Here is a 72089-nt window from a genome sequence, read left to right on the forward strand (position 1 = left end):
TCTTTTTATTTCATTTCAATTATTTCAAATATAATCCTTAATATTTATTTTAAAAATAAAAATAAACAATATATATTTGCCTAATAGTGGTAGTAATAAAGTTACCAATGTCTCTCCTTGCTTTTATTAATCTATATTAAACTTATTAATTTAGCTGGTTCTTTAGTCTGTCATATTCCCTTTCCATTACACATTTTTTTTATGAATTCTAAATTAATACAGATCTTAACACACCCACACAAAAAGAAAAAAGAACAAGTATAAGTTTCCCCTCTTTTACTATTTTGAGTGTGACACCTTAATGATTAGAATATACCTTTATTCCCTCATCTTAATTCCCAATAAACCATTAGTCATTACATCTTTTCAATTGGATTCCACAGCATATCCCCCCCCTTTTAATAAGAGTTATCAGTTTCTATATTACCCTATTTTCTAAATATTTTTAATTGCAGAGATATTCTTATTATCCCTTGTCACCCTGCAGAATCCCCTTTTTAATTCATCAACCATTATCTCTGAAAAAGCCATTTCTTTTCAGCATTTTACTAGTTCTGTGTTTCTTTCTTTCACATGCCTCAATTCCAACTACTGCTGGCCTTAAATGCAAACTACTCAATGCAAGAAGCCTCGTGAATAAAATACCTGAATTTTTCCTCCTACTAAATATGGCTAAATTCGACATTATATTTGTCTGTGAAACATGGCTCAATGCATCTCTCCCTGACTCCATTACCACAGTAAGAGACTATCATGTTTACCGATCAGATCATGAAATTCGTAGAGGAGGTGGTGTTGCTATCTTCTATAAAAAGTCCTTACATCTAAAAAATATCCAAGTTACCCAGGAGCTTGCTCTTCCTGAGACCATCATCTGTGAACTATCCTTAAATATCACAATTCGATTCTTACTATGTTACAGAGCACCTGATTATGACATCGAACATGTAAACAAGCTAAATACATTACTAACATGGGCTGCATCCTGCCCATACCCTTTTATATTTCTTGGCGATTTCAATCTACCTCATATTGACTGGACCCTAAATGATTGTACAACTGAAATCATACACACAACCTTCTACAATGCTATTACAAATCTGGGACTGGAACAACTAGTAACCAACAACACTAGACTAAACAACTGCCTCGATCTCATCTTCTGCAATAGTTTGAATTTAATTTACGGAATACAAACTAAAGAACCCTTTTCCAGCAGTGACCACAATATGATTGACTTTTGTCTCAACATACGCCCACACAAAAATCACCACAATGATGTAATCCCCAATTGTAACTTCAAAAAGGCAACTATGATCTTATAGACAACGATCTCTCATCCCTTGATTGGCAATCTCTATTCACTGGATGCAATACTGTTGAAGACCATTACAACATATTTTTACTTGAAGTCAAAAGAGTCATCAAACTATATGTACCAACAACAACTCCCAAAACAAAACAAAAAGCAGATTACCCATAACAATAAGGAAACTTCAATCCAAAAAGAGATCACTCTGGCGGAAAAACAAATCTGGTCACGTTGCCAATTTCAAAAGCCGATACAAAAATTTATGCCACCAGAGAAAGACCGAATGCATCAATTATCACATTAAACAAGAGGAAAACCTTCTAAGCACCAATTCCACCCGTGCTTTTTACAATTTTGTAAACAACAAACTAAAAGACGCAAGGTCTATCCCACCCTTGATAGGACCTGATGGTAAAGACTGCAATGACGACACCATTAAAGCCAACATCTTTAACACATTCTTCGGCTCAGTATTTGTAAACAGCAATGGATCATGCCCAGTATTTCCTAGCCGTACCACAGATAACAACAATGATCTAATACATATCGATTTTACAGAAGACAATGTTGAAAAAGCACTATGCAATCTAAAACCATCTCTATCTATTGGACCGGATGGAATATGTGCCTACTTCTTAAAAAAGCTATCCACTGCCATAGCCAAACCTCTAAGCATAATCTTTGAAAAATCTTTCAGGACCAGCTCCTTGCCTAACCTATGGTCACAAGCCACAGTCATCCCCATCTTCAAAAAGGGAGACCCAAGCCTAGTTGAAAATTACAGACCAATCTCCTTATGCTGCGTCACCTGTAAAGTCATGGAATCAATTATTAACCAATCCATCATCCTCCACTTAGAAACAAAAACCTACTCTCCAATAAACAATTTGGTTTCAGAAAAAAACTATCCTGTAATCTGCAACTCTTACACTGCAAAAACATATGGACGACACAACTCGACCAGGGCAAAGCAATAGACGCAATCTACATAGACTTCTGTAAAGCCTTTGATTCAGTGGTACCCGACAAACTACTCCTAAAAATAAAATCCTATGGTATCTCTGGACAACTGAATAACTGGATAGAAGCATTCCTGTCAAACAGACAACAAATGGTCAAAATTGGGAGCATCCTATCAAATTCTGTACCTGTCAATAGTGGTGTCCCCCAAGGCAGTGTTCTAGGACCAACTCTCTTCATACTCTACATAAATGACCTCTGTGATCATATTAAGAGCAATTGCGTTCTTTTCGCTGATGATGTAAAGCTGTTCAATACCACAGAAAATACTGCTACCCTACAAAAGATCTTGACTATGTATCAGAATGGTCAAACAAATGGCAACTTCAAATCTCAACAAATAAATGCTCTGTCTTACATATTGGCAAAAAAAAATCAGAAAATAAAATACAAGCTGAATAGTCAAGATCTTGTTGATGACCCAAGCTCTGTAAAGGACCTTGGAATACTCACCTCTAATGATCTAAGTGCTAGAGCCCACTGCAACTACATAGCCAAAAAGGCATTAAGAGTTGTTAACCTAATCCTACGTAGCTTTTTCTCTGGTAATATCACACTACTAACCAGAGCATACAAAACATTGCTAGACCAATACTCGAATACAGTTCATCAGTCTGGAACCCACATTACGTATCTGATATTAGCACAATTGAGAAAGTTCAGAAATATTTCACAAGAAGAGTTCTCCACTCCTCTACTCGTTGTAGAATACCTTATGCCACCAGACTTGAAATTCTAGAACTAGAAAACCTTGAATTACGCCGTCTTCGGTCTGATTTAAGCATGGTATATAAAATCATACATTGCAATGTCCTACCTGTCAATGAATACTTCAGCTTCAACCATAACAACACAAGAGCACACAATAGATACAAACTCAAAGTTAACCGCACCAAACTTGATTGCAGGAAATACGACTTCAGCAATAGAGTGGTCAATGTCTGGAATACTCTACCCGACTCTGTAGTTTCTTCCCAAACCCCAAAAACTTTAACCTTAGACTGTCTACTATTGACCTCACCCCTTTTCTAAGAGGTCTGTAGGGGCGTGCATAAGCGCACCAACGTGCCTACCGTCCCTGTCCTATTGTTTCTCTTATTCTTCTTTTATTTTTCTTATATGTACCCATTTCATGTATTCACAACTATGTATACACTTATACTTATTATCTTGTAAACAATTGGCAAATCAAATAAATAAATAAAATAAATAAATGCCTGTTTCTTACTGCTTCTCCTCCCCCTCTTTTCCCCATGTCTTTTGTCATTCCAATTTATCTCTTTTTACCTTCCTTTCCCCTTTTCTGCTGAGTCTTTCTGCATTTCCTGACTTCACAAGTATTCCTTCTTTTAATCGTAAAGAAACAATTTCCTTTCAACATTTTACTAGTTCTGTGTTTCTTTCTTTCACATGCCTGTTTCTTACTGCTTCTCCTCCCCTCTTTTCCCCATAACTTTTCTCATTCCAATTTATCTCTTTCTTAATATCTTCCTTTCCCCTTTTCTGCTGAATCTTCCTGCCTTTTCTGACTTCACAGGTATTCCCTCTTTTAATTGCTTTCTTGAAACTCAACTTTTTAACCTTCCTTCTTTCCCCACTTCTTTGTAGCGTTCTTTGTGTTAATTGTCTATTTAAAATGTCTTCTCCTTGAGTCGATTCCTCCTCCTCTGAGAATCTTTCCTCTTGTTCTTCAATCGCCATTTCCATTTTTTCTAGCACAGAGCAAAGTGATTCGCCTCTTTCCTGTAGTAATACTCTCATATTTTTAAGTTCCATTTTTAATTCCCGAAGAGATATCATCATTCTTATATTTTATGATTGTTAAAGTCCACAAAAAGAAACCACTTTTACTTTCCTTCTTTCTTCTTTCAGTTTTTTAAAGTTCTCAGCTATTCCAGTCCAGGGTTTATACCAAAAACATCAATCAGTCCCACAAACAACCTTTCCTTCCTTGCTTTTTCTTTTATTCTGATTCTGCTTTCATTTTCTAAAATTCTTACTTTGTTTCAGTATTTCTGTAATGTTATATCCACACCAGTTCATTCAAAAACAAGATGCTTCCCTTTTATTTGAACTACATTTTTATCAAAGGTGACACTCTCCATTATACAAAGTCTTCACTTTTTCTCCTATATTTTTATTTAAGGTTTTTCGAACCTCAATATTCCAACACAATCCAGTCTCCAATTTGTAAACTTTGTTATTATTATTCTTTGACAATCTTAAGTCCAGCTTTAGTTTTATACTTGTTTATTCCCAAATTATTTTAGTCCAATTTCATTAAATCTTCAATTCCGGGTTCTTCCTTTCCCGGTTCGAAGCCCCATTTAGCTGTCAAAAATATTTTTGTTTTTTTCTCTGTCCCTTTGTAATTTCGCGCTCACTTTTCTTTTCTTAAAAATTCTATGTTACCTTAATCCCGGGTACTTTTATTTGGTTATATTGCCCAGTTGTCCCGGTTCAGATGTTATCCACCTCTTTCTTCCCTCCTGCACAAATCTTAGTCGAGCTGAGTCATCCTCTTCGGGATGGCCATTTTAGACCATCGCTGCAGTCGTCTTCAGGAAGAAAACAAACCAAGCCGGGGGGAGATGCGGCTCCCACAATCAGGCTTGCTGCTTCCTCTTACTCCGCTGCCCCGCCAAGGTAGTTTCAGCCCCTAATCAAGATGATTGGGGCTCTCCGATGAAAGAGCACGAATGATAGCCGCAGAGAGTTGCGATCTACCGTCCATCGGTGAGGAGGCTCCGCCTTCTTCCTGCTGCATGGTCTTTCTGGGGCCTCAGCCACTTCCTGGAATAGGAAAACTACTGAGGCCTTGGATGGGATGCAATCCTCTTGAGCTCTGCTGAAGGAACATGCGGGATGAATCTGACTCAACATGAGCTAAAGCAGGGCTGTCAAACTCCATTTCATTGAGGGCCAGATGAGGATTGTTGTTAACCACAGGGGAGACAGGGGAGCATGGACAGGGAGGATGTGGTCCCTCATGGGGGTGGGACTTGCTGATCCACTGGAGGAGCCTCATTGACCTTCTCAGGCCACAAAGGGTGTCAACAGACTCCACAGCCCAACCTCACTTCCCTGAGGGGATGCCTGTACCCACTTGCCTCTTCCTCCTCCTCCTGGCTGCTGTTGCTGGGTCACTCTCCTTGCCCAGTCTGGGCATCCTGGGTTGGGGGGGAGGGTTGGGGGACAGCAGGGCTCCTGCTAGAGGGGCTGCTACTGTTGGTGCCCCTGCTTGAAGATGAGGCAGGAGGTGAGGTGGGGGTGGCCTGGATGTGGGGTTCCGAGGTACACTGGTGTAGGGCATGTAGGTCAGCTCTGGGGCTGGGCTCAGGCGAGGCAGAGTAGGGATGGGAGTCCGGGCTGCTTCCTGGGGATGGGTCACCCTGCCTTTCCCATACAGTGGGGCCATGGCGGTTGGGGCAGTGGTTGGGAGGCTCATCCCACGGATCTGATGGAGCTGGAGGAAGAGGTTTGGACAGCACTGGCTGAGCCCTGTGGTGGCAGCAACAGTAACAAGTGGAAGCAGATGCATGGAGGGTGGCATGAAATTTGGCCTGCAAGGGGGCCACAAAGCCACTTGCCCTGTCCCAGCTGAGATGGTGGGACAGAGTGGGCAGGTGAGTGGGCGGCCACCCGGTGCATTCAGCAGGCCTGATCACCTGCCTCACTCCCATGCCTCTATCTCTGCCTGCTGCTTGGAGGGCCGACCTGGCAGTCCCAGTGCTTGGACCCACCTGTACAGCATGAGCTTTAGAGCCCCAGTAGGGTCCATTGGGTTGCAGCTCCTGCAAGACACCATTGGCTTCCATGCTCTCTCCACCTCCTATGTGTGCACCTCCTATGCGTTCCCATTCATTCCTCTGAGGAAAACTCAGAGCCTCACATTGATGAGGCAGCATTGCAGATCTCGATGGGTGGGAGGATTTAAACATGGCTATTTCAAAAAAAAAAGAAATTTTATAAAGCCTCAAGTTTCTATACATACACAAATACATTGTATATGTATAGAAACACTGATATCGAACCCAATCCTTTAAAACAATACCTTAAAAATAAACTAAATAAAATAAGGAACAAAATAAGAAAATTCCCTCCTTGAAATAATAAACACATCTTTTTTCAGTTTAACATTTTTTATTAGGTTATAAGATAAAACACAAAAGTAAATAGGAAGACACAGTAGAAGGGGGGAGGGGGAGAGGAAAGTGTGGAGAAATTGGGGAAAAGAAAAGAAGAAACAATGTCTTCCAACTCCCTCTGTTGCAATAAAAAAAAGCAATAACATTAAACTACAACTATTTGTTTTCTTATAATAATATAAACTAGCCATTTCTAGAAAAACATCAGCCTAATCGGTAACACCCAAAATCAACTTTTCATTTTTTTCCACTTTAAGCACAAAGTTCATAAGCGGTCTCCATGTGCAAACCAAGTACTTATATTCTCTGCTTTAACAGAAATGGTCAATTTAGCCATTTCGGCCAACTTCATCAGCTTCTATAGCCATTCATATAACAGGAATCAAAGTGTCCTTCCATTTTTGTGTGTCAACATATATAAGATAAAAGTTCCAAATTTTTTCTCCAAGTTTCCAAACCCAAAAGAAAAGTTTCTGGTTTCATTTTTATTTTTGTTTTAAGAATTTTCTGTATTATAATATCTTACTCCAAAATTTCTTTGCTTTATCACATGTCCACCATAAATGGTAAAAAGTTCCTTCTTTCTTTGACACTTCCAAAATTCATTGGAAATACCCTTATACACTCTAGATAATTTATCCGGTGTTAAATACCAGCGATACATTATTTTATAAAAATTTTCTTTTAAATTATAGTTTAGTGTAAATATAAAACCTTTCAACCACATATTTTTTCCATTGTTCAAGCATCACATTATATCGAAAATTCCTTGTTCACTGAATCACACAATGTTTTACATGTTCACTTTCCAAATTCAATTTCAATTACATTTTATAAATCTTAGCAATGTTGACCCTGTTCTCCCCAATTTGGGTCTGAGCCTGGTGCTGAAGCCAATGATGGACGCGAGACAGGAGGTGCAGGTTTTCTGATTGATTTTTATTGGATTGCTTTTTATTCAAGGAAAAGGGCTCCTGGTCAAAATGCCAAGAGCAAGAACAAAGGATAGAGTAACTTTTATACATCTTCACTAAAGGAGAAGGTGGCATAAAGCGAGATAATAAGAAATATCATCTAATAAACATTTTAGTAATAATTCTACAATTTGTTCTATTGGTCTCTAGCTGTCCCTATTCCCAAGTCTTAGCTAATGACTGGCCTAGGAGTTATCTAATACACATTTGATTTCCTGCAGGCCATCTCTATTCCTCACTATTAGCTGAGGTCTGCCAGTTGTCTAACTCATGTTACTTTTATCAGCTTTCTAATTAGCCAGGATTGTTACAAATTTTACACATGCATATTTCCTGTGGATAAGAATTCTTTGTTCTTGCCAGACAGACTCCACAGTTACAGGGTTCCTGATTTACTTTCACATGTGTGTATGATCTTGCTTTATTTTAGCAGAAAACCCATAATCACTACCATGCAGTAAGATTTCCAATTCTTTTTAGCAAAATCAAACCCACAACTCTTTTTCATCCAATTTAAATCATTCTTTCAGTTGTTGATCTGTAAAGCAATGCCAAGTATAACTGCCTAATTCAAATTAATTCTTCCCTCAACTGGACCTCGTTAAGGACCCTTTGAAAACATGAAAAACAAAAGACTGATCACAGGAATATTGTAAGCAGTTGCAGAACTTGATAAGGAATTCTTTTATGGACAAATTCCTCCTTCACGACATCATTTATTAGAAATATTATCACATTTTAAATATGCCACAAAGATAAATATAAATGAGGCTAATCCTAGCATTAATTAGAAATTCTTGTTTCTTACTATATTTTCTTTACAATTAAGATGGGGCCTCAGTATTATAACATAGCATTTGGGAAGAAAGATACAAACCAAGAGACCAGCCCCAGAGGCCAAGATGGAGAAGATCTCCACTATCACCATGGACTTCCCTTTGGTGCTCAGGTAGGTAGGGAGGAAGGTGATCCAAACACTGCAAAAGACCAGCATGCTAAAAGTAATGAACTTGGCCTCATTAAAACTATCAGGCAATTTCCTAGCTAGAAATGCCACTGTGAAACTGACAAGAGCCAAAAGTCCTAGGTAAGAGAGGACACCATAAAACATGACAGTTGAGCCTTGCTTACATTCCAAGATGATCTCTCCAAACAAGGAGTGGAAGTCCAAGTTAAGAAATGGGGGAGAGGTTCCCAGCCAAATGGCACAGAGAAGGGCTTGGACCAGGGGACAGGCTATGATAATGGAGTTGGACAGTGGTTTTCCTAAGAGTTTCCTTGTCTTGTTCCCTGGCTTGGTGGCCATGAAGGCCAGAACCACCATGACAGTCTTTGCCAACACAGAGGAAACTGCAAGAGAAAAGAGAATGGCAAAGGCAGATTGTTGGAAGAGACAGGTGAGCTTCCCTGGTTGACCAATGAAGAGGAAAGAGCAGAGGAAGCAGAGCAGAAGGGAGACTAGGAGGATGTAGGTAAGACCTCGGTTGTTGGCTTTGACAATCGGTGTGTCATGATGTTTATAGAAAATCAGCAGGACTGCAGAAGTGATCCCAGATAGAAAAAGAGCAAGAAAACCTAATATGTATCCCAGGGTGTCTTGGTAAGCAAGGAAGTGGATCTTCTTGGCAATGCATTGGTCCTTGTCCTTGTTGGGAAATTGGTCTTCTGGGCAGGATTCACAATGAACTGCATCTGAAATCAAAAGTCTTTGTCTATTGATATGCATATTTCCTTTCTGCTGTTGACTTACCTACAAAGGGATTAAATAAAGAACCCACTGTGTAATTTATGGGGCATCTAAAAGAGCATATCCTTCATTTATGATGATACTGATTAACCAGTGATGAGGATTTGTTCAATTCCAGCTATCCATTCAATATTCACTTCCATGGGTAATGAGGCTTTCAGGTTGAGATTACTGCCTCTTTTATCTCTCACTTTATATTGGAACCAACAGAAGAATGACAGGTCTGTTATCCAGGAATGATGCTATTTTAATTCTGTGTATAACATCCCTGCCTTAACCTCTCTGCTTTGTACTTCAAATTTGTTCATTTAGACTTTTTTTGATCCTCCTCTATCAAAGCGGTATAGATAGATGGATCTCCTTTTTTTCTGGCAGGTCTATTTCCTCAGAGGTTGATAGAGCTGATGGAAGAAGCATGCACTAAATAATAAAAATTAAACTTCTGGATCACACACCACACTACCTCAGGAAAACATTGGAAGTTGGTTTTCCCAATTGGATGTTAGAGTGGAAATGCATGTTGGGGATTCACAAATTCTGCCCTCAATCTATCCTAATAGCAATTGCTGAGGTTTAGGAAAAGTGTCCTCTGTGGTAGGGCAGTATGAATGGACATCAATCTCATCACAAATAACAACAAGAACAAAAATATATTGATTTAATGAATGTCTTCCTTTGATTCTGGAGGATTAAGGTTTAAAGTCTGGTCTACCTGTCTGATTAGAAAAGGTCCCTTCTGGACAAGCATCACACTGGTAGCAGCAAACCTGCTTGCCCTCTGGAGCTCTTCTCCTCTCTCCTGCCTGGCACCTCTTCCTTCCACACCTGGCCAAGGGGATGTTCTGAAAGAGAAATACCAATGAATTATTTAATTGGTTCCCACATTCCTACTTCTATGATCAGAATCACTTCTAAACAAATTGTTCACCATTGTCTATAAAAAACCAGGAACAGCTGCTAGGGGATGCAGGCCAGTGAAACTCCCAATCGACCAACAGATGCTGGAGATTGGAACTGGGGTGTCAGCCTCAAGATATCTTCTACATCTTTTCTGCATCTTCTCTGCTGCTATGCTCACTGCTTTCTTTCGGCTGTCATTAGCAACGGGGGGAGGGTGGACTTGGAGGGGAAGAGAGCTGGAGGTGTTACATTCTTGTGCTGTGGGTAAGAAAGAGGAGGGTGCGTGTAAATTCTTGTCTTTAACTTTTTATTTCTTTGCTAGTTTTCTTTCCCTTTGCGAAGCTGCGAAGTTTTATCAAAATATGTCAAGGTCAATGGAGAGAGGCCTCATCACCACCTGAAGATGCCCACATGATCATATTCAGAACTTTTAATTGGAAGTGTCATTTGGACTTTGGGGGGTGGGAACAATTCCATTCCTTTGTATGTGTGATCTGCACGCCAAATTCTTTAGATTCAGAATTCAATCTGTAGCTTCCACTTTGATTTCCAGTAAAAGGAAAAACTTTGCTCTAATTCAATGGAGTCTGAGTATTTCTTTCTTGGATCTTGAAGGGAGCACACACTGACATTATTCTGAATCTCCCCATCAGTCCACCCGGAGAAAATATCCTGCAAAGGAAGGCTTGTGACTGAACCACAGCATTTCTAAAAGAAAGAACTATGAGGATGCAACTGAGCAGAAATGGTCCATGGAAATCACTGTTTTTTGCTGTAATTGCATTCTGCGTTTAAAACAGAAATTGTTCCCTTTGTGGAATGACACAAATCAGACCTCAAATGTGTTACATGAAAAGCAGATTTGTCACGAAATGACTGCCATGATTTCTGACTCAATTGAGTTAGAAGGATGTTCTGCATTTCAGGAAGAGAATGAATCTTTCCCAGAATTTACAACATTTCCTTGCAGCTCACCTTTGTGGCCCAGACAATTCCATCAGACTTAATGGTGAAATCCTGGCCTGGGGGAGCCTCAGGATTCACTTGCCCAATTTTCATGGGAACAAAAGATTGATTGGGTAGGAAAAGCCAATTGAGAAGGTCATAACGAGCAGAACCCAGTCCATCTTCTGAGAAGGAGACTTCATCTCCAGCACTGTTGTTGAACTGCACATTGCCCAAATAGGGAAGAATCTGAAATAAACGTGATCTTTAGAAATAGGAGTATTCGGTTAGATCTACGGTTATGGCTTCTATCAGAACATGGTGACAATTTTGAGAAGATGAATTTATGTCTGAAAAGCTAGAGGATTCTCTTGGTGGAGAATTGAGGAATCTGGAGTAACACCAAGTATTTACTCTGAAACTACAAAAAAAAAATCTTTATCATTGGTCCTTTGTATCATGGTTTCTTTAAATAAAGCTTTATCAGAATAAGCACATATGAAAAATTTCAGTGCCACATTCCAAAATTAATCATGTGCTTTTCCTCCTGAGATATTTGATTACATGTAGTTTGAAATATTTACTTTATCCCAAGGTCTTGTAAATGATCAATTCACTGTAGCAACGATTAAATGATTTGTATGGCAACAGAGTACAATTCCTTTGATTTTTTTCTATCTGAGAATCGAACAGAGCACAATGCAGGAACCATGTTTGATGAAATGGAGTCAAGGAAAAGGAAGTGCTTGCCCTGATTTGTCTCTTCACTGTTCAGAGAACTTAAATGTTTATCCAGTAATGCAGAAAAGTCTGATGGGTTTGAGACAAACAACCCATTAAGACTATTTTGAGTCCTTCTTTATGTGCTCAGGTGGCTGCATTCACACAAGCTGAGCAGTGCAACAAGCATAAAGCTGAACAAATGGGGGGAAGGGTCACGTAGGATGTTGAACTATAGAAACATAAACCAGGATTAAAATGAATTGAGTGTCTTTCTACAAGTTGGATTCAGGTTACAATGCTGAGGGAAACGGAGGTTGTTCTGCAAATATGCAAAACTAGGACTTCTTGTGACTTCTTGAAGCTTCTTTCTCAAACATAGACAGATTGTTGTTGTGGTCTCAGTTGACTTCTACTCCCTGTCATGGTTACCTCCTGAAAACTAGGTAAACACTGAAGAATTTCAGGACTTAATGAAGGTTTTTCTTCTTTTTTCTTATTTTTGTAATAACTTTTATTAATGTTCTATTAATTACATTTCATAGTGCTTAATAAACGTGTTTTCTGGGTAATTAATTTGCTTAACAATACAGATTCCATTCTTTTTTTAAAAAACAAGTTTTATTAATTTTTAAAACACACAAATTATCATTATTCATTACATGTTTAAACCTTTTTTCATTGTAAATTTAACAAGTCAGATAAATTATGATTCTGTTTTAAACCATTTCCATATAACATACCAAAACCTCTTATTCAATTTCTCTTTACTTCTCTTTACTCTTATTCAATATCATTATTATTATTTCATCTGTTTCTTTCTGACTTAGTTACCATTATTCTCATTCTATATTTCTACAAGTTTTTACTAATTCTCCCCCCCAAAAAGACATATACACACAACACACAAAACATAAAAAAAATCTTTTTGGAAAGTAACTTGGACCCAGGTGTCTCTCTCTTCATGGACTTCAATTATATTCATGCTCATCTTACGTATCATTACTTATTTTATTTACCATTCTAAGCCTTCTATATTAACTTCTCCACATATTTCACCCTTCTTAATTCTATCTTAATTAATCATCTTAGTTTGAATCATTATATTTGTATCTTTTGTCCATTTTTTATCATCCCTTTGTCTCATTCCTTATAAAAAAGAAGAAAATAAGTTTCTCCTGAAATCATTAATCAGAGTATGATGCCTTTCTATCTCCCCCCTAAGTTAATCAAATTAATCTTTAAAATAATATCCAATACCCAATCCGATTTTGCTTGGTACATTCTATCTAACTAATATATCCAACATAATTAAGTACATATTTAGACAATAAATCCAAATATTAAAAAAAGATACTATAATAAAAATTTTATAATAACATCAATACCATAATCTTATTAAACTCTTTAATTAAAACAGTATTCTAAACCTCCCCTATTATTAAATTTTAAAGCCAATCATTTTTAAACATTTTAACATTTTAATCTCTTATCAACTCTTAAACCATTACAATACTACCATCTCATCTTATGTACCTTGCAAAATCTTTTTTTTTTTAAAAAATTATACTTTATCCATTATCCATAAAAAATTCCTTTTTTTCATTTAATTTCAAAACATTGTAGCTTTTCTCCACCTTTTCCCTTTCTTTCTTCTCCCAACAAACCTTTCTACCCCCCCTTCTTCTAGCCTCTGCCTTACCGGCTTCCCTTCTCTGTCGTATTCCTTTTCCCTTTTGTTTACTATATTGGTTTTGCACCTTATTTTTCCCTTTCTTAAATGTTTTTTTAGATCTTAAGTCCTTAAGTCCTTTAGTTTTCTTCTTTTCTCTTCTTTTCTTTTCTTTCTCTCTTCCTTCTTTCTTGATCAAATTCTGAGATTCATTAAAAATGGCTCCTTCCTTTCTTTCTTGTTCCTATGCTGTCTTCATCTGTTGTAATGTTTGTTGATAGTTAGTAAGCGCCATTTCTAAAAAAAGGAAAGCTTCTTCCACACCATCTTTACCATTTTTTTTTGCTTGTTCATATTCTTTTCTTAGTTCCTCAACAGAAAGAGCCATTATAAATCTTTTCTTTTCTTTTCCCCTTCTTTCTTCTTACAACAACCAGAATATTCAAAAGAAAATAAAAAAAAATAAAACAGTCCCAAAGTTATCAGTCAGTCCAAACCAAGGCAGAGTTCTCACTTTCTCCTTCTGGGGTAATATCAATCAAAGAGAAAGAAAGTCCAAATCTGTTTAAAATCTTATTACAATATATTCTAGTCTTCAAATCCTTAAGGCATCTGCTCCAACAAAGTCTTAGCATACAAATATTTTCTTTTTAATTCTCTCTCTTCCCACTCATCGCTTAAAACCAATTTTCACCTAAAAAAATAGGTTTCTTAATATCCAGTTATTTATTCCGTAGGAAAAGAGGGAAAGCTATCCTTTCAGCACCTTCAAACAGCCACTTTTTTCCTCTTCTGGCAGGTATTATTCAGAAAGTCATACTTTTCAGGAATTTTATTAAATATGTCTTAGAGTCCTAGGAGCCAAGAAAAACTTTCTCCTCTCAAGCACTTTCTCCACTTCCTCCTGCGCATTCTTACCCGGCTGCCAGCTTCTTTGTGGCGGCCATTACGGACCGCCGCTGCACCGTCCTGGGAAAAGGGGTTCTGCCGGCCGGGAGGGGTCTGCAACACCCCAATCCCCTCTCCGGATCCCCCTACCTTCAGCTGCCCCTGCAGGGCAGCCTAGCTCCGTACCCGTCTGGGTCGGAGCCCCAGAAGCGGCTAGCGCGGCAGGGATCGCGCAGCTTCGCAAATCCCTGCCGCTCGCGAAGCCGACAAACCGGAAGTTCAACAATACAGATTCCATTCTTACTCTCCAACCACTGGTAAAATAAGTTCCATGTCTGATCATATTCTGTGTCTTCTTTCTGTTTAATTTTAAATGTAAGTCTATCCATTCCTGCAGAGTCTAGTATCTTCTTAACTATCTCTTCCTCTTGCAGTCTTTGTTCATCTTTCCAATGTTGTACAAAAATAATCCTCACTGCTGTTAAGACATGTGATACTAAATACCTACTTTTCTGATCAAAATTTTCTGGTATCATCCCTAATAAAAATAGTTCAGCTATAAAATCTACATGTTTCCCTATTATCTTTTCAAGCCAACTGTGTATTTTTGCCCAGAATATTATTTTACTTTATCACAAGGCCACCACACATGATAAAATAAGCCCATCTTTTTACTACATTTCGAACATTAGCTACACATACTTTTAAACATTTTAACGAACCGTCACTTCTCTTTTCCCCTCTCTCTAACCTCTTCCAACAAAACATTATTCTTAACTCATATTTTTCTAATAATTGCTTTTAATATGCATTGATATGATAACATGTGGATATTGAATCAGTAACTAAAGAAATGCATATGGGAATCTTCCTCTCTGAGAAACCACAGAAATTACCTGCCATGATTGGATATTTGGGGTCCTCTTTCCAAACCTCATCACGGTCGTTCGGGCTCTGGATCCAAACATTGCATGTAATGCATGTGCCACAGCATAAATGGCATTGTAGATATTGTAACTTTCACCTGTCATTCTTGTTTCAAAAATGTAATTGGGCAGATTCTGCACATTCTCCTTTCCTGTACATTGTTTTTTCCCCTTTGGAGGGATCTCTCCTGATTTATGGATCTTGCAGCCAAAGACATCTTCCCACCATAGAGGGAGAAAGACATCTCCTTGGGGGTTCAAAGGGTCTAAAGACAGAACAAAATGATTGAATTCTGAGATATCCCCGGTGTGGTCTCTGAAATGCAAGACTCCATGGAAAGACTTTACAAATAACAATGTGTGTTTAGATTCCTCCACACTAAGTTTCCAATGGGAGGTTAAGATCCAAACATTCTGAAATGTTGTCTTGCTTGATTTAAACAAAATTGTCTGTACACTTAAACTACAAACATAGTCTCCAAAAAGAAGTATCACTTCAATTTTTGACCAAGTCTTGAAACTGAGAACTAATTTTTTTATTATAATGTTAATATCATGGGATTTCAACCTTTCAGAGAAGGCCAGGCAGATCTCCTTCTCCTGGAGCATTGGCGTAAGAGTTGAGATGAAATGTTCTCCCCTCTCATCTTCAGGGGCCATAAGCCCAACCCAGTTCCACTGGAAATGCAGTAGCAGGTGGACTAAACCCACATACTGAGAAGATTCCTTGGGATTAATCCGGAAGAAGGAAGGATAACCTCTTCTCTCTCCCTGAGAGAACTCAAAGCCAACACCAAGCTGGAGAAAATGAAATTATTTTTTCAAAAACAAACTAAAAGTTGACGTTCACTTTAGGGATCACCAGTTACACATTTTTATTGGTTGAGGTATGTTGGAAGGCAAGAGAAAAAAACTAACAATCAGATTCAGAGAATAAATGGCACTAAAATGATGGCCACTTTTTAATAAAGAATTAACTAAGAGTCACATGCTCATGATGTGCCTCCCCAACCCCTTCCTCTCTGCTTTTGAGTAACCTTCTGATCTCTGTCTACTCCATACTGTATCCAAGAGAGCTCTCTTACCTGTGAGACCTTAAAGATGCTGAAGATGGAATCCATCTGCCTTGAGGATTTGGGATTGAGGCCACCAATGATGGAGAACAGAGTGCCCTTCCAGCCACATTTGTATCCTGGAACCACTTGGCCTTGTGAGGAGAGCATGGAGAGGCTGTTTAAGGAAATAAATATCTCCCTTTGGAAATGGCCATAGATGTGGAAGCCAAGGGTGATGTTGGGGAGTAGAAGAAAATCCTTATTGACCTGGGAGACAGCAAACATCAATGCAAGAATCTGCTGGTAGTTACTGGGGATGAGTCTATAGTGCGAAAAATACAGGGAATATTACAGTTAAGGTAGTTTGCTTGTAGATTTTGCTTCAGTGTTTGGTTTGGTGCAGCAATATCCAAATTGGGTTTCGGTTTTTTTTAAGGATTTTTCTCAGCTAAACCTGAATGCTGCCATTCTATAATGGAAGAAGAAGGATGGGGAGAGTTGGTACAAGTAACCCTTTTGATGTAACCTGAATATCTTAAGCCTTGTATTGAATCTGTATAACTTGCACATGATATATGACTGCAGCCAGATGCCTGCAACCTTGTCACCTCTTGGAGAGATAGCAAGAGGAGAAGTGACCAGAAAAATTACAGCTCTGAGATGAACTACCTGAAAAACTTTTCTTAGATATGTTCCCAGAAAAGGGGGAGAGGGATTAACATGTTTTTTCTTTGGTTGACTAAATCCACATTCATTTATCTGTTCCTGTATGCCAGGGGGTATCTTAGACTCTGCTTTGGCTAGTATCTGGATTACTCCTTTCAATAAAGAATTCCTTTTGAAGTACCAAGCTTTCAGAAGTTCAGAATTGTGGCTGATTTTAGGAGGTTCCTATTTTACTGAGAAAAGGAGAAGATGTATATTACACTAAGACAGTGCAGAATACTAGAAGAAGTATTTTTGAAAGAGGTCCAGCTGAAACTTACTCATTATCTAAAAGAAGATTTGATGTATTAAATTCAGGGACAGTAGAATCAAAACGAGCTCCCAAAGGCAAATTTCCACCAATAATATGATCACCAGGCCTATAGTAGCATTCCTCTAATGGGATATAATCCCTGAACACACACATGGGTTGTAGCCTCTTTGCTGTAGTTGGAGCCAGGAGCCAGAAGAGCATCAGCATCAAACATAGCATCATTCCTACCTGGTCATTCTTGTCAACTTCCCTCCTAGGACAGAAATAAAAGTGTAGGTAGAAACTGATTTGAAGGTTGAACTTGAAATTTCACTAGAGCTTTAGCAGATCAGACACCACCTATATCATCTGGATGGCCACAGAACAAATTTACAGCAAAGATGTAAATTAAATAAAAGATAAAGTAAATAAAATACAAACACTCTTACCTGTGTTTGGGCTGTGATTATAATGGAAACAAAGGCACGTGAGTCTCTTCAAACCCAGGAGTGAGCTTTTTGCAAGACAGGCTAAGGTCTCATCTTTTATCCCCATCTGGAGAACTCAGACATGTTTTTATAGCTTGGAAGTTTTTGTATCTAGAAATCTACAGGGGATACACTAACAATTACTGTACTTCTGATGATTGCAAGGAAAAGCAAGTTTCTGTCCTTGTAGCAATAGCTTCTCATACACCCAATTGGAAAAAAAAACATTCTTTTGTTTCTTGTCATGTCCAGAGCAGATGGAATCATGCTGAAGTTGTGAATTTGACCTCCATGAACCAATATTTGATGGGCTGTCACAGAGAAAACTCTGTCAACCTCTTCTCTAAAGCACCTGAAGGCAGGAGGAGAAGTAATGGATTGAACCTTAGCAAGGAGTGATCCAACTAGAACTAAGGAGAAATTTCCCGACAGGACAATTGATAAAATAGAATAGAATAGAATAGAATAGAATAGAATAGAATAGAATAGAATAGAATAGATTTCCGGTTTGCTAGCCTTCGGCGGCGGCAGGGATTTGCAACCACGCGATCCCTGCTGCGTTTGCCACCAAGGTTCCCCCGATCCATTTGGATCTGGGGGATATAGCTGCCCCGTAGAGGCAGCTGAAGATAGGGGGATCCGGCAAGGGGTTTGGGGGTGCCGCAAACCCCCTCCCCAGCCGGCTAAACTCCCTTTTCCCGAGGCGGAGGAACGGCGGTCAGTAATGGCCACCACGAAGAAAGCTGCAGCCGGGTAAGCAAGTGCAGGAGGGAGAAAGCTGGAGAAAGTGAAAGGTGCTTTTAACCGGGACAAGACGGGAGAAAGTGATTTGGAACCTTGAAAGCTGTTAAGGATATATTGTTCCTTGTGAGAGCCACAAGCTGCGAATACCCTAAAGGGGAAAGTTTTTTTTTCTTTGTTCTACTTCCTTCCTAAAGTGACAGCGGGAAAAAAATATCTTTTTGGCTGTGAGTGGGAAGGGAGAGTGAAAAAAATCAGAGCAAAATTTGAAAATAAGGAGAAAGATTGCCTAGAATTGCAAAGAGTTTAAAAACTTCCAAAAAATATATTTGAAAGGGATTTGTGATTACTTTAACCTCAGAAAGAAAAAGTGAAGAAGAAGAAGGTATTTAAAAGAAACAGTCTGTTTGGATTGTTTGGTGATTTTGGAACCTTTGGAAATTATTTCTGATTAAATCATCTGGGTGATTGTTTGGAAAAACTTTTTCTCTACACAATGGCATCACCTGTGGATGGATTGGAACTTATATATCAAAAATATGAAAGAGAAAAACAAGGAGGGGAAGATGGACTTGGCACTATTTTTCAATACTTAGAAATGGCGGTTTATATTTATGCGAAGCAGAATGAGGATGATGGGGACAAAGAAGAAGAAGAAGCCATCTTTGATGAAAAAAGGACTTTGATTGGAGATGGGAAAAAGCAAGAGAAAAAGGAAAAGAGGTCTTTAAGATCTGAAAAAACAGCCCAAAAAGAGAAGAATAAGGTGAAAAGGGGACATTATGTTAAGAAACAACAGAAACGGGGAAAACAGAATAAAAGGGAGGTGGAGAGACAAGGGGTTAAAGAGGACAAGGAGAAGAAGAAGCAAGGGAGAAAGGAAGGGATGAGAAGCTCTAATGGTGGGGAGCAAGATATTAAGAAGCAAAAGTTTTTCAGAGATAATGGATAGATCTTATTGTTAATGGGATTCTAGAAAGGTACATAAGATTGCATTTTTATATCTGTATTTAGAAGTAATTATAGAAAATTAGAAATAATATGTAGCTTAAAATGTGATAAAATATCTAACATAAATAAGTGAAATTTTTGTTAAGAAAAAGAGAGTACTGTAATGAAATATGATTCAAGATTGTGATGTGGGGGGTAATAATCGTGGAAAGCATAAATGTTCCCACAAAGGCATGATATTCAATTGAAATGGATAAAATGTTTAAGATATAAATGATTGTTAAAATTAATGATTAGAACATGGTATACTAGCAAAATCTTTTGTGAAATGAGATTTGAAGTAGAAGGAGGAGGAACATTTCAACGAAATACTGAGCTATAATATGTGATGTGGGGAGGGGATAATTATGGAAAATAGGGCTCTCATAAAAGTATGTGATTTAATTTAAAAGTAATGAGTTAAACGTCTAAGATATGAATGAATATCAGTACTAATGAATAGATTTGTATTATTTTTGATAATATAGTATAATTTTAGAATGTACCAGAATGTACCAGACAGAATCCCAATGTATGTTATGTATTTTATATTAGGTACTATAAATATAAGGGAAAAAGATAAAGGCATCATACTCCATATAGTGTACAGGAGAAGTATTTCTTCTTTTTTTTAAAGAAGAAAAATAAATGATTGGCTGGAATAGAACAGACAAAGAATAATAAATATTAGGATATGAATTGAGAGGAGGAAAAAATATTGAGAAAATTTAAAGGAGAGAAGTTATATAGAAAATTGAAAATGTTAATAAGATATGAAATGATATGTAAAATGAATATGAAACTGAACTTGTGTCTGTACCAAGAGTTTTAACCCGGGACTAAGCAACTTTCAGAAAAGAGATTTTTTATGCTTTTATGTTTTGTGTTTATGTGTATTTATGTATTGTTTGTCTTGAAAATAAAACTTGTTTTTTTTTAAAAAAAGAATAGAATAGAATAGAATAGAATAGAATAGAGTAGAATAGAATAGAATAGAATAGAATAGAATAGAATAGAATAGAATAGAATAGAATAGAATAGAATAGAATAAGGAGAGAAGAGGAGAGGAGACAATTTTATTTATTTGTTTGTTTGTTTTTTGTTTATTTGTTTATTTTTGTCAATTGCTTACAAGATAATAGGTATTAGTAAAAACATAGTTTTGAATACATGAGATAGATAATTATAAGAAAAATAAAAAGAAACAATAGGAAAGGGACGGTAGGCGCATTGGTGCACTTATGCACGCCCCCTACAGGCCTCTTAGGAAAGGGGTGAGGCCAATAGTAGACAGTCTAAGGTTAAATTTTTGGGGGTTTGGGGAAGAAACCACAGAGTCACGTAGAGTATTCCAGACATTGAGCACTCTGTTGCTGAAGTCGTATTTCGTGCAATCAAGTTTGGTGCTATTAACCTTGAGTTTGTATCTATTGTTTGCTCTTGTGTTGTTATGGTTGAAGTTGAAGTATTCATTGACAGGTAGGACATTGCAATGTATGATTTTATATACTATACTTTGATCCGACCAAAGGCGGCCTAGTTCGAGATTTTCTAGGTCTAGAATTTTGAGTCTGGTGGCATAAGGTATTCTACAACGAGTAGAGAAGTGGAGAACTCTTCTTGTGAAATATTTCTGGACTTTCTCAACTGTGCCAATATCAGATACTTAATGTGGGTTCCAGACTGATGAGCTGTATTCGAGTATTGGTCTAGCAAATGTTTTGTATGCTCTAGTTATTAGTGTAATATTACCAGAGAAAAAGCTACGTAAGATTAGGTTTACAACTCTTAATGCCTTTTTGGCTATGTAGTTACAGTGGGTTCTAGCACTTAGATCATTAGAGATGAGTATTCCAAGGTCCTTTACAGAGCTTGTATCATCAACAAGGTCTTGACTATTCAGCTTGTATTTTATTTTCTAATTTTTTTTGCCAATATGTAAGACAGAGCATTTATTTGTTGAGATTTGAAGTTGCCATTTGTTTGACCATTCTGATACATAGTCAAGGTCTTTTTGAAGGGTAGCAGTATTCTCTGTGGTATTGAATAGCTTTACATCATCAGCGAAGAGAACGCAGTTGCTTTTAATATGATCACAGAGGTCATTTGTGTAGAGTATGAATATACTTGGTTCTAGAACACTGCCTTGGGGGACACCACTATTGACAGGTACAGAATTTGATAGGACACTCCCAATTTTGACCATTTGTTATCCGTTTGACAGGAATGCTTCTATCCAGTTATGCAGTTGTCCAGAGATACAATAAGATTTTAGTTTTAGGAGTAGTTTGTCATGTACCACTGAATCAAGGGCTTTACAGAAGTCTATGTAGATGGCATCTATTGTTTTGCCCTGATCGAGTTGTGTAGTCCATATGTTTTTGCAGTGTAACAGTTGCAGATTATAGTACAGTTTTTTTCTGAAACCAAATTGTTTATTAGAGAGTAGGTTGTTTGTCTCTAAGTTGAGGATAATGGATTGGTTAATAATTGATTCCATGACTTTACAGGTGACGCAGCATTAAGAGATTGGTCTGTAATTTTCAACTAGGCTGGGGTCTCCCTTTTTGAAGATGGGGATGACTGCGGCTTGTGACCATAGGTTAGGCAAGGAGCTGGTCCTGAAAGATTTTTCAAAGATTATGCTTAGAGGTTCTGTTATGGCAGTGGATTGCTTTTTTAAGAAGTATGCACGTAATCTGTCCGGTCCAAAACCATAGAGATGGTTTTAGATTGCGTAGTGCTTTTTCAACATTGTCTTCTGTAAAATCGATATGTATTAGATCATTGTAGTTGTCTGTGGTTCGACTAGGAAATACTGGGCATGATCCATTGCTGTTTACGAATACTGAGCCAAAGAATGTGTTAAAGATGTTGGCTTTAATGGTGTCATCATTGCAGTCTTTACCATTAGGTCCTTTTAGGGGTGGGATGGACCTTGAGTCTTTTAGTTTGTTGTTTACAAAATTGTAGAAAGCACAGGTGGAATTCGTGCATAGAAGGTTTTCCTCTTGTTTAATGTGATAATTGGTGCATTCAGTCTTTATCTGGTGGAATAAATATACTTATACCTATTGTTTTGTAAGTGATTAAATCAAAATAGAGAAATAAAAGATAAATAATCGTAGCTTTTTCTCTGGTAATATTGCACTACTAACTAGAGTATACAAAACATTTGCTAGACCAATTATCAAACATTTATTTATTTTATTTTATTGATTTGATTTGTCAGTCACTTACAGGATAATGGGTATGGGTGGGAATGCAGGAAGTAGGTGCGGATGAATGGGGACGGTGGGACAGGGACAGTAGGGACGATGGTGTGCTCTTGCACATTCCTTACAGGCCTCTTAGGAATGGGTATTCTTTCCCTTCCTTCCTTCCTTCCTTCCTTCCTTCCTTCCTTCCTTCCTTCCTTCCTTCCTTCCTTCCTTCCTTCCTTCCTTCCTTCCTTCTTCCCGCTCCCTCCCTTCTCAAGGTAAATTGCATCAAACTTGATTGCAGGAAATACGACTTCAGCAAAAGAGTGGTCAGTGCCTGGAATACTCTACCAGACTTTATGGTTTCTTCCCCAAACCCCAAAAACTTTAGACTGTCTACTGTTGACCTCATTTCTTTCCTAAGAGGTCTGAAAGGGGGTGTGCATAAGTGCACCAATGTGCCTACTGTCCCCGTCCTAATGTCCCCTTTTTATTCCTAGCCATTTCATGTATATTTATTCATGTTTATACTTATACCTGTTATCTAATACATGCTTGACAAAATAAATAAATAAAATAAATAAATAAAGTTGAGATGAAGCAAGCATGAATCATCCTTGAGAGATAGGATTGTTCCCCTACCTCTGAAAGAGGACTCAGTTTGACTCCTACTCAAGGAACAATGGCTGGACCATATCATACTGGACTATTTTGGTGGACCCTGGATGAATCTTCCTTTCAGTGAGATTTCAGGATTGGGTGTGGGGTGGAAATGGGATTGGTTGCACATTTAGATGAACTTAGGAAGAAGCAGAATGAGGGCAGTGCATCCATTCCAGCTCAACGTGGCCTCTTGATAGTCTTTAAAGTCATCAACTGTCAAATGCTGGAAATCAGGTGACCCAAATGAATATAGGGTTATTGTATGCCAATGATCTCCAGAAAAATCTGGTCTACTAGCAGTGAAAGCAAATTTGGCAGTAAATAAGAGTCAGCAGAATTCAAGGTGGGCTGAACTTAGATCTCTTGGAGACTTGAGATGAATGGAGCATTTGTCCCTTATATCGGGCTGAGCCTTGTCATCACCTACCACAACCCTGGTTTCCAAAAGTATTGGCTCTCTTATAGGCCTTGACAGCCCTTCAGGAAGATGATCAGTGTTATGATATGTACAGAATAACTCTTGAGAAACAAGGATATGCACATGGAAACGTTTATGAGAATAGTTATGAATAATTATCCAGCCACACACAGATACACTTAATTGAATTAAAGTTTACTTTAAGAAATAGCACAGTCCAATAAATAGTCCAGGTCATATACATTTAACAGTCCAAAGAATATCCAATTACAAAGTCTTCTTACCGGTTGCCTTTGTCATTTACAGTAAACAAAGATATCAAAATATAAGCACAACAGAGAACCTTAGATAGCAACAGAATGTCAGAGATATAAAATGTCAGAGAGGCAGAATGTCAGAGATACAGAATGTCAGAGAGAGTAAGCTATGATCTCTAGCTCCCTCTTATGGAAATTTGCAACACAACCAACCAATCGGAATATAGTACAAATCAACACAGGACTTTGTCTTAATGCTACAAACATACATTGTTGGCTTACATATTGCCAACCCAACTAATTGGTGGACAGATTCCTAACAATCAGGGCTGCAGATAAACACTGATATTGAAACCAATCCTTTAAAACACTACCTTAAAAATAAACTAAATAAAATAAGGAACAAAATAAGAAATAATAAACCTCCTTGAAATAATAAACACATGTTTTTATCCAGTTTAACATTTTTTTATTAGGTCATAAGATGAAATACAAAATACAAAAGTAAATAGAAAACACAGTAGGGAGGAAGAGGGAGAGAAATTGGGGAAAAGAAAAGAAGAAACATTGTCTTCCATCTCCCTCTGTTGCAATAAAATAAAGCATTAACATCAAAACACAACTTTTTGTTTTCCCAAAATAATATAAATTAGCCATTTCTATAAAAACATATCAGTCTCATTGATAAAACCCAAAATCAAAGCTTCAATTTTTTCCACTTCAAGCTCACAAGTAGTCTCCATGTGGAAACAAAAGTACTTCTATTCTTTCCTTTAACCAAAATAGTTGATTTAGCCATTTCTGCCAACTTCTGTAGCCATTCATCAACTTCTGTAGCCATTCATCCATAGTGGGAATCAAAATGTCCTTCTATTTTTGTGTGTATAATAGTCTTGCTGCTGTATATATAAGACCCAAGTTCCAAGTTTTTTCTCAAAGTCCTCTTCCATTAAACCCAAAATAAAAGTTTCTGGTTCCATTTTTATTTTTGTTTTAATAATTTTCTGTATTTTAATATGGATCTTACTCCAAAATTTCTTTGCTTTATCACATGTCAACTCACACGACTCGCACCCAGGTCAGCACTTCTTTATTCTCTTACCATTGGGAAGAAAGGTATAGAAGCAGAGGCAGCTGCACAGACAAGCTGAAGAGAAGTTTTTATCCATAGGGTTTCTGTCATGCCCCTGTTGGACTCTGACTTTGAGGGAGAGGAGGAACAGCCGACAGGGAGTGGAAGTGTGGCTCTGGAAGTTGTGGAGGAAACTGGGGAAGGGCACAGGCTGGCTGGGCAGTCAGAGGAAGAACCAGGACCATCCCCTCTTCATCCAAGGGCATGCAGGGAGGAGAGGATAAGGGAGAGACATAAATGGCGTGGTCTATGAGGAAGGAAAGGGCCTTTGTTAAGGTAATTCCCCATTAGGAGAATGAGTGCACACAGGGAGATGTAGTGAGAGTAATGTTGCATAACACACGACCAGCACACAGATACACTGAATAGTAAAATGTAGATTTTACTTCCAGTAAACAATTAAGCAAAGTCCAACAAACAGTCCAAGTCATACACGGTTAAAGCAGTCAGTTTTCAGTCCAGGGATAATCCAAATAACAAAGTCCAGTATCATAAACAGTTCAGTAAATAGACTCACAGCAATCCAAGAAGAATGACGATCAGCAACAGTCAATAGGAAAAATGCAGGAATCAAAAACAGTGAACATCAGAACATCTAGCAACAAGCAAGTCACAGCAACAATGGAACAGCGAGGAAACCTGGTTTCTGGCTCCATCTTATGGCAGTTTGAGGAACCACAACCAATTAAAATTACTGCATTCCGTTAAAGAGACAGTATTAAATGTCTATCCTGGTCTATCCTATTTCCAACCCAACTGTTAAGTGACTATCAATTCCTAACAGTCTCCCCTTTGGGTAGGACAATATATAAAACCTTACAATTTAAGTCCATAATCCTCACAGCAAGCCTTATGCTTTACAAAGCCTTGGGCTTTTGTAAAATTATTTGCAATGTTATTCTCTGACATGCAGTACTCCAGTTTAATCATTCTACTTTGCACACATTGTCTCACATTTAAATATCTTAAATCTGTGTGTTTTGATCTTGTCTTTACAGTAAGATTGGAAGCCATCTGTATTGCTGATTGGTTGTCTTCATAAAAAACAATAGAATCTGTTACATCAATTCCCATGTCAATCAATAGTTGCTAATAACAAACTAAATCTGTACATAATAGAGACAAACATGATAATTCAACCTCCATTGTTGATAAACTTAAATGTTTCTGTCTAATAGACCTCCACCCAATCAACACCTTTCCTAATAATACTAGAGTACCCGATGTAGATTTACGTGTATTTACGTCTGTAGCAAAACATGTATCAGCATATGCAGTTAAACTTAGTTCACCCTTAGGCTCCAAATATAATGCATAATGCACCGTTTGTTTCAGATATCTTAACACATGCTTAGCAGCTTGCCAGTGCCTTTCAGTTGCCTCAGCATTAAACCAAGCTAATTGGTTAATACTGAATGCTATAACTGGCCTTGACCAATTACTTTATCTTTATCAAAAACAGGACTTTGTACATCACTATGGCTAAACTCCTGGCTCATCAGTGTTTTAGCTGGTTTACAAAGTTCCATTTTAAAATTATTTAGTAATTGGTTAATTTTATCTGCCTGTGAGATTTTGTATCCTCCTCTAGTTTTATCTATTTTTAATCCAAGATATTGTTGAATTTCTCCTAACTGTTTTATTTTAAATTTCTTTTTTAACAGTGAAATAATCTCAGTAGCTTCTTGCGCAGTTTTGGTGATTAATGCTATGTCATCAGTGAACAAAAGCAAAAATGAAATTATACCATCACTTTCCCTTTTGAACAAACATGGATCAGCCATGCCAGCTACAAAACCTATCATAGTTAATTCCTTAAATATACACTGATTCCACTCATATCCTGATTGCTTTAAGCCATAAAGGCTCTTTTTCAATCTCCAGCAATCAGTTGCATTATCATTTTTGAGACCTAAAGGTTTCTTTAAATATATAGTGTGTTGCAACAGTGCATGCAGATATGCCATCCCTACATCTAAATGATTTATAATGTATTTCTCCTTAGCTGCCCACACTAATGCTGCTCATAATGTAGTAGCCTTCAGACTAGGCGCAAACACCTCATCGTAGTCGTTTGCTGTCTGATTGAACCCTTGTGCTACTAACCTAGCTTTATGGGTAACAATCCCATCCACACTTGTCTTAAGTTTATAAATCCACTTACACCCTATAGTCTGTTTACCTGGTGGTAACCTGACATTTTTGTATACCTCCAACCTTTGTAAGTATTTCAGTTCTTTAACCATTGCTTCCTGCCAAGCAGCCTTGTTAGGGATAACATCGGTTACCTAACTTAGTTTGAGTAAAATAATATATAAACTATGTTAGTGAGTTTAAGTGTATGTATCACTTTAAACTGTAAACCAAGTTTTTGGGTGCGGTTGTAAAATCACCATAAGAGGGAGCAAGAGAGCAAATTGTTTCCCTGGCTTATACTGGAATGCTGACAATGATGAATTGATGGTGATAACTGCGTGTTTGCTGAGATAAGAAAAGGGGTTTGATTTTTCTTCATATCTCTGACTGCAAAAGAGATATATCACGGGACTGATTGATTGTAAGTTTTATGAACTCTTTTTCGACACTGGACTTTGCAAACTGAATAACCCCCAGACTGACTGAACTTAGTGTATGACATATGGACTGTTTTGACTATGCTATAACTCTTGCTGGAATAAAAACTATTTAACTTGCACAGTGTATCTGTCTTACTGATTGTAAGCTACTACAACGCTTTGTCTCACATATCTGCCTGTCTGCTAGACTGCCGTTGCACGTTCTGCTAGGGTGTATATCCCTAACAAGCCTGATCCTTAGCAGGATACAGTTTCAGTTCATTATAGTTACCAGGAACTGTATTCACTTGGCATGCAACACTAGCCTGATATCTATCAGGTGGTCGTGTTACTTGGGTTGAATGTCTCGGTAATACAGGGCTTACTGGCGGACTCTCCTGTTCTTTTACTTCTTTAATGGCTATTGATGGTTTAACTATTTCATCATTAGGAACTACTTGGGTGTCAATAATAACATCATTGTTGGATTCCTGTTCCAGTTTATGCCACCCAACGTTCTCAAGAAATGTAACGCTAGTGCTGCAGTAAATATTAGATGTGCCTTTATCCCAAAATCTAAACGATCTATGGTTGGCCTCATAACCTATGAAAAATAATTTCCTAGCTCTATATTGCCCTTTCAGTCTTACTTGTGAGGTAATATGCACCCATGGTGGAGCTCCAAATGTGTGTAGAAAACTTAAATTTTGGCTTCTGCCATGCCAACAAGTGAATGGTAATTCACCAGTTGTTATGGTCATCCCATTGTTTAAAACATGGTTGCTACACATTATGGCCTCAGCCCACAGTGTTACAGGCAAACCTGAATCAGATAACATAGTGTGAGCCATAGCTTGTAATGTTTGCCCCCTTCGTTCTATAAACGAGTTATGTTGTGGTCTGTAAGGTGTACAACATTTATGCTCAACATCAGCCAATTTTAACATCGTTTGGAATCTATTATTAATAAACTCGGTCCCGTTATCAGTAACTAAAGTTCATTTCCCTATGTTTCATTTTTCTTTCTACAAACCTTAGCCAATTAAAGAAATTTTGGAATGTTTCTGTTTTATTTTTCATTAAATAGCAGAAACCGTACCATGAGTAATGATCCATAATAATCAAAATATAGCAGGCACCTCCTAAACTAGGTTTTTTAGGACCAATTATGTCAGCAAAAACAACCGGTACTGTGTATTCACACTAACTCTCAGTTATCTGAGCATGGTATGGCCTGGGTCCATAACCAGTGTTGAGGCAATTCCCCATTAGGAGAATGAGTGCACACGGTGAGACGTAGTGAGAGTAATGTTGCATAACATATGACCAGCACACAGATACACTGAATAGTAAAATGTAGGTTTTTACTTCCAGTAAACAGTTAAGCAAAGTCCAACAAACAGTCCACGTCATACACGGTTAAAGCAGTCAGTTTTCAGCCCAGGGATAATCCAGATAACAAAGTCCAGGATCATAAACAGTTCAGTAAACAGACTCGCAGTAATCCAAGAAGAATGACGACCAGCAACAGTCAATAGAAAAAATGAAGGAATAAAAAACAGTGAACATCAGAACATCTAGCAACAAGCAACTCACAGCAACAACAGAACAGCTAGGAAACCAGATTTCTGGCTACATCTTATGGCCGTTTCAGGAACCACACCCAATTACAATTACTGCATTCCCTTAAAGAGACAGTATTAAATGTCTATCCTGGTTTATATATTTCCAACCCAACTGTTAAGTGACTATCAATTTCTAATAGCCTTGATCCCTTTCATGGTCTGCAGCTGTGAGGACTGTTTAAAAGAATGGACTGTACAAGGGCCAGTGCTGGAAACAAAGTGTGAAAATATTTCTAGTCTGTCCTTTCTTATCTGAGTTTGGCATCCTTCCCAGTGCGTGTATTTTGGTATCTGTGGATATCTTATCTTAAGAGCTCTTCAAGATGTTATCCAGCCTTGTCTCAGTAATTGCTTCAGTGTGGTTTGTGTTGTTTTTTTCTATTTATAATTTATATCTATTTTGAGTATGAACGGAAGTTCTTCCTTTTGCAACTGTTTGTGGTGGAGTTTTTTGTCTCCAGTAAATGATATTTGGAGCTTTAAAGCCAAGTTGAAGGAATTATAGAGACTTCACCTGTTTTTGTGACTCTGTTGATTGTGTATTTCAACCTGGGTCATCACACTGTTAGACTAGTGACTGGAAAATAACTCTAAAACAATATAGTATGATTGATTTGCGTGGCTGGCATAACGTGCAAGAAGTTCACATGATGCAACAGGATTGTGTGTTTGTTAGCACGATTTTCTTAGGCTTAGGGATTTTCTGACTTTCACTGTGAGTTGTATTCTGTTGGGGGGTTACATGAAAGAAGCTCAACCAATCTCATAGTACACATGTTGGATACATACAATACATGTAACCATACAATATATGTAACCATACGATAAAGGTTTGAATTGGATTGAATTGATGTCCACCATCAATGGTAAAAAGTTGCTTCTTAGTTTTTACACTTCCAACATTCATTTGAAATACCCTTATACATTCTGGATAGGTTATTCAGTGTTAAATGCCAGCAATATAACATCTTATTAAAAATTCTTTTAAATTATAGTGCAGTGTAAATTTTAAACCTTTCATCTACATATTACTGAAGCATCAATTATATCCAAAATTCCTTGCCCACTGAATCATACAATGTTTTACATGTTCACTTTCCAAATTCAATTTCAATAACATTTTTATAAATCTTAGTAATAATATATTCATCACTACCACGCAGTAATATTTCCAATGCATTTTTAGCAAAATCAAACCTGCAACTCTTTTTATCTGATTTAAATCATTCTTTCAGTTGTTGATATGTAAAGCAAAAGTAAACATAACCTTCTAATTCAACTTCTTCCCTCAACTTTCATATAGGTCCACCAGAGTTGAAATACGATAGGTTACCATACGTCCATCAGTCTGGTTTTGCCGCCATTTCTTTTCTTTAAAAAAAGCTTCTTGGGGGGGACATCCAAAGAGGCAACTTCAACTAGAAACTTGTTTTATATTTATTCCAAACTCTTAGTATGGCACGTCTAGCAAAGTGATTATTAAAATCAACTTTAACTTTATTAAACCATAAATAACTCTGCCATCCAAACCTTAATTCGTGGCCCTCTAATACAAGTAGCCTCTTAATCTGGAGGTTCACCCACTCTTTTAACAAGGCCAGACAACATGCCACAAAATTCAATTTCAGGTCTGGTAAACCAAATCCCCCTCTTTCCTTCATATTTTGTAGTAATTTGTATCTAATTCTTGGTTTTTTTCCATTGCCATATAAATTTAGAAATATGTGAAATAATAAACACAGTTTTAATAACAAGTTTTCCTTCTATGCATGGCATTGAACCTGACTAAGGACACTTTGAAAATATGAAAAACAAAGACTGACCACAGGAATATTGTAAGCAGTTGCAGAACTTGATAAGGAATTCTTTTATGGACAAATCCCTCCTTCAGGTCATCGTTTATTAGAAATCCTATCACATTCTAAACATGCTACAAAGACAAATATAAATGAGGCTAATCCTAGCATTACTTACAAATTCTTATTTCTTACTATATTTTCTCTACAATTCAGATCAGGCCTCAGCAGAATAATGTAGCATTTGGGGAAAAAGATACAAACCAAGAGAGCAGCCCCAGAGGACAAAACTGAGATCTCCATAGCCACCATGGACTTCCCTTTGGTGCTCAGGTAGGTAGGGAGGAAGGAGATCCAAACACTGCAAAAGACCAACCTGCTAAAAGTAATGAACTTGGCTTCATTAAAACTATCAGGAAATTTCCTAGCTAGAAATGCCACTGTGAAACTGACAAGGGCCAAAACTCCCAGGTAGGAGAGGACACCATAAAACATTACAGCTGAGCCTTGATTACATTCCAAGATGGTCTCTCCAAACAAGGAGTGGAAGTCCAAGGACTGCTTGGATCAGGGGACAGGCTATGACAATGGAGTTGGTCAGTGGTTTTCCTAAGAGTTTCCTTGTCTTGTTCCCTGGCTTGGTGGCCATGAAGGCAAGAACCACCATGACAGTCTTTGCCAATACAGAGGAAACTGCAAGGGAAAAGAGAATGGCAAAGGCAGACTCTTGGGTGAGACAGATGATCTTCCCTGGTTGATCAATGAAGAGGAAGGAGCAAAGGAAGCAGAGCAGGAGGGAGACAAGGAGGATATAGGTGAGGTCTCAGTTGTTGGCCTTGACGATTGGTGTGTCATGATGTTTATAGAAAATCAACAGGACTGCAGACGTGATCACAGAGAGAAAAAGAGCAAGGAATGCTAAAATGTATCCCAGGGTGTCTTGGTAGACAAGGAAGTGGATCTTCTTGGCAATGCATTGGTCCTTGTCCCTGTTGGGAAATTGTTCTTCTAGGCAGGGTTCACAGTGAGCTGCATCTGAAATCAAAAGTCTTTGTCTAAGAATATCTTGAGCAACTGCCATGCACATTATCCCTCCAGCAAAGATGATATGTGTGTTGCCATTCTGCTGGTGACCTACCTACAAAGGAAGTAATGACATAATCCCCTGTGCTATTAATGGGGCATCAAAAAGAGCAAATCATCCTTCATTTATGATGAACCTGGGGATAGATTTTCCAGGGACAAGGATTTCTTCAGTTCCAGCTAACCATTTATTGTGCACTTCCTTGAGTATTTGAGATTCCTTCCTGTGTTTCTCCCAGTTTATATTTTATTTTATAATGGAACCCACAGAAGACAGACAGATCTGTTATCAAGGAATTCTGCTGTTTTTTGTGTGTGTAGTGTTAAGTCGGGGAGCGTGGGCGCAAGAACGGATATTGAAATAGTGACTCCAACTCTTTATTAGTGACTTCAGAACAGAGCGAAAAAACTTTGGCAGCAGCAGCTCCTTTTATAGAGCTGGCTGCTGTCACAACACCCAATGGTTTGAGTTTGCCTCGCTGGGAGTGACCAATCAGCGGCGACCCGCTGTCAGCCAATCAGATCAGCCAAAAACGACCAATCACGATCAGCTATCAGCGAGCCAATCTGAAGTGCAGGTTTACAAACCTGTCGTGGAAAGAAAACTATTAGAATTGCAAGCCAGTGAGCTTGCTCAGTTCAGAACACTCCTCCCCCCTTGGTTCCGTCTCAAGGGTGGGGTGATGTAATCTCGCAGGTAGGCAGGTCGTCTCATCTGTCTACCTATCTGCGTTGCTCTACCAGTCTTTGCCCAGACTCTGGTTCCGGTGGGCTGTTCGTTGAACTCGGTGGCAATGAGGATCTGACTTCTCCGCTGGGTGACTCGGGGTTGTCATCTCTACTCTTGTCATAGCTGTCATCTGGATTCTCTGGGTTTGCCGACGCCGCAGTGCTGCTTCGTGGAGAGACGACCATCTGCCCCGGCTCATCTTCGGAAGGTGAATATCCTAGGTTTGGTTGCACTGATTGCTGGGTTTCGAGTACTGGATCGGATACTAGTTCTTTTCCGGCCCCTTCGATTCCCCTTCCCCCCCAGGTTTGAAGTTCAGGGCTTGTGACGGGGGTAGGTGCCAGTCTGGAGCGTAGTTGGTCGATATGTCGCTTCCACAGTTTCCCATCAGCAGTTTGTAAACGGTAGGAACGGGTCCCCGTAAGTTGAATTATGGTAGCGGGGACCCACAATGGGTCACCGGAAAAGTTTTTTGCAAAAACCGGGTCGCCTACCTTGAACGTGCGATACTTGCTGCTGGAACCCAGCGGCTTTTCCGGCGTGTAGGCAGGGTGTAGGCGGTCAAGGTGTGATCGAAGTTTCCTGCCCATCAGGAGTTCGGCTGGGGTTTTGTTCGTGGTTCTATTTGGAGTAATATGTTGGAGGAGAAGCATCCTGGTCACCTTGTCGTGGATGTTCCCTTGCTCCATCTTGTGTAAGGTTTTCTTTGTGAATTGGACCATTCGCTCAGCCCTGCCGTTGGCCGCAGGGTGACCCGGCTATGTTAAAACATGGCGTATCCCCCGGTCTGCTAGGTACTGTTCAAATGCCAAGGCAGTGAATTGGGGGCCATTGTCTGAGACCAAGACATCTGGCAAGCCGTGTGTAGCAAATAGTCTGTTTAGCTTTTTAATGACTGCCTCTGTGTTGGTGCTCTTCATTTTGTGGACCTCAAGCCAGTTGGAATAGGCATCCACTGTTATCAGAAATGTATGCCCCTTGGTGGGTCCTGCAAAATCGAAGTGGATACGTGACCAGGGACCCCGGGGTGCTTCCCATTCTGTCGGTGGCACTTTTGGTGGAGCAGAGCGAGTTTCCTGGCACTAGTTGCAGGTTGCCACCCAGGTTTCTATTTGTTTATCTATACCTGGCCACCACGCGTAGCTCCGTGCCAGTGCCTTCATTCGCACGATGCCCGGATGTCCATCATACAATAGTTTTAGGACCTTATGTTGTAGTCTCTCTGGGATGATGACTCTGTCTCCCCATAGGACACATCCTTTTTGGGAGAACAGTTCTGTTTGAAAGGCTTAAAAGTGTCGTTGGGTTCGTTGTCAGGCCAACCTCTTTCCACCCAGCTGAGGACTCGTGCCAAACAAGGGTCCTTCCTTGTTTCCGAGGCGATGTCTTGTGCAGTCACCGGTGATGAAGGAAGTGTCTCGATTTGTAGTGTAGATAAGGTTGGAGCTGGGTCATCTAGGACTTCTGGTAATGGGGAGTGGCTCAAAGCGTCTGCGTGGGGAATGGCTTTTCCAGGTCGGTGTAGCAGTTGGTAATCATATGCGGCTAGAAACTCTGACCAGCGTGTCATTCTTGGCGATAAGATGTGGGGAGTCGGTTTATTTCCCGCCAAAATGCCTAGTAATGGTTTGTGGTCGGTGATGATAGAAAAGGATCTTCCATATACATACTCATGGAATCGTTTGATCGCAGACACAATAGCGAGAGCCTCTTTATCAAGTTGACTATAGTTTCTCTCAGTTTTAGATAAAGTTCTTGAAAAAAACGCAATAGGTGCCTCAGTACCGTTTGGCAGGACGTGGTTCAGGATGGCTCCTACTCCAAACGGTGAGGCGTCACAGGTGACAGTTAAGGGTAAAGTCTCATTATATTGTATCAATACAGCATCTGATGTTAAAAGGTCTTTTACTTGCTGAAAGGCTCGCTCTTCTCAATGTCCCCAGACCCAGGAAGCCTTCTTGTCGAGGAGCCTATGCAGGGGTTCAGCAACAGTCGCCTTCTGGGGTAGAAAGATGTTATAAAAGTTGATAAGTCCCAGGAAGGCTTGGAGATCTGTTTTGTTTTTAGGTCTCGGGGCGTTTTTTATTGCAGCCAATTTTTTCTCTGTAGGGTGAATTCCCTGTTTGTCAAGAAGGTACCCAAGGAATTCAACCCTCTCAGTACACAGTTGACACTTGTCCTTCTTGACCTTCAGGCCCGCGTCTTTGAATTTTTGGAGGACCATTCGTAGTCGTTTTTCTAATAAGCTTCTAGTGGGGGCGGCTATCAAGACATCATCGAAGTATGGCACGACCCCTTTTATGCCTTGTAGCAATCTTTCTATCAGACTTTGGAAGATGCCCGGTGCTACACTCACTCCGAATTGGAGTCTATTGCACTTGAATGCACCTCTGTGCATGACTTTAGTTTGGGCTTCTGCAGTCTCTGCATCTACGGGCAACTGCTGGTACGCCTGGGCTAGGTCCAATTTTGCGAATATTTTCCCGCCCCCAAGGGAGTGAAGAAGGTGTTGGACTACAGGCACGGGGTAAGCGCTCTGCTGAAGCGCGTGATTTAGGGTGGCCTTGTAATCCCCACAAATTCTCAAAGATCCGTCAGGTTTTATGGGGGTTACAATTGGGGTCTCCCATCGGGCGTGGTCAATCGGTTCTGTTAAGCCTGGATTCCCCAACGGGTGTTAAGGAAAACAAACTAAACAGAACGTGCAGTGAAGTCAGATAGGAAGACAGGTAAATGTGTGAGATAAGTTTTCTACTTAACACGCAGTAAAAATACAGATACGCTTGTGCTATCAAAAATATAGTTTATTCCATTTAAGAATTATAGCATAGTCAAATAAACGGTCCATTAGTCATATATCAATTTCAGTCAAGTCTTGTCGGGGATACTCTATTTGCAAAGTCCATGTTGAATAGCCAATGTCAGTTCACTTACAATAAATCAGTCCAATCTTTATCTTCTCTCCGTTGAGAAAAATCAACACTCCTTTTTCTCTCCCCGTTCCAGCAAGAACGCAGTCATCAATCCATCCAGTAATTAGGGATCTTCAAGCCAGAGAGAGCGAGCTGCAATTGCCTCGCTTCTTATATAGTGCTTTTACAACCACACCCTTAATTACATTCCTGCAGTTAAAGTTACACACACTTTAACTAACAAACCATGATACCTTATTTATTATTTTTACTCAAACCAGTTAGGGTAAACAATGTTATCCCTAACAGGTTCCAACACGCCCTGGGCTATTAATTTGTCCAATTGTTCATCAATCTTTGGTTTTAGTGCAAAGGGTACTCGACGAGGCTTAAGGCGAAGGGGCGCAATATCGGGGCTGAGATTAAATGATATGGGGGACCCCTTGTACTTGCCTAGCTTCTCGGTAAAAAAGTCCTGGAATTCCTGGACGAGGGCAGCCTCCCAGTCATCGCTTTCGGTTTGATTGATGCCAGCTAGTTCAATTCCTAGCGGTGCAAACCACTGCAAGCCTAACAAGCTGGGCCGATCTCTATTGACGACGGTGAGAGGTAGGGTTGCCGTGTGGTCTTTGAAGGAGACTTGGACGTGGCTGGAACCGGCAACTGGAATTCTGTTTCCTTGGTAGTCTTTTAATATAACTTTCTGAGTGCTGAGGTCCTGGCGACGGATGTCAGGGATCAGCTGTCTGAGGGTTTTCCAGGAGACCATTGATAGGGACGACCCAGAGTCGACTTCCATAACACATGGTCGATTCTCTATGGTGACCTTCATTCGGATTTTCCTTGCATCAAGGGATGAAGCATGGCCGATGGTGATGGTTTGGTGCGCCTCTTCTCGTCTAGTAGAAGTGGCTGGTGCTCAGTTTCTGTAGTAGTGGTGCCATGGGTTGCTTGGGTGGTCCCGATTCACTGGTGGGGTGCCTGATGTCTGCCGGAAATTATTTTCTCTTCGGTTTGGGCTGGACCCTCTCTTGCTTCTGCAGACTTTTGCAATGTGGCCCCTCTTTCCACAGGAACGGCAGAGGGCGTCTAGGAATTTGCAGTCTGATCGCGGGTGATTTCCCCCGCATCCGGCGCATTCATGCGAGGGCTTACGATTCCACTGGTCTCGCTGATCGCGTTCTGACCTGAGTCTGTTGACCTCCTCTTCCTCACTTTCTGATGAGGTTTTGAGGTCTTCATGGTGGGTGGTCATTGTGTGCCTCTCAGAAAAGGGCATAGTGTCACTGGCGAGTTGGCGGTGTGGTGCGTTCACTCGGCGCATTCGAGCTGCTGACTTCCTGACTGCTTCTGCTGCAGTAGCATCGGCGATGACATCTGCGATGCCGATGTCCCCCTTCGCAATAATCTTGCTCTGGGTTGTGGGGTCTTTTAGACCCAGGACAATTCAACCTCTCATGGCTTCTTCGAGATTTGCGAAGCCACAGAGTCCTCCCAGGTTTCTGAGGTCCGCGATGAAGAAGTCTCCAACACTTTCGCTTTCCTGTTGGTCCCTCTGGTAAAACTCGTGTCTCCTGATGAGTGTTAGCACCGCTGGGGCATAATGGCCCCGGAGGATTGGGGCGAGGTTGTCCCAGTCCATTGTCTTGACTTCTGCTGGTTTTGCAAGTGCCTTTGCCATCTTAAAAATGGCGGGACCGCAATGGGTCAGGAATACAGCTCGTTTCTTGCCAGGCGTAGCATCCTTTAGATTGTTGGTCTCCAGGAACATCTGGAACCTGTCCATATACGAGTCCCAGTCTTCGTTAGCCGGGTCAAATGGAGCGGGTGGTATAGCGCTGCTAGTCATTCTGCCGCTTATTGGTGCACTTTCACCCACGTGCTCTGTTAGCGTTCGGTGATCAGTCAGCTCTAACGTCTCCGCATCCCACCTTTGTCGCCAGTGTTAAGTCGGGGAGCGTGGGCGCAAGAACGGAGACGAGGCATTGAAATAGTGACTCCAACTCTTTATTAGTGACTTCAGAACAGAGCGAAAAAACTTGGGCAGCAGCAGCTCCTTTTATAGAGCTGGCTGCTGTCACAACACCCAATGGTTTGAGTTTGCCGTGCTGGGAGCGACCAATCAGCGGCGACCCGCTGTCAGCCAATCAGATCAGCCAAAAACGACCAATCACGATCAGCTATCAGCGAGCCAATCCGAAGTGCAGGTTTACAAACCTGTCGTGGAAAGAAAACTATTAGAATTGCAAGCCAGCGAGCTTGCTCAGTTCAGAACATGTACATTATCTGTTAACCTAATACCCTTAACTTCTCTGCTTGTACATCAAATCTGTTCCTCCCTCGCTCCTGCTTTATTGAAGAGACATAAATAGATGGATTTCCACTTTCTCTGGCAGGTGTATTTCCTCAGCATTTGAAAGAGATGCCAGAAGAGAAACACTTTAAATGATCAAACTAAAGCTTGGACCACACGCCCAACTTCCTCAGGGAAAGAGTGGAAGAATATTGGAGGTGAAAGTAGAATCAGAAATGAAAATTGGGGATTGATAAATTGTGCCCTCAAACTATCCTTGCTGAGGATCGGGAAAGGTGGCCTCTGTGGCCAGGGCAGTTTAGATCAATAGAAAGGTTCTATTGAAAAATATGAGTGCTTGTCAATCTTATAAAAATGACACAAAAACAAAAATATATTGATTTAATGAATGTCTTCCTTTGATTCTGGAGGATTAAGATTTAAAATCTGGTCTACCTGTCTGATTAGAAATGGTGAAATGGACAAGTGTCACACAGGTAGCAGCAAACCTGCTTGCCCTCGGGAACTCTTCTCCTCAATCCTGCCTGGCATCTCTTTGTGTCACAACTGGCAATGGGGATCATCTAAAAAATAAGTATTTGAAATTGCTTAAGCAATCAGTCTGCTAGATTCATTCTTTTCCCCAGTCCTATTTCTGTGTCCAGACTCCCTTCTAAAGAGATACATTGCCATCGTCTATCAGAAATATGGAACAGCTCCTGAGGGATTCAGGCCAGTGACATCCATGGATGTGGGAGATTGGAACTGGGGTTTCCTCATGCAGAAGAAGGCTTGTGACTGAACCACAGCATTTCTAAAATAAGAACCATGAGGATAAAACCGAGTGATAATGGTGCATGGAAATCACTGTTGCTTCTTGTAATTGCATCCTGTGCTTCAAGCAGAAGTCAATCCCAAGCCTAACCCTTTGTGGAATGACACAAATCAGACCTCAAATGTGTTACATGCAAAGCAGATTTTTCACCAAATGATTGCCATAATTTCTGACTCAATTGATTATTTGTCAAGTTAGAAAGATGTTCTGCATCTCAGGAAGAGAATGAATCTTTCCCTGGACTTACAGTACTTCCTTGCAGCTCACCTTTGTGGCCCACATGATTCCATCAGAGTTAATAGTGAAATCCTGACCTGGGGGAGCCTCAGGATTTACTTGTCCAACTTTCTTGGGGGACAAAAGATTGATTGGGGAGGAGAACCCAGTTGAGAAGATCATAACGAGCAGATCCCAGTCCATCTTCTGAGAAGGAGACTTCATCTCCAGCCCTGTTGTTCAACTGCACATTGCTCAAATGGACAAGAATCTGAAAAAAAAAGGAGACCTTCAGAAATTGGTATATTTGTGCTAGAGCTACAAGTGAGGCATCATGGCTACTATCATCACATAAAGGCCATCTTGAGAAGCTGGGTTTATATTTGAGAAGCTACTCCACCTCTTGGTAGCCATCAGGCATATTTAACTCTGAAAATCAAAGTTTTATCTTTATCACTGGGCATGGTTTCCAACTCCAATTTCACCAAAAACGCAAAAAAAATATTTCTACAATTTAAATTTAATTTTAGGAATTTCCACTTGTGATACATGGCCACATGCACTTTCCAATAGTTCTGTGGAAAGGGAACTTCACGAAGACAGTAGTGTCACAAAAACAGGAAAAGCCCAAGGGGAACATAAGGTCAGCCATAAAACAAACTTACATAGGAAAAGGAATCAAATAAAAAGGTATTAAAGAATCCCTATAGACAAAAGCCTGAGTAATTAAGAAAACTAGACAAATAAGAAAAGGAAACAAAAAGATAATTTAGAAAACCCTTACAAACACAGGACATACCAAATAAGCAAAACAAACAGACAAAAGACACAAAATATAAATTACAAAAGGGACAGACAGGAGATTGCCACAGAACAAATATGAAAAACTATCTTACAGCTAAAAGGGATTAGAGAAAACCAATAATACAATCTGGCCACCCCGCGGAGTTTGACTTCCGCACCCCGCAGAATTTGCCCTCCGGCGGGAATAAAGACAAACTCCAACAGGATTTGAAACATTAAGCACAAATACAAACATTCACACAAAATCAACTTACAAAGGGAGAAAAGGGTATTTAAAAAAGGGACTTACCATAAGAAGCTAGCTAGCCCAGGAACACAGGTTTCTCGCTGTTGCCCGCCTTCCTGAAAAATAAAAAGATTCAGCTTTCAAGCAGTTGTCCGTATCCTTGCACTGGAGCTCTCCCAGTGGGAAAATCAAATCCTCGAAAGAAAGGCATTTTGGCACCTTTCAACAGTTCCTTTGGCCCAAGGTCTTGTTAACTGATAAATGAATCTTTGAAATAAATAACTCATTTGTATCAGAACCATGGAAAATTCCACTGACTTTCTCTAGCTCATTGTGAAAGGCTGCAGAATGCAGGAACCAGGTTTGCTGAACTGGGCCATGTGGAAGGAAGCATCTGACCTGGTTGGTCACTTCACTATTAAGAGAGGTCCAACATTTTAGCCTTTGATGCAGAAAATTCTGATGAATTTCAGACCAAGAACCCATTAGGACCACTTTGAATCTTCCTCTATGCTATGGCTGTCATAGAAACAGAATCACAGTATTGGAAGGGATATTACAGATCTTCTAGTCAAACGCCCTGCTCAAGCAACTTACTCTCTACAGTTTTAGACAACTCGCTATCCTGTCTCTACTTAAATGACTCCAGCAATGGGGCAGCATGACTTCTTTTTTTAAAAAAATATGCTTTATTGTTTTTTTCCATTTATACATAATACCAATAGTTATTAAACAGCGCTGTGACATTATATATACATTTATGTGTCCTATCAGAACTTGCAATACACAATACTTTCATACCCTCTTATTTATTATATACATTACTTACATTTTCTATTTTTATATCTATTATCTACCCAAATAAACCATGTTTCCCATACTGTGTTGTATTCTGTGTCTGTTTTCCCTTTTAATTCCATATTTAATTTATCCATTTCCACTCTATTTTTTTTATTATTATTATTATTATTATTATTATTATTATTATTATTATTATTATTATTATTATTATTATTATTATTATTATTATTATTATTATTATTTTATTTTTATTATTTTTATTATTTTTATTATTATTATTATTATTATTATTATTATTATTATTATTATTATTATTATTATTATTATTATTATTATTATTATTATTATTATTATTATTATTATTATTATTATTATGCCTTCAGGTGGTATGTAGTATTCCTTCCAGTACTGAGTATATGAAATTCTTGCTGCTGTTAATATATGTAATATAAGATATTTTATCTTTCTATTATCGTTTTTTTATTATTCCTAAGAGGAATAATTCTGGGACAAAATCAATTTTGTTTTTAGTTAACTCTTCTAACCACGTTTGTATCATTTTCCAGTATTTTATCACTTTGGAGCATGTCCATCAAGAATGAAAGAAGGTACCTTGTTTTTGTCTACACTTCCAACAATTTGGAAAATTGTTGAGATTCTTTTTTCAAAGACAAAATAAAGTTTGATGTTAAACTAAAGTTTGACTTTAGTATAGACCACTGTGTGGTTGATGGCCCTCACAGTCAGACTGATTCTCTTTGACTGGCAAACTTAATCATCTTCCCTTCTTAGCCATTTTTATTGGTTGAGGTATGTCGGAAGAAAAGAGAAAAAACCAACAACCTGATACAGAGAATAAATGACACTAAAAAGATGGCTTCCCTTTAATAAAGAGTAATGTAAGAGTCACAAGCTCATTATATGCCCACCCCTCAACAAAAAACTACTTTTAGTTTCATCTTGGCTTCCGTATGTGCTTTTGATCTTTGTCTATTCCATACTGTATCCAAGAGAGCTCTCTTACCTGTGGGACCTTAAAGTTGCTGAAGATGGAGGCCATCTGTCTTGAGGACTTGGCACTGAGACCACCAATGACAGAGAGCAGACTGTCCTGCTGGTGACATTTGTAACCTTGAACCACTTGGCCTAGTGAGGAGAGAATGGAGAGGCTGTTTAAGGAAATAAATATCTCCCTCTGGAAATGGCCATAGTTATTGAAGCCAAGGGTTATGTTGGGGAGCAAAATAAAATCCTTACTGACCTGGGAGACAGCAAACATCAATGCAAGGAACTGCTGGTAGTTACTGGGGCTGAGACTGTAGTGAGAAAAACATCAGGGAACATTATAGGAAAGCTTGTGCATGGATTTAGCATTTGCTTCAATTTTTGGGGGGACTTTTTTGGGGGACTTTTTTTGGGGACTTTTGGGGGCAGAAATTCCCAAATTTCATTGGGTTTCGGTTTTTTCCCCAAAGGATTTTCCTTGGCTAATCTTGGATGACTTTGTGAGAAAGGAGATAATCCTTTCCATCATGGACTGTTTTGTATTCTCTATCATCCCTGCCATATTCACTTTGCTGCAGTGGCTGAAATCCTTTCCAACTGCTCCCTTTTCACCATAATTATTTAAGGTCTGTCTTGGAGAAGCTTCTTCAGGTGAGGTAAAGATTGCTGAGCACAGGACTCCAATGGGGGTCATGTCATAAATTTACTGAAGGCCATTATTCATGGGCAATGCTGATTCCAAAACTGACAGGGATTTTTGTAACTCCTGAAGACATGAAAGTGTTGAAATTTTATTTGAATTTTCTACCACAAGTTACTGGTGATATTCATATTATAATTTGACTTCTTCACTAGGGCAGCATAGCTTCGCTCTCCATTTTTGTTGTTTATCATCTTCCTGATGAAGAGAATGCTTAGAACTTTTTGAAGGGCTTGCTGTTTTTTTTTAGGAATGCACAAAATGTGAATTACACCAGGAAAGTACGAAAGACTAGAAGTATTTCTGAAAAAAAGTCTACGAATTTAGGAAACAATATGAACTCAGGTGTATTTTTTAAAGTAAGTTTTATCCTGGAAGATCTTTGTGCCTAGAAATGCACAGGGAATACATGAAGAATGTCTGTTGTTCTGATAATTGCAGGGAAAACCACTGTCCTATCCCCTTGGCAACAGCTTCTCTTCATGCAACAGAATGGAAAACATGTTTGTGTCTCTTCTTCTAATTCACAGAGCAGATGGAGTCATGGTGGAAGTTGTGTAGTTGACCTGCATGGAAATGACCCCTGCACACAAGATTGATTTTGGCTTATGCCCTAGTTTGGTCAGATAATATGAGTGCTTTTTTGGAATGGTAGCACAAGGCAGAAATGGAATTTGAGGAAGCATCTCAGGATATTAACTGCAATTTTTTTTGTACGACTTGCAAATTTCTGTTGCTGCAGCTGAAGGGTAGAAATTGTCATCTGGGTGTTTCTTTTGGACTTTTGTGGTGCTGCTCCCCAAATTGCCGGGTCTGAAATTACTTTCTTGAAGATTCATTCACAGTACCAGTTGGGATCCTTTCTATTGTACTGCATCAGTATTCCTAAGACGTCCTTAAAGAGGGCATGCATAAACGCAGTAGCGTACCTGCTTTTCCTGTCTTACTGTCCCCATTTATCTGTATTTATTTCCTTTGTTCTTGGTTATGTTCACACTTATTCTTGTTATCTTCTACATGTTTGACCAATAAATAAATAATCAAACAAACAAACAAACAAACAAACTTTCTTGCTGCATGGCAACCTCCGTGTCTGAGCTTCTGGAGGGCATTTCATAGTTGACTCTAGGGTTCTCCAGACTCATGCTCTTTAGCAATGTTCATTTGCCATCCCTGGGACAGGCCTTAGAGGCATTTCAACATGGCCTCCATCCTTCTTGGCTCAACTCAAAACAGACCAATTCCAACGTGATCTGAGGAGGAGCTACCATGTTCCCTTTTGTCCTGGCCAGATCATGGCCTGGTGACTTTTATGCTGCCCCTCAATGCAGGGAGGCCAGTGAACTCTTAGTGACTGATGGGGTTCCAAAGGGAACTGGGGATTATACCCCAGGCTCTGCTGCATGCTCCTTCTGAGGCCTCAATTACTTCCTGGAATAGGAAAGCTACTGAGGCCTTGATGGGATGCAATCCTCTTGACCTCTGCAGAACATGAGGGATGAATCTGACTCAACATGAGCTAAAGCAGGGCTGTCAAACTCCATTTCATTGAGGGCCAGATCAGGATTTTTGTTGCCCACAGGGGAGCCAGGGGGAGCATGGGTGTCTGGGTGAGCATGGCCAGGTTGGATGTGGTCCCTCATGTTGTGGGGTGGGACCTGCTGATCCACCGGAGGAGCCTCATTGATGTTCTTAGGCCACACAGGGTGTCAACGGACTCCACAGCCCAACCCCACTTCCCTGGGGCCACTTGCCTCCTCCTCCCCCTCCTGGCTGCTGCTGCTGGGTCACTCTCCTTGCCCAGTCTGGGCATCCTGGGATGGGGGGAGGGTTGGGGGACAGCAGGACTCCTACTGTAGGGGCTGCTACTGTTGGTGCCCCTGCTTGAAGATGAGGCAGGAGGTGAGGTGGGGGTGGCCTGGCTGTGGGGTTCCGAGGTACGCTGGTATAGGGCATGTGGGTCAGCTCTGGGGCTGGGCTCCGGTGAGGCAGAGTAGGGACGGGACTCCTGGGGATGGGTCTCCCTGCCTTTCCCATAAAGTGGGGCCATTGCGGTTGGGGCAGTGGGTGGGAGGCTAATCCCATGTGTCTGATGAGGAACAGGTTTGGACAGCACTGGCTGAGTCCTGTGGTGGCAGCAACAGTAACAAGTGGAAGCAGATGCATGGAGGGTGGCATGAAATTTGGTCTGCAAGGGGGCCACACAGCCACTTGCCCTGTCCCAGCTGAGATGGCCATGGGCAAGAAAAAGCAGATGGTGGGACAGTGTGGGCAGGTGAGTGGGCGGCCACTCATTCAGCAGGCCTAATCACCTGCCTTACTCCCATGCCTCTATCTCTGCCTGCTGCTTGGAGGGCCGACCTGGCAGTCCCTGTGCTTGGGCCCACCTGCACAGCATGGGCTGCAGAGACCCAGTGGGGTCCATTGGGTTGCAGCTCCTGCAAGACACCATTGGCTTCCATGCTCTCTCCACCTCCTATGTGTGCACCTCCTATGCGTTCCCATTCATTCCTCTGAGGGAAACTCTGAGCCTCACATTGATGAGGCAGCACTGCAGATCTTGATGGGTGGGAGGATTTAAACATGGCTATTTCAACAAAAAAGAAATTTTATAAAGCCAAATACATTGTATATGTATAGAAGCACTGATATCGAACCCAATCCTTTAAAACAATAACTTAAAATTAAACTAAATAAAATAAGGAACAAAATAAGAAAACTCCCTCCTTGAAATAATAAACACACTTTTTTTTCAGTTTAACATTTTTTACTAGGTTATAAGATAAAACACAATGTGCACCTCTTATGTGTTCCCATTCATTCCTCCCAGGGACACTCTGAGACTCACATGGATGAGGCAGCACTGCAGATCTTGATGGTTGGGGCAGGGGATATTCTAACACAAAAAGAAAATCCTACGTCAAACCACAACCTAAAGAGAAGATGATCCCCACCAATGAACCACAAGACTCCTGCACATGCCTTAAATGCTACAAAAATCTAAAGGATAATGAAAACTCCATCAAATGTTCTCTGTGCAAAAAATACACTCATCATGACTGCTTGGGATTACCTGAGCAGATGATTCAATACCTAAAATCATCCAATGAGTTTCCATATTTCTGCAAATCATGCAGACCCAAACTGGATCTGTCTGAAAGAGTTGATACCATCGAAACCATTGAAACATCCCCTACCATCGAAACCATTAAAACATCCCTCAACATCATAGTAGCATCCCTGGACGCCGTAAAAGAAAGAATATCCAACCTTGAAAAAAAAGACACAACGCAAAAACCTGAACATCCAATAGCTACAAACCACATCTCTACCAATCAACCACAATCCAATCCAAAACCCAATCCACAAATAAACACAACCCAGACAAATATTGATATCCCAATCCTCATCAGAGAAGCCGTTGAGCGTGAACGGAAACGTCCAAACGCCATCTTATTTGGTCTAGAAGACATCAATGTCAATGATGACATCACAACTGTCCGAAACATCATCAGAAATTATCAAGCATCAACCATCTCCACTGATGAAATACTTGACATTTCCGCATTGACCGTGAGCTCAAAAATAGAGACGGCTCTGTAGGCCCCACGCTTGTGCAGGGTCATTTGCAAAAATGAATCAAGCAAACGTAAATTCATTTATACTATAAACTCACTCGCCAAAACCAACATCAACCATAAGAACCTCCATTGCCGCCCTGACCTAACCATACAGCAACGTGCCTGCTCCCGTGTACTCCGCATCGAACTCAAAAACCATCTAGACAATGGAGAGAAGGACCTGTACATTGACTACCATGCTGACTGTATCAAAAGTAAGCCACGCAACCCAATAGTCAGCTTTTACCCTCAACCACAACCCTACCTCAACCCATCCACCATCACCCAAGACTAGGCACGCACGCCCCCAACTACCTCAATTCCAACTACTGCCGGCCTTAATGCAAGAAGCCTCGTGAATAAAATACCTGAATTTCTCTTCCTCCTAAATATGGCTAACTTCGACATTATATTTGTCTGTGAAACATGGCTCAATGCATCTCTCCCCGACTCCATTACCACAGTAAGAGACTATCATGTTTACAGATCAGATCGTGAAAATCGTCGAGGAGGTGGTGTTGCTATACTCTATAAAAAATCCTTACATCTAAAAAATATCCAAGTTACCCAGGAGCTTGCCCTTCCTGAAACCATCATCTGTGAACTATCCTCAAATATCACAATTCGATTCTTACTATGTTACAGAGCACCTGATTATGACATCGAACATGTAAACAAGCTAAATACATTACTAACATGGGCTGCATCCTGCCCATACCCTTTTATCCTTCTTGGTGATTTCAATCTACCTCATATTAACTGGACCCTAAATGATTGTACAACTGAAATCATACACACAACCTTCTATAATGCTATTACAAATCTGGGACTGGAACAACTAGTAATCAACAACACTAGACTAAACAACTGCCTCGATCTCATCTTCTGCAACAGTTTGAACCTAATTTACGGAATACAAACTAAAGAACCCTTTTCCAGTAGTGACCACAATATGATCGACTTTTGTCTCAACATACATCCACACAAAAATCACCACAATGATGTAATCCCCTATTGTAACTTCAAAAAAGGTAACTATGATCTTATAGACAACGATCTCTCATCCCTTGATTGGCAAACTCTATTCACTGGATGCAATACCGTTGAAGACCATTATAACATATTTTTACTTGAAGTCAAAAGAGTCATCAAACTATATGTTCCAACAACAACTCCCAAAACAAAACAAAAAAGCAGATTACCCATATCAATAAGGAAACTTCAATCCAAAAAGAGATCACTCTGGCGGAAAAACAAATCTGGTCACGTTGCCAATTTCAAAAACCGATACAAAAATTTATGCCACCAGATAAAGACTGAATGCACCAATTATCACATTAAACAAGAGGAAAACCTTCTAAGCACCAATTCCACCCGAGCTTTTTACAATTTTGTAAACAACAAACTAAAAGACTCAAGGTCCATCCCTCCCTTGATAGGACCTGATGGTAAAGACTGCAACGACGACACTATTAAAGCCAACATCTTTAACACATTCTTCGGCTCAGTATTTGTAAACAGCAATGGATCATGCCCAGTATTTCCTAGCCGTACCACAGATAACAACAATGATCTAATACATATCGATTTCACAGAAGATAATGTCGAAAAATCACTACGTAATCTAAAACCATCTCTATCTATTGGACCGGATGGAATATGTGCCTACTTCTTAAGAAAGCTATCCACTGCCATAGCCAAACCTCTAAGCATAATCTTTGAAAAATCTTTCAGGACCAGCTCCTTGCCTAACCTATGGTCACAAGCCACAGTCATCCCCATCTTCAAAAAGGGAGACCCAAGCCTAGTTGAAAATTACAGGCCAATCTCCTTATGCTGCGTCACCTGTAAAGTCATGGAATCAATTATTAACCAATCCATCATCCTCCACTTAGAGTCAAACAACCTACTCTCCAATAAACAATTTCGTTTCAGAAAAAAACTATCCTGTAATCTGCAACTCTTACACTGCAAAAACATATGGACGATACAACTCGACCAGGGCAAAGCAATTGATGCAATCTACATAGACTTCTGTAAAGCCTTTGATTCAGTGGTACACGACAAACTACTCCTAAAAATAAAATCCTATGGTATCTCTAGACAACTGAATAACTGGATAGAAGCATTCCTGTCAAACAGACAACAAATGGTCAAAATCGGGAGCGGTCTACCAAATCCAGTACCTGTCAATAGTGGTGTCCCCCAGGGCAGTGTTCTAGGACCAACTCTCTTCATACTCTACATAAACGACCTCTGTGATCATATTAAGAGCAATTGCGTTCTCTTCGCTGATGATGTAAAGCTGTTCAATACCACAGACAATACTGCTACCTTACAAAAAGATCTTGACTATGTATCTGAATGGTCAAACAAATGGCAACTTCAAATCTCAACAAATAAATGCTCTGTCTTACATATTGGCAAAAAAATTCAGAAAATAAAATACAAGCTGAATAGTCAAGATCTTGTTGATGACCCAAGCTCTGTAAAGGACCTTGGAATACTCACCTCTAATGATCTAAGTGCTAGAGCCCACTGCAACTACATAGCCAAAAGGCATTAAGAGTTGTTAACCTAATCCTACTGAAGTTTTTTCTCTGGTAATATTACACTACTAACCAGAGCATACAAAACATTTGCTAGACCAATACTCGAATACAGTTCATCAGTCTGGAACCCTCATTACGTATCTGATATTAGCACAATTGAGAAAGTCCAGAAATATTTCACAAGAAGAGTTCTCCACTCTTCTACTCGTTGTAGAATACCTTATGCCACCAGACTTGAAATTCTAAAACTAGAAAACCTTGAATTACGCCGTCTTCGGTCGGACTTAAGCATGGTATATAAAATCATACATTGCAATGTCCTACCTGTCAACCATAACAACACAAGAGCACACAATAGATACAAACTCAAAGTAAACCGCACCAAACTTGATTGCAGGAAATACGACTTCAGCAATAGAGTGGTCAATGTCTGGAATACTCTACCCGACTCTATAGTCTCTTCCCCAAACCCCAAAAACTTTAACCTTAGACTGTCTACTATTGACCTCACCCCTTTCCTAAGAGGTCTGTAGGGGGCGTGCATAAGCGCACCATCGTGCCTACCGTCCCTGTCCTATTGTTTCTCTTATTCTTTTATTTTTCTTATATGTACCCATTTCATGTATTCACAACTATGTATACACTTATACTTATTATCTTGTAAACAATTGGCAAATAAAATAAAATAAATAAATAAAAATAAATAAAATTGAGTAGTGGTAGAGAAACTTTATAAAGCCTCAAAGAGCTGTATATGTATAAAAACACTGATATTGAACCCAATCCTTTAAAACGGTACCTTAAAAATAAACTCCATAAAAAGGAACCAAATACAAAAATCCCCTCCTTGAAATAATAAAACCAACCTTTTTCAGTTTAACGTTTTTTATTAGGTTATAAAATAAAACACAAAAGTAAATAGGAAGACATAGTAGAAGGGGGGAAGGGGGAGAGGAAAGTGAGGAGAAATTGGGGGAAAGAAAAGAAGAAACAATGTCTTCCAACTCCCTCTGTTGCAGTTAAAAAAAAGCAATAACATTAAACTACAACTATTTGTTTTCTTATAATAATATAAACTAGCCATTTCTAGAAAAACGTCAGCCTAATCAGTAAAACCCAAAATCAACTTTTCATTTTTTTCCACTTTAAGCACAAAGTTCACAAGCGGTCTCCATGTGCAAACCAAGTACTTATATTCTCTGCTTTAACCAAAATGGTCAATTTAGCCATTTCTGCCAACTTCATCGGTTTCTATAGCCATTCATATAATGGGAATCAAAGTGTCCTTCCATTTTTGTGTGTCAACATATATAAGATAAAAGTTCCAAATTTTTTCTCCAAGTTTCCAAACCCAAAAGAAAAGTTTCTGGTTTCATTTTTATTTTTGTTTTAAGAATTTTCTGTATTATAATATCTTACTCCAAAATTTCTTTGCTTTATCACATGTCCACCATAAATGGTAAATAGTTCCTTCTTTCTTTGAAACTTCCAAAATTCATTTGAAATACCCTTATACACTCTAGATAATTTATCCGGTGTTAAATACCAGCGATACATTATTTTTTTAAAAAAATTCTTTTAAATTATAGTTTAGTGTAAATATAAAACCCTTCAACCACATATTTTTCCATTGTTCAAGCATCACATTATATCGAAAACTCCTTGTTCACTGAATCACACAATGTTTTACATGTTCACTTTCCAAATTCAATTTCAATAACATTTTATAAATCTTAGCAATATTGACCCTGTTCTCCCCAATTTGGGTCTGAGCCTGGTGCTGAAGCCAATGATGGACGCCAGACACAAGGTGCAGGTTTTCTGATTGATTTTTATTGGATTGCTTTTTATTCAAGGAAAGGGGCTCCTGGTCAAAATGCCAAGAACCAAGAACAAAGGATAGAGTAACTTTTATACATTTTCACTAAAGGAGAATGTGGGACAAAGTGAGATAATAAGAAATATCATCTAATAAACATTTTAGTAATAATTCTACAATTTGTTCCATTGGTCTCTAGCTGTCCCTATTCCCAAGTCTTAGCTAATGACTGGCCTAGGAGTTATCTAATACACATTTGATTTCCTGCAGGCCATCTCTATTCCTAACTATTAGCTGAGGTCTGCCAGTTGTCTAACTCATGTTACTTTTATCAGCTTTCTAATTAACCAGGATTGTTACAAATTTTACACATGCATATTTCCTGTGGATAAGAATTATTTGTTCTTGCCAGACAGACTCCACAGTTACAGGATTCCTGATTTACTTTCACATGTTTGTATGATCTTGCTTTATTTTAGCAGAAAACCCATCATCACTACCATGCAGTAAGATTTCCAATTCATTTTTAGCAAAATCAAACCCACAACTCTTTTTTATCCAATTTAAATCGTTCTTTCAGTTGTTGATATGTAAAGCAATGCCAAGCATAACTGTCTAATTCAAATTCTTCCCTCAACTTTAATGTAACTTCACCAGAGTTGAAAGATAATATGTTACCGTACGTCCATCTGTCTGGCTTCACTACCAATTCTTTTTTTTTTTAAAGCTTCTTGAGTGGGTGGGAACACCCAAAGAGACAACTTTGTATAAAACCTTCTTTTATGTTTATTCCAAACTCTTAGTATTGCACTTCTAGCAAAGTGATTATTAAAATCAACCTTAACTATATTCATATCATAAATAACTGTGCCATCCAAACCTTAATCCGTGGCCCTCTACTTCAGGTAGGTCTCTTATTCTGGAGATTCACCCACTCTTTTAATCAGGCCAAGCAATATGGCTCAAAATACAATTTCAGATCTGGTAAACCACCTCCCCCTTTTCCTTAGCATCTTGTCCGAGTTTGTATGCAATTCTTGGTTTTTTCTTTTGCCATATAAACTTAGAAATATCTCTAATAAGAAACACTTCTTTAATAACAAGTTTTCCATACATACAGGGCATTGGACCTCATTAATGACACTTTGAAAACATGAAAAACAAAAGACTGATCACAGGAATATTGTAAGCAGTTGCAGAACTTGATAAAGAATTCTTTTATGGACAAATTCCTCCTTCACGACATCATTTATTAGAAATATTATCACATTTTAAATATGCCACAAAGATAAATATAAATGAGGCTAATCCTAGCATTAATTAGAAATTCTTGTTTCTTACTATATTTTCTTTACAATTAAGATGGGGCCTCAGTATTATAACATAGCATTTGGGAAGAAAGATACAAACCAAGAGACCAGCCCCAGAGGCCAAGATGGAGAAGATCTCCACTACCACCATGGACTTCCCTTTGGTGCTCAGGTAGGTAGGGAGGAAGGTGATCCAAACACTGCAAAAGACCAGCATGCTAAAAGTAATGAACTTGGCCTCATTAAAACTATCAGGCAATTTCCTAGCTAGAAATGCCACTGTGAAACTGACAAGAGCCAAAAGTCCTAGGTAAGAGAGGACAGCATAAAACATTACAGTTAAGCCTTCCTTACATTCCAAGATGATCTCTCCAAACAAGGAGTGGAAGTCCAAGTTAAGAAATGGGGAAGAGGTTCCCAGCCAAGTGGCACAAAGAAGGGCTTGGACCAGGGGACAGGCTATGATAATAGAGTTGGACAGTGGTTTTCCTAAGAGTTTGCTTGTCTTGTTCCCTGGCTTGGTGGCCATAAAGGCCAGAACCACCATGACAGTCTTTGCCAACACAGAGGAAACTGCAAGAGAAAAGAGAATGGCAAAGGCAGATTGTTGGAAGAGACAGGTGAGCTTCCCTGGTTGACCAATGAAGAGGAAGGAGCAGAGGAAGCAGAGCAGAAGGGAGACTAGGAGGATGTAGCTGAGACCTCGGTTGTTGGCTTTGACAATCGGTGTGTCATGATGTTTATAGAAAATCAGCAGGACTGCAGAAGTGATCCCAGATAGAAAAAGAGCAAGAAAAACTAATGTGTATCCCAGGGTGTCTTGGTAAGCAAGGAAGTGGATCTTCTTGGCAATGCATTGGTCCTTGTCTTTGTTGGGAAATTGGTCTTCTGGGCAGGATTCACAATGAACTGCATCTGAAATCAAAATACTTTGTCTTTTGATATGCATATTTCCTTTCTGCTATTGACTTACCTACAAAGGAATTAAATAAAGAACCCACTGTGCAATTTATGGGGCATCTAAAAGAGCATATCCTTCATTTATGATGATACTGATTAACCAGTGATGAGGATTTGTTCAATTCCAGCTATCCATTCAATGTGCACTTCCATGGGTAATTACTGCCTCTTTTATCTCTCACTTTATATTGGAACCAAGAGAAGAATGACAGATCTGTTATCCAGGAATGCTGCTATTTTAATTCTGTGTATAATATCCCTGCCTTAACTTCTCTGCTTTGTACTTCAAATTTGTTCATTCAGACTTTTTTGTTCCTCCTCTATCATAGCGGTATACATAGATGGATCTCCTTTTTCTCTGGCAGGTCTATTTCCTCAGAAGTTGATAGAGCTGATGGAAGAAGCATGCACTAAATGATAAAAATTAAACCTTTGGATCACACACCACACTACCTCAGGAAAACATTGGAAGTTGGTTTTCCCAATTGGATGTTAGAGTGGAAATGCATGTTGGGGATTCACAAATTCTGCCCTCAATCTATCCTAATAGCAATTGCTGAGGATTAGGAAAAGTGTCCTCTGTGGTAGGGCAGTATGAATGGACATCAATCTCATCACAAATGATAACAAGAACAAAAATAGATTGATTTAATGAATGTCTTCCTTTGATTCTGGAGGATTAAGGTTTAAAGTCTGGTCTACCTGTCTGATTAGAAAAGGTCCCTTCTGGACAAGCGTCACACTGGTAGCAGCAAACTTGCTTGCCCTCAGGAACTCTTCTCCTTTCTCCTGCCTGGCACCTCTTCCTGCCACACCTGGCAAAGGGGATGGTCTGAAAGAGAAATACCAATGAATTATTTAATTGGTTCCCACATTCCTATTTCTATGCTCAGAATCTCTTCTAAACAAATTGTTCACCATTGTCTATCAAAAACCAGGAACAGCTACTAGGGGATGCAGGCCAGTGAAACTCCCAATCGACCAACAGATGCTGGAGATTGGAACTGGGGTTTCATCCTGCAAAGGAAGGCTTGCGACTGAAACACAGCATTTCTAAAAGAAAGAACTATGAGGATGCAACTGAGCAAAAATGGACCATGGAAATCACAGTTTTTGGCTGTAACTGCATTCTGCATTTCAAACAGAAATTGTTCCCTTTGTGGAATGACGCAAATCAGACCTCAAATGTGTTACATGAAAAGCAGATTTGTCATGAAATGACTGCCATGGTTTCTGATTCAATTGAGTTAGAAGGATGTTCTGCATTTCAGGAAGAGAATGAATCTTTCCCAGAATTTACAACATTTTCTTGCAGCTCACCTTTGTGGCCCAGACAATTCCATCAGACTTAATGGTGAAATCCTGGCCTGAGGGAGCCTCAGGATTCACTTGCCCAACTTTCATGGGGACAAATGATTGATTGGGGAGGAAAAGCCAATTGAGAAGATCATAACGAGCAGATCCCAGTCCATCTTCTGAGGAGGAGACTTCATCTCCAGCACTGTTGTTGAACTGCACATTGCCCAAATAGGGAAGAATCTGAAATAAACGTGATCTTTAGAAATAGGAGAATTCGGTTAGAGCTACGGTTATGGCTTCTATCAGAACATGGTGACAATTTTGAGAAGATGAATTTATTTCTGAAAAGCTAGAGGATTCTCTTGATGGAGAATTGAGGAATCTGGAGTAACACCAAGTACTTACTCTGAAACTACAAAAAAAATATTTATCATTGGTCCTTTGTATCATGGTTTCTTCAAATAAAGCTTTACCACAATAAGCACATATGAAAAATTTCAGTGCCACATTCCAAAATTAATCATGTGCTTTTCCTCCTGAGATATTTGATTACATGTAGTTTTAAAGATTTACTTTATCCCAAGGTCTTGTAACTGATAAATTCACTGTAGCAACGATTAAATGATTTGTATGGCAACAGAGTACAATTCCTTTGATTTTTTCTATCTGACAATCGAACAGAGCACAATGCAGGAACCATGTTTGATGAAATGGAGTCAAGGAAAAGGAAGTGCTTGCCCTGATTTGTCTCTTCACTGTTCAGAGAAGTTCAATGTTTATCCAGTAATGCAGAAAAGTCTGATGGGTTTGAGACAAGCAACCCATTAAGACTATTTTGAGTCCTTCTTTATGTGCTCAGGTGGCTGCATTCACACAAGCTGAGAAGTGCAATAAGCATAAAGCTGAACAAATGGGGGGAAGGGTCACGTAGGATGTTAAACTATAGAAACATAAACCAGGATTAAAATGAATTGAGTGTCTTTCTACAAGTTGGATTCAGGTTACATGCTGAGGGAAATGGAGGTTGTTCTGCAAATATGCCAACTAGGACTTCTGACTTCTTGAAGCTTCTTTCTCAAACATAGACAGATTGTTGTTGTGGTCTCAGTTGACTTCTACTCCCTGTCATGGTTACCTCCTGAAACTTAGGTAAACATATACGCCTTTCCGGACTTTATGAAGGTCTTTCTTCTTTTTTCTTCTTTTTGTAATAACTTTTATTAATTTTCTATTAATTACATTTCATAGTGCTTAATAAATGTGTTTTCTGGGTATTTAATTTGCTTAACAATACAGATTCCATTCTTACTCTCCAACCACTGGTAAAATAAGTTCCGTGTCTGATCATATTCTGTGTCTTCTTTCTGTTTAATTTTCAATGTAAAGTCTATCCATTCCTGCAGAGTCTAGTATCTTCTTAACTATCTCTTCCTCTTGTGGTCTTTCTTCATCTTTCCAATGTTGTAACAAAAATAATCCTCACTGCTGTTAAGACATGTGATACTAAATACATACTTTTCTGATCAAAATTTTCTGGTATCATCCCTAATAAAAATAGTTCAGCTATAAAATCTACATGTTTCCCTATTATCTTTTCAAGCCATCTGTGTATTTTTGCCCAGAATTTTTTATTTTATTTTATCAAAAGGCCACATGATAAAATAAGCCCAACTTTTGACTACATTTCCAACCTTAGCTAGACATACTTTTAAACATTTTAACGAACCTTCACTTCTCTTTTCCCCTCTCTCTAACCTCTTCCAACAAAACATTATTCTTAATTCATATTTTTCTAATAATTGCTTTTTAATATGCATTGATATGATAACATGCGGATATTGAATCAGTAACTGAAGAAATGGATATTGGAATCTTCCTCTCTGAGAAACCACAGAAATTACCTGCCATGATTGGATATTTGGGGTCCTCTTTGCAAACCTCATCGCGGTTGGTCGGGCTCTGGATCCAAGCATTGCATGTAATGCATGGGCCACAGCATAAATGGCATTGTAGATATTGTAACTTTCACCTGTCATGCTTGTTTCAAAAGTGTAATTGGGCAGATTCTGCACATTCTCCATTCCTGTACATAGTTTTTTCCCCTTTGGAGGGATCTCTCCTGATTTATGGATCTTGCAGCCAAAGACAACTTCCCACCATAGAGGGAGAAAGACATCTCCTTGGGGGTTCAAAGGGTCTAAAGACAGAACAAAATGATCGAATTCTGAGACATCCCCGGTGTGGTCTCTGAAATGCAAGACTCCATGGAAAGACTTTACAAATAACAATGTGTCTTCAGATTCCTCCACACTAAGGTTCCAATGGGAGGTTAAGATCCAAACATTCTGAAATGTTGTCTTGCTTGATTTTAAATGGAGAAACAAAATTGTCTGTACACTTAAACTACAATCATAGTCTCCAAAAAGAAGAATCACTTCAGTTTTTGACCAAGTCTTGAAACTGAGAACTAATTTTTTCGTTATAATCGCAAAATCATTTGATTTCAACCTTTCAGAGAAAGCCAGGCAGATCTCCTTCTCCTGGAGCATTGGGGTCAGAGTTGAGATGAAACGTTCTCCCCTCTCATCTTCAGGGGCCATAAGCCCAACCCAGTTCCACTGGAAATGCAGGAGAAGCTGGACTAAACCCACGTATTGAGAAGATTCTTTAGGATTAATCCGGAAGAAGGAAGAATAAACTCTTCTCTCTCCCTGAGAGAACTCAAAGCCAACACCAAGCTGGAGAAAATGAAATTATTTTTTCAAAAACAAAGTAAAAGTTGGCGTTCACTTTAGGGATCCCCAGTTACACATTTTTATTGGTTGAGGTATGTTGGAAGGCAAGAGAAAAAAAACTAACAATCGGATTCAGAGAATAAATGGCACTAAAATGATGGCCACTTTTTAATAAAGAATTAACTAAGAGTCACATGCTCATGATGTGCCTCCCCAACCCCTTCCTCTCTGCTTTTGAGTAACCTTCTGATCTCTGTCTACTCCATACTGCATCCAAGAGAGCTCTCTTACCTGTGAGACCTTAAAGATGCTGAAGATGGAGTCCATCAGCCTTGAGGATTTGGGATTGAGGCCACCAATGATGGAGAACAGAGTGCCCTTCCAGCCACATTTGTATCCTGGAACCACTTGGCCTTGTGAGGAGAGCATGGAGAGGCTGTTTAAGGAAATAAATATCTCCCTCTGGAAATGGCCATAGATGTGGAAGCCAAGGGTGATGTTGGGGAGTAGAAGAAAATCCTTATTGACCTGGGAGACAGCAAACATCAATGCAAGGATCTGCTGGTAGTTACTGGGGATGAGTCTATAGTGCGAAAAATACAGGGAATATTACAATTAAGGTTGTTTGCTTGTAGAGTTTGCTTCAGTGTTTGGTTTGGTGCAGCAGCATCCAAATTGGGTTTGGGTTTTTTTTAAGGATCTTTCTCAGCAAAACCTGAATGCTGCCATTCTATAATGGAAGAAGAAGGGTTGGGAGAGTTGGTACAAGTAACCCTTTTGATGTAACCTGAATATCTTAAGCCTTGCATTTAATCTGTATAACTTGCACACAATATATGACTGCAGCCAGATGCCCGGAACCTTGTCACCTCTTGGAGAGATAGCAAGAGGAGAAGTGACCAGAAAAATTCCAGCTCTGAGAGGAACTTCCTGAAAAACCTTTCTAAGATACCTTCCCAGAAAAGGGGGAGGGGGATTAACATATTGTTTCTTTGGATGACTAAATCCACATTCATTTATCTCTTCCTGTATGCCTGGGGGTATCTTAGACTTTGCTTTGGCTAGTATCTGGATTACTCCTTTCAATAAAAATTCCTTTTGAAGTACCTAGCTTTCAGAGGTTCAGAATTGTGGCTTATTTTAGGAGCTTGCTATTTTACTGAGAAAAGGAGAAGATGTATATTACACTAAAACAGTGCAGAATACTACTCTACCCGACTCTGTAGTCTCTTCCCCAAACCCCAAAAACTTTAACCTTAGACTGTCTACTATTGAACTCACCCCTTTCCTAAGAGGTCTGTAGGGGGCGTGCATAAGCGCACCATCGTGCCTACCATCCCTGTCCTATTGTTTCTCTTATTCTTTTATTTTTCTTATATGTACCCATTTCATGTATTCACAACTATGTATACACTTATACTTATTATCTTGTAAACAATTGGCAAATCAAATAAATAAATAAATTAAAAAACAATAAATACTAGAAGAAGTATTTTTGAAAGAGGTCCAGCTGAAACTTACCTATTATCTAAAACAAGATTTGATGTATTAAATTCAGGGACAGTAGAAACCACACTGCCTCCCAGTGGCAAATTTCCACCAATAATATGATCACCAGGGCTATAGTAGCATTCCTCTAATGGTATATAATCCCTGAACACACACATGGTTTGAAGCCTCTTTGCTGTAGTTGGAGCCACGAGCCAGAAGAGCATCAGCATCAAACATAGCATCATTCCTACCTGGTCATTCTTGTCAACTTCCCTCCTAGGACAGAAATAAAAGTTTAGGTAGAAACTGATTTGAAGGTTGAACTTGAAATTTCACTGGAGCTTTAGCAGATCAGACACCACCTATACCACCTGGATGGCCACAGAACAAATTTACAGCAAAGATGATTCCTCTTACCTGTGTTTGGGCTGTGATTATAAAGGAAACAAAGACACATGAGTCTCTTCAAACCCAGGAGTGAGCTTTTTGCAAGATAGGCTAAGGTCTCATCTTTTACCCCCATCTGGAGAACTCAGACATGTTTTTATAGCTTGGAAGTTTTTGTATCTAGAAATCTACAGGGGATACACTAACAATTACTGTATTTCTGATGATTGCAAGGAAAAGCAAGTTTCTGTCCTTGTAGCAATAGCTTCTCATACACCCAATTGGAAAAAAAAACATTCTTGTGTTTCTTGTCATGTCCAGAGCAGATGGAGTCATGCTGAAGTTGTGAATTTGACCTCGATGAATCAATATTTGATGGGCTGTCACAGAGAAAAGTCTGTCAACCTCTTCTCTAAAGCACCTGAAGGCAGGAGGAGAAGTAATGGATTGAACCTTATCAAGGAGTGATCCAACTAGAACTAAGTAGAAATTTCCCGACAGGACAATTGATAGAATAGAATAGAATAGAATAGAATAGAATAGAATAGAATAGAATAGAATAGAATAGAATAGAATAGAGAAAGGAGAGGAGAGGAGAGGAGAGGAGAAAATTTTGTTTATTTATTTGTTTGTTTGTTTGTTTGTTTTTTTGTTTATTTGTTTGTTTTTGTTAATTGCTTACAAGATAATAGGTATCAGTAAAAACATAGTTTTGAATACACGAGATAGATACTTATAAGAAAAATAAAAAGAAACAATAGGAAAGGGATGGTAGGCACGTTGGTGCACTTATGCACGCCCCCTACAGGCCTCTTAAGAAAGGGGTGAGGTCAATAGTAGACAGTCTATGGTTAAATTTTGTGGGGTTTGGGGAAGAAACCACAGAGTCACGTAGAGTATTCCAGACATTGACCACTCTGTTGCTGAAGTCGTATTTTGTGCAATCAAGTTTGGTGCTATTAACCTTGATTTTGTATCTATTGTTTGCTCTTGTGTTGTTATGGTTGAAGCTGAAGTATTCATTGACAGGTAGGACATTGCAATGTATGATTTTATATACTATACTTAGATCGGAGTGAAGGCGGCGTAGTTCGAGATTTTCTAGGTCTAGAATTTTGAATGTGGTGACATAAGGTATTCTACAACGAGTAGAGGAGTGGAGAACTTTTCTTGTGAAATATTTCTGGACTTTCTCAACTGTGCCAATATCAGATACTTAATGTGGGTTCCAGACTGATGAGCTGTATTCGAGTATTGTTCTGGCAAATGTTTTGTATGCTCTAGTTATTAGTGTAATATTAGAGGGGGGGGGGGGGGGGGGGGTGGGGGGGGGGGGGGGGTTTTGGGGGTTGGGGTGGGGGGGGGGGGGGGGGGGGGGGGGGGGTGGGTGGGGGGGGTGGGGTGGGGGCCGCCCGGCCCGCCCCCCCCCCCGCCCCGGGGGCCGGCCCCGCCCCCGGCGGGCGGCGCGCCGGGGCCCCCCCGCCCGGGCCCCCCCGCGGGGCGCCCCCCCCGCCCCGCCCCCCCCCGCCCCGCCCCGCCAGAGAAAAAGCTACGTAAGATTAGGTTAACAACTCTTTACGCCTTTTTGGCTATATAGTTACAGTGGGCTCTAGCACTTAGATCATTAGAGATGAGAACTCCAAGGTCCTTGACACAGTTTGAATCATCAACAAAGTCTTGACTTTTCAGCCTGTATTTTATTTTCTGATTTATTGAAACCATTGAAACATCCCTTAACACCATAGTAGCATTCCTGGACGCCGTAAAAGAAAGAATATCCAACCTTGAAAAAAAAGACACAACGCAAAAACCTGAACATCCAATAGCTACAAACCACATCTCTACCCAACAACCACAACCCAATCCAAAACCCAATCCACAAAAAAACACAACCCAGACAAATATTGATATCCCAATCCTCATCAGAGAAGCTGTTGAGCGTGAACGGAAACGTCCAAACGCCATCTTATTTGGTCTAGAGGACATCAATGACAATGATGACATCACAACTGTCCGAAACATCATCAGTGATTATCAAGCATCAACCATCTCCGCTGATGAAATACTTGACATTTCCCGCATTGGCCGAGAGCTCAAAAACAGAGACGGCTCTGTGGCCCCACGCTTGTGCAGGGTCATTTGCAAAAATGAATCAAGCAAACGTAAATTCATTTACACTATAAATTCACTCGCCAAAACCAACACCAACCATAAGAACCTCCGTTGTCGCCCTGACCTAACCATACAGCAACGTGCCCGCTCCCGTGTACTCCGCACTGAACTCAAAAAACGTCTAGACAATGGAGAGAAGGACCTGTACATTGACTACCATGCTGACTGTATCAAAAGTAAGCCACACAACCCGCAACTCAGCTTTAACCCTCAACCACAATCCTACCTCAACCGATCCACCATCACCCAAGACTAGGCATGCACGCCCTTAACTACCTCAATTCCAACTACTGCTGGCCTTAAATGCAAACTACTCAATGCAAGAAGCCTCGTGAATAAAATACCTGAATTTTTCCTCCTACTAAATATGGCTAAATTCGACATTATATTTGTCTGTGAAACATGGCTCAATGCATCTCTCCCTGACTCCATTACCACAGTAAGAGACTATCATGTTTACCGATCAGATCGTGAAAATCGTCGAGGAGGTGGTGTTGCTATCTTCTATAAAAAATCCTTACATCTAAAAAATAACCAAGTTACCCAGGAGCTTGCTCTTCCTGAGACCATCATCTGTGAACTATCCTTAAATATCACAATTCGATTCTTAGTATGTTACAGAGCACCTGATTATGACATCGAACATGTAAACAAGCTAAATACATTACTAACATGGGCTGCATCCTGCCCATACCCTTTTATCTTTCTTGGTGATTTCAATCTACCTCATATTGACTGGACCCTAAATGATTGTACAACTGAAATCATACACACAACCTTCTACAATGCTATTACAAATCTGGGACTGGAACAACTAGTAACCAACAACACTAGACTAAACAACTGCCTCGATCTCATCTTCTGCAATAGTTTGAATTTAATTTACGGAATACAAACTAAAGAACCCTTTTCCAGCAGTGACCACAATATGATTGACTTTTGTCTCAACATACGCCCACACAAAAATCACCACAATGATGTAATCCCCAATTGTAACTTCAAAAAAGGCAACTATGATCTTATAGACAACGATCTCTCATCCCTTGATTGGCAATCTCTATTCACTGGATGCAATACTGTTGAAGACCATTACAACATATTTTTACTTGAAGTCAAAAGAGTCATCAAACTATATGTACCAACAACAACTCCCAAAACAAAACAAAAAAGCAGATTACCCATAACAATAAGGAAACTTCAATCCAAAAAGAGATCACTCTGGCGGAAAAACAAATCTGGTCACGTTGCCAATTTCAAAAGCCAATACAAAAATTTATGCCACCAGATAAAGACCGAATGCACCAATTATCACATTAAACAAGAGGAAAACCTTCTAAGCACCAATTCCACCCGTGCTTTTTACAATTTTGTAAACAACAAACTAAAAGACTCAAGGTCCATCCCACCCTTGATAGGACCTTATGGTAACGACTGCAACGACGACACCATTAAAGCCAACATTTTTAACACATTCTTCGGCTCAGTATTTGTAAACAGCAATGGATCATGCCCAGTATTTCCTAGCCGTACCACAGATAACAACAATGATCTAATACATATCGATTTTACAGAAGACAATGTTGAAAAAGCACTACGCAATCTAAAACCATCTCTATCTATTGGACCGGATGGAATATGTGCCTACTTCTTAAAAAAGCTATCCACTGCCATAGCCAAACCTCTAAGCATAATCTTTGAAAAATCTTTCAGGACCAGCTCCTTGCCTAACCTATGGTCACAAGCCACAGTCATCCCCATCTTCAAAAAGGGAGACCCAAGCCTAGTTGAAAATTACAGACCAATCTCCTTATGCTGCGTCACCTGTAAAGTCATGGAATCAATTATTAACCAATCCATCATCCTCCACTTAGAGACAAACAACCTACTCTCCAATAAACAATTTGGTTTCAGAAAAAAACTATCCTGTAATCTGCAACTCTTACACTGCAAAAACATATGGACGACACAACTCGACCAGGGCAAAGCAATAGATGCAATCTACATAGACTTCTGTAAAGCCTTTGATTCAGTGGTACACGACAAACTACTCCTAAAAAATAAAATCCTATGGTATCTCTGGACAACTGAATAACTGGATAGAAGCATTCCTGGCAAACAGACAACAAATGGTCAAAATTGGGAGCGTCCTATCAAATTCTGTACCTGTCAATAGTGCTGTCCCCCAAGGCAGTGTTCTAGGACCAACTCTCTTCATACTCTACATAAATGATCTCTGTGATCATATTAAGAGCAATTGCGTTCTTTTCGCTGATGATGTAAAGCTGTTCAATACCACAGACAATACTGCTACTCTACAAAAAGATCTTGACTATGTATCAGAATGGTCAAACAAATGGCAACTTCAAATCTCAACAAATAAATGCTCTGTCTTACATATTGGCAAAAAAAAATCAGAAAATAAAATACAAGCTGAATAGTCAAGATCTTGTTGATGACCCAAGCTCTGTAAAGGACCTTGGAATACTCACCTCTAATGATCTAAGTGCTAGAGCCCACTGCAACTACATAGCCAAAAAGGCATTAAGAGTTGTTAACCTAATCCTACGTAGCTTTTTCTCTGGTAATATCACACTACTAACCAGAGCATACAAAACATTTGCTAGACCAATACTCGAATACAGTTCATCAGTCTGGAACCCACATTACGTATCTGATATTAGCACAATTGAGAAAGTCCAGAAATATTTCACAAGAAGAGTTCTCCACTCCTCTACTCGTTGTAGAATACCTTATGCCACCAGACTTGAAATTCTAGAACTAGAAAACCTTGAATTACGCCGTCTTCGGTCTGATTTAAGCATGGTATATAAAATCATACATTGCAATGTCCTACCTGTCAATGAATGCTTCAGCTTCAACCATAACAACACAAGAGCACACAATAGATACAAACTCAAAGTAAACTGCACCAAACTTGATTGCAGGAAATACGACTTCAGCAATAGAGTGGTCAATGTCTGGAATACTCTACCCGATTCTGTAGTTTCTTCCCCAAACCACAAAAACTTTAACCTTAGACTGTCTACTATTGACCTCACCCCTTTCCTAAGAGGTCTGTAGGGGGCGTGCATAAGCGCAACAACGTGCCTACCGTCCCTGTCCTATTGTTTCTCTTATTCTTCTTTTATTTTTCTTATATGTACCCATTTCATGTATTCACAACTATGTATACACTTATACTTATTATCTTGTAAACAATTGGCAAATCAAATAAATAAATAAATAAATAAATAAATAAATAAATGTAAGACAGAGCATTTATTTTTTGACATTTGAAGTTGCCATTTGTTTGACCATTCTGATACATAGTCAAGGTCTTTTTGAAGGATAGTAGTATTCTCTGTGGTATTGAATAGCTTTACATCATCAGCGAAGAGAACGCAGTTGCTCTCAATATGATCAGAGAAGTCATTTGTGTAGAGTATGAATAGAGTTGGTCCTAGAACACTGCCTTGGGGGACACCACTATTGACAGGTACAGAATTTGACAGGACACTCCCAATTTTGACCATTTGTTATCTGTTTGACAGGAATGCTTCTATCCAGTTATGCAGTTGTTCAGAGATGCCGTAAGATTTCAGTTTTAGGAGTAGTTTGTCGTGTACCACTGAATCAAAGGCTTTACAGAAGTCTATGTAGATTGCATCTATTGTTTTGCCCTGATCGAGTTGTGTAGTCCATATGTTTTTGCAGTGTAAGAGTTGCAGATTACAGGATAGTTTTTTTCTGAAACCAAATTGTTTATTAGAGAGTAGGTTGTTTGTCTCTAAGTGGAGGATAATGGATCGGTTAATAATTGATTCCATGACTTTACAGGTCACGCAGCATTAGGAGATTGGGCTGTAATTTTCAGCTAGGCTGGGGTCTCCCTTTTTGAAGATGGGGATGACTTGTGACCATAGGTTAGGCAAGGAGCTGGTCCTGAAGGATTTTTCAAAGATTATGCCTAGAGGTTCTGCTATGGCAGTGGATAGCTTTTTAAAGAAGTGGGCACGTATTCTCTCCGGTCCAATAGATAGAGATGGTTTTAGATTGCGTAGTGCTTTTTCAACATTGTCTTCTGTAAAATCGATATGTATTAGATCATTGTAGTCGTCTGTGGTTCGACTAGGAAATACTGGGCATGATCCATTGTTGTTTACAAATACTGAGCCAAAGAATGTGTTAAAGATGTTGGCTTTAATGGTGTCACCATTGTAGCCTTTACCATTAGGTCCTTTCAGGGGTGGGATGGACCTTGAGTTTTTTAGTTTGTTGTTTACAAAATTGTAGAAAGCACAAGTGGAATTTGTGCGTAGAAGGTTTTCCTCTTGTTTAATGTGATAATTGGTGCATTCAGTCTTTATCTGGTGGAATAAATATACTTATACCTATTGTTTTGTAAGTGATAAAATCAAAATAAATAAATAAAAAATAAATAATCGTAGCTTTTTCTCTGGTAATATTGTACTACTAACTAGAGTATACAAAACATTTGCTTGAGTTCCAAGAGGAACAAATGGGGACTGAAAAAGAAGAAGGCGCAGTAGGTGGACAATTGGACATTAAAGAACAACGTGAACCAAGATCTACGAGAGCTGCTAACTATAAAATATAATCATGGAAGAGACAAAACTGATTACAATGAATATAAATGGACTTAATTCAGCTGTTAAAAGAAGGAAAACTTTTCATAAATTAGGGAAATTAAATTTTGACATAATTTGTCTACAAGTAGTACATATTAAAAAACAACATGAACAATTGTTAGTACAACCAAAATTAGGGAAAATATTTACTTCTTTGACTCAATGTAAGAAAAGAGGAGTGGTTCTATACATCAAAGAGACTACCCCAGCAAAATTGATTTATACTGATGAAGATGGAAGAGTATTAATGGTGGAAATAATGGACAATAATATAAAAATACTCTTGATTGCAATTTATGCTCCGAATGATAAACAAGAAGAATTTTATAAAAAACTACACATGAAAATAACTGGACTGGACTATGCTAATATAATTATGATGGGAGACTTTAATGGAATTGTGGACAATAAATTGGACTATACAGCAACAACAACAAAGCAAAATAGAAAGATTCTCCCTAAATCCTTTTTTAAAATGACAGACGAATTAACTTTAAAAGATATATGGAGAGAAAGAAATGCTAAAACTAAACAATACACTTTGTACTCAAATAGACATTTATCATGGTCCAGATTGGATATGATTTGGATCTCAACAGAATTAATATCTAACATACAAGAAACAAATATTGAAACAAGTACTTGGGCAGATCATAACCCAATGACAATTAAATGGAAGGGACAAAAAAAAAGATCGAGATGGACGTTAAATAATACTATTTTAAAGGAAAAAGACTTCACACAGTGTATGGAGAAAGAACTGGCTTTCTTCTTTAGAGAAAATAAAAAAGAAGATACCGTATATACTCGAGTATAAGTCGACCCGAATATAAGCCGAGGCACCTAATTTTACACAAAAAAACTGGGAAAACTTATTGACTCGAGTATAAGCCGAGGGTGGGAAATGCAGCAGCTACTGGTAAATTTCAAAAATAAAAATAATTAATTTGGGAAACGATCTCACTATCATGAAAGGTTTAATTGATTCACTAACCCAAAAGAAGAAGATGATGATGACAGCGGGAGGCAGGAGTCACTCTCTTCCCCTCCCTCGGAGGCCCCCTGAGTCAGGAGTCACTACCGCCGGCGCGGCCCCAGTCCCGCCGCCTCGGGAAGGGAAAGGCAAAGCACTTTTTGCCTTTCCCTTCCCGGCTGGGGCTGTTGGGAGTCGCTGCCGCCGGAGGCCGCGACTCCACACCATTTTTTTTTTCAGAGGGGAATCTGACTCGAGTATAAGCCGAGGGGGATTTTTTCAGCACAAAAATTGGGCTGAAAAACTAGGCTTATACTTGAGTATATACAGTACTTCAATGCAGAATGTTTGGGATACAATGAAGGCATATGCCAGAGGTTTGATAATAGATTACATAAGAAAAAATAATACCAGGAAAAGGCAAGCCACTAAAGCCTTGGAAGATGTGTATAAAAGACTTGAAAAAGAACTACAGAAAACGCCACAGAAAAAAGATATTAAATTGAAATTGGACATAATTAAACATAAAATGGGTTTAATAGAGAAAGAAGAACTGGCACAGAAAATTAGAAATGCTAAACAGAACTATTTTGAAGATGCAAATAAACCAGGTAGATGGCTAGCATATAAATTGAGAAAGGAGAAAGAATCAAGAAAAATATCGCAGTTAATAGATGACCAAGGCCAAGTTTGTCATGATAATAAGGAGAAAAAGGAAATTATCCGAGACTTCTATGGGCAACTATATAAGCAAGAGAATATTGATGAGGAAAAAGTTAAACAGTATTTACAGAATGCTAACTTACCTAAGATACCCAAAGAAACTGAAGAAATGCTAGAAAGCAATATAACAATGATGGAATTAACCGAAGCACTAAAGAAACAAAACAATGGGAAAGCACCAGGTCCAGATGGGCTTCCGGCAGAATTCTATAAAACATTACAAGAATCATTGAGCATTCCATTGTTAGAAGTTATGAATGAAGCTATGTCAAAGAAGATGATACCCAGAACATGGTCAGAGGCTTATATTACACTTATTCCAAAAGAAGAGACTGATTCACTGCAAATTAAGAACTATAGACCTATTTCTCTATTAAATGCAGACTATAAAATCTTTGCTTCAATCTTAGCAGAAAGACTTAAAAAATATTTAAATAATTTCATTCATACAGACCAAAATGGATTTCTGCCAAAGAGACAAATTAGAGACAATATGAGAGTAATCCTGGATACTTTGGAATACTATGAGGCACATCCTGAAAAGCAAATGGCTTTGATATTCCTAGATGCTCAAAAGGCATTTGATAATGTGAACTGGAGATTTATGTTACTACTATTGGAACAGATGGGTTTTGCTAGAAAATTTATTCAAGCAATAGAAGCCATATATCATAAGCAAACAGCAAAGATAATGATGGAGGGAGAATTTACAGACTTTATTAATATAAGAAAAGGCACAAGACAAGGATGTCCCCTATCTTCTTTGCTATTTGTATTGACCTTGGAAGTGTTAAATAGAAATATCAGAGATGAAAAGAGTATAAAAGGAATGAAAATTAAAAAGGAAGAATTCAAACTGCAAGCCTTTGCGGATGACTTAGTCTTTATTTTGGAAGACCCTTTTGAAACAGCTCCAAAACTATTGGAAAAGATAGAGACATATGGTGAGGTGGCTGGTTTGAAAATAAACAAAGATAAAACAAAGATCTTGACAAAGAATATGCTACTAAGACAAAGAGAAGAACTGGCAGACTTGTTGAAAATTCAAGTCACGGACAAGGTCAAGTATTTGGGGATATACTTGATATCAAGATGTAGTACATTAAAAGAGAATAATTATATTAAACTTAAACAACAGATAGCTTTAGACCTGAAGAAATGGGAAAATTTACAATTGTCATTAATAGGGAGAATTTCAACAATCAAGATGAATATTTTACCCAGAATCTTATTTTTGTTTCAAACAATACCAATTAGACTCGGAAAAGACTATTTTGAAGACTTAAATAAAATTGTGTTGAAGTATATATGGCAAGGTAAGAAAGCGAGAATAAAGCTAAAGCTTTTGCAAGATGCTAGAATTAGAGGAGGTTTTGGCCTGCCTAATTGGGAGTTGTACTACCAAGCTGCAAATTTGATGTGGGTCAAGGAATGGATAACATTAAGAAAGACTAGATTGTTGACACTAGAAGGTCATGATTTGCTGTTGGGCTGGCATGCTTTTTTATGGTATAAGGGAACTAAAACACAGGGTTATTTTAGAAGACATTATATACGTGAGTCTTTGTGGTTAAACTGGGAGAAGATAAAAAGACAATATTATTTGAAAATTCCAGTTTTGTTATCGACTATTGAAGCATTTTCCTATCCTATAATTTATAAGAAGGAACAAACAGTTAGATATGGGGAACTACTGGATGAAAAGGGTGAACTTAAATCGATACAAAATCTAGAGGAACAAGGTATAAAGATGAATTGGTTTTCATATGCGCAAATACATTCAAGGTATGATGAAGATTCTAAAACAGAGGGATTTTATGATAAACAGACTGATTTAGATAAGATTTTGACAGATGAGAAGGTGATTAAAAAATTATATGGTTACTTACTGGGAATTAAGCTAGAGGAAGAACAAGTTAAAACAACTATGATTGTTTGGGGGAAGAATTTTGGATATGGGATTGATTTAGAGAAATGGCAAAAACTATGGTCGCAAAATTATAAAATGACAATGTCAACAGCCTATAAAGAAAATTTGTATAAGATGTTTTACAGGTGGCACTTTCCCCCAATGAGGATAGCAAGAATGTTCAAGAATAAATCTGAAAAATGTTGGAAATGTCATCAGATACCTGGCTCATATTACTATATGTGGTGGACTTGTGAGGATGCTAGAAAATGTTGGACTAAAATCCGCACGTGGTTGGAAAAAATGACAAAGAAACGCATAGATTTGAAACCGGAGTTTTTTTTATTTGGAATTTTACCAGATACATACAGTAAAGACTTGAAATATTTGATTGTAAATGTATTAACAGCGGCTAGAATTGTATTTGCTAAAAATTGGAAAAATGAGAAAATACCATTGCAGAAAGAAATTATTAAGAAAATATTGGAATGTGCTGAGATGAGTAGATTGACATTTGAAATTAGAGAGCAAGAGGATAAACAATTCTATAAAATTTGGGACCTTTTCTATCAATGGTTGGATGATAAAATATAATAATAGAATATTTAGAATGTTAAATAATAAGGAATATTTTGTTTTTTCTTTTTCTTTTGTTATTTGACATCATATCTATAAAGTGTTTTTTAGGATAGATTTGGTATGATTATATGATTTGTTATAGAATAAATTATTTAAATTATAGTTATCTCATAAAGTATGAATGAATAAAATTATAGTCAAATGATTTTCTAAAAGCGATACTAGGATATATAAGTTTGGATTGATAATATGAGTTATTATGTAATGTAACTGTAATTGAGACTACGAAATGAATGCACAAAACTGATGAACCAACCGACACACTGTTTGTATATATATATGCAAGAGAGCTGATGTTTTTATGTTTTGTTTGTTTTGTTTGTCTTTAAAAAACCAATAAAATTGTTTTTTTAAAAAAACATTTGCTAGACCAATTATCAAACATTTATTTATTTTATTTTATTGATTTGATTTGTCAATCACTTACAGGATAATGGGTATTGGTGAAGGCATGAGTGGGAATGCAGGAAGTAGGTGCGGATGAATGGGGACGGTGGGACAGGGATGGTAGGGATGATGGTGTGCTCTTGCACGTCCCTTACAGGCCTCTTAGGAATGGGTATTCTTTTCCTTCCTTCCTTCCTTCCTTCCTTCCTTCCTTCCTCCCTTCCTTCCTTCCTTCCTTCCTTCCTTCCTTCCTTCCTTCCTTCCTTCCTCCCGCTCCCTCCCTTCTCAAGGTAAATTGCATCCAACTTGATTGCAGGAAATACGACTTCAACAACAGAGTGGTCAATGCCTGGAATACTCTACCAGATTTTATGGTTTCTTCCCCAAACCTCAAAAACTTTAGACTACTGTTGACCTCACTTCTTTCCTAAGAGGTCTGAAAGGGGGTGTGCATAAGTGCACCAACGTGCCTACTGTCCCCATCCTAATGTCCCCCTTTTTTCCCCTAGCCATTTCATGTATTTTTACTCATGTTTATACTTATACCTGTTATCTAATACATGCTTGACAAAATAAATAAATAAAATAAATAAATAAAGTTGAGATGAAGGCAGCATGAATCATCCTTGAGAGATAGGATTGTTCCCCTACCTCTGAAAGTGGACCCAGTTTGACTCCTACTCAAGGAAAAATGGCTGGACCACATCATACTGGACTATTTTGGTGGACCCTGGATGAATCTTCCTTTCAGTGAGATTTCAGGATTGGGTGTGGGGTGGAAATGGTATTGTTTGCACGTTTAGATGAACTTAGGAAGAAGCAGAATGAGGGCAGTGCATCCATTCCAGCTCAACGTGGCCTCTTGGTAGTCTTTAAAGTCATCAACTGTCAAATGCTGGAAATCAGGGGACCCAAATGAATATAGGGTTATTGTATGCCAATGATCTCCAGAAAAATCTGGTCTACTAGCAGTGAAAGAAAATTTGGCAGTAAATAAGAGTCAGCAGAATTCAAGGTGGGCTGAACTTAGATCTCTTGGAGACTTGAGATGAATGGAGCATTTGTCCCTTATATCGGGCTGAGCCTTGTCATCACCTACCACAACCCTGGTTTCCAAAAGTATTGGCTCTCTTATAGGCCTTGACAGCCCTTCAGGAAGATGATCAGTGTTATGATATGTACAGAATAACCTTGAGAAACAAGGATATGCACATGGAAACGTTTATGAGAATAGTTATGAATAATTATCCAGCCATACACAGATACACTTAATTGAGTTAAAGTTTACTTTAAGAAATAGCACAGTCCAATAAATAGTCCAGGTCATATACATTTAACAGTCCAAAGAATATCCAATTACAAAGGCTTCTTACCGGTTGCCTTTGTCATTTACAGTAAACAAAGATATCAAAATATAAGCACAACAGAGAACCTTAGATAGCAACAGAATGTCAGAGATACAGAATGTCAGAGAGGCAGAATGTCAGAGATACAGAATGTCAGAGAGAGTAAGCTATGATCTCTAGCTCCCTCTTATGGAAATTTGCTACACAACCAACCAATCGGAATATAGTACAAATCAACACAGGATTTTGTCTTAATGCTACAAACATACATTGTTGGCTTATATATTGCCAACCCAACTAATTGGTGGACAGATTCCTAACAATCAGGGCTTCAGATAAACACTGATATTGAACCCAATCCTTTAAAAAACAACCTTAAAAAT

At 39.0% G+C, this 72089-nt stretch overlaps 2 protein-coding genes across 2 annotated transcripts; both read right to left on the reverse strand.

Moving 5' to 3' along the window:
• Positions 1 to 8241: 8241 nt before the first annotated feature.
• LOC148133597 (vomeronasal type-2 receptor 26-like) lies at positions 8242 to 45320 on the reverse strand. The gene is made up of 9 exons (XM_087966468.1): positions 45097 to 45320; positions 42292 to 42346; positions 42055 to 42176; positions 17294 to 17539; positions 16338 to 16629; positions 15223 to 16050; positions 11077 to 11295; positions 9914 to 10043; positions 8242 to 9146 (listed from the first exon to the last, which is right to left on the reverse strand). Exons 1-9 carry the CDS (start codon positions 45318 to 45320, stop codon positions 8242 to 8244), a joined length of 3021 nt encoding a protein of 1006 aa, XP_087822594.1.
• A 6726-nt stretch (positions 45321 to 52046) lies between these two features.
• LOC148133598 (vomeronasal type-2 receptor 26-like) lies at positions 52047 to 58697 on the reverse strand. The gene is made up of 6 exons (XM_087966560.1): positions 58552 to 58697; positions 57322 to 57613; positions 56197 to 57033; positions 54317 to 54535; positions 53699 to 53828; positions 52047 to 52951 (listed from the first exon to the last, which is right to left on the reverse strand). Exons 1-6 carry the CDS (start codon positions 58695 to 58697, stop codon positions 52047 to 52049), a joined length of 2529 nt encoding a protein of 842 aa, XP_087822686.1.
• Between the last annotated feature and the right edge of the window lie 13392 nt (positions 58698 to 72089).

This window comes from Notechis scutatus, chromosome 1, assembly GCF_049901735.1.
Source record: "Notechis scutatus isolate UNSWTSFEM ecotype Mainland chromosome 1, rNotScu1.2, whole genome shotgun sequence".
Classification (NCBI taxonomy): Eukaryota; Metazoa; Chordata; class Lepidosauria; order Squamata; family Elapidae; genus Notechis; species Notechis scutatus.

What these genes read in the sequence shown, in the direction of transcription:
- LOC148133598 (XM_087966560.1), bottom strand. Translation starts at nt 58,697, where the DNA reads ATGTGTGTGTTCAGGGATTATATACCATTAGAGGAATGCTACTATAGC. An exon ending in GAATTGTCTGGGCCACAAAG is followed by an intron (nt 53,829 to 54,316) that starts GTGAGCTGCAAG and finishes TTTCTCTTTCAG; the next exon opens with ACCATCCCCTTTGCCAGGTG. An exon ending in GACCTTTTCTAATCAGACAG is followed by an intron (nt 52,952 to 53,698) that starts GTAGACCAGACT and finishes TTTTGATTTCAG; the next exon opens with ATGCAGTTCATTGTGAATCC.
- LOC148133597 (XM_087966468.1), bottom strand. Translation starts at nt 45,320, where the DNA reads ATGTTTAAATCCTCCCACCCATCAAGATCTGCAGTGCTGCCTCATCAA. An exon ending in TGATGTTTGCTGTCTCCCAG is followed by an intron (nt 42,177 to 42,291) that starts GTCAGTAAGGAT and finishes TCTCCTCACTAG; the next exon opens with GCCAAGTGGTTCAAGGTTAC. An exon ending in GACCTTTTCTAATCAGACAG is followed by an intron (nt 9,147 to 9,913) that starts GTAGACCAGACT and finishes TTTTGATTTCAG; the next exon opens with ATGCAGTTCATTGTGAATCC.